Source organism: Hippopotamus amphibius, chromosome 7 (assembly GCF_030028045.1).
Source record: "Hippopotamus amphibius kiboko isolate mHipAmp2 chromosome 7, mHipAmp2.hap2, whole genome shotgun sequence".
NCBI lineage: Eukaryota > Metazoa > Chordata > Mammalia > Artiodactyla > Hippopotamidae > Hippopotamus > Hippopotamus amphibius.
The window spans coordinates 11,154,070-11,206,589 of NC_080192.1; the positions used below are offsets into that span (position 1 = coordinate 11,154,070).

Below are 52,520 nucleotides of genomic sequence, written 5' to 3' on the forward strand. Positions count from 1 at the left end.
TCTTCCAGTGAGAGACCTTGCTTTCGAGGGCAGTCTCTGAAACACAGGGCCAGGGTTCAAATCCTGCCTCTGCCACCCACAAGCTGGTTGACCTGGGGCAAGTTCCACAACCTCTCTGTGCTTTAGTTTCCCCATTTACAAAAAGAGTATGATAAAGGTACTGTTTGTCTCAGAGGGTTGTGATGCCTTAAATCAATGGAGCAGGGCCTGCCAGGCATAAGCTGTTAATAATGTTCATTTTTTTCATGGGGAATTCAGTGTCTTTCTTATTTCTCCACTCTCATTGGAGACCAAACACAGAAGGCCCAGTTAGACTGGAATTTCAGATTACAACGAATGCTTTCTTTGAGCGTGAATGTGTCCTTTATACTTCTCTCCTCCATCCCGTCTTTCTCCTTTTTCACTCCTTCCTGGCTTGTCCTGGGAGCACCTCCTGCTTCTCACTCCATCACCCCCAGCATTTCTGTTCTGATCGAAACTGCCCCTAACATGCTGTAGTAGACCAAAGGCCCTTTTGGTGAGCAGAATCCATCCTCCTTAGGGCAACTGTGCTTTCAAACAGCATCCCTGCCCATCTACCGCAACACATATACACACCTTAATGTTTTATAATAAAAATATTTTATTGCCATTTTTTTCAGTTAACAATGTCCAAACACTTTGGACTTCATATCGTGGACTTCTTTCTAATGCATGTAGGTCTGCCTCATTCATTTCATTTTTTTGTCTTTTGGTTTTTTTTTTAAGGACTTTTATTGAGATATAATTGACATACAATAAACTGCATATATTTAGAGTGTACAATTTGATATTTTTTTCTTATTAGTAAAGTATATATGGCAATCCCAATCTCCCAATTCATTCCCCGCCCCCTCCCCACTTTCCCCCCTTGGTGTCCATACGTTTGTTCTCCACATCTGTGTCTCTACGCCTCATTCATTTTGAACACAGGATTCCACTTTAAAATGGACTCAAATGTTGTGATTAATCTCACTATTGGTGAGGATTTAAATTGTTTATCATTTTCTTCGACCACAAATAATGCTGTAATGAACAGGGATTTGTGGACAAAAGGAGCAAGAACATTTGCTCTCCCACGTATTAAAACATATTATAAAGCTAGAACAGTCAAAACTGTGGGGCACCATGGAGAGGACAATGTACTAAAAAGGAAAGCTTAGCAACTGACTAAGTATATACATGAATTTTCTAGATCATATAAGTGGCATTTCAGATACATGGATGAAGAATGGGCAATTCAATCAATGATGCCAGAACACACAGGTGACTCATTGAGAGGAAAGAAAACCAGTTCTCCATTTCACATGTATACATTGCCAAATCACTATAATTTCACATCAGAAGCTTGAAACACAAAAAGAACCTGAAAAAATATAACTTTGGACAAATACAATTTTGAAGTGGGGAAGGCCTTTGTCAACTTGACACCCAAAGTGGAGCCATGGAGTTCACTTGTAGATCTATTTGACCACCCAGACAAGTCTACATTGAATACAACCCAAAAGCATCACATGCACAATTAAAAGACAAAGCATAAATGAGGAAAACAAATTTGCACCATCTGTGAAAGGCTGGAGCTAAATAGGTTTTAAAGCTTAATTAGAAAAAAGTAGACACCCAACACAACAAAGACCTTAATGGGCTTAACTCAGTAAAAAAATATATAAATGCCCAAGAAATATGAAAATATGTGCAAACATGATAGTTCTTAAATAATGCAAATTAAAACAATTTAATGCCATTTTTTTTTTTTTTTTGTATATCAGAAAGGCAAAGATTTGAGAGAACCATGGTCCCCAGTGTAGTCCAAGCCATAGACCAAAAGCCCCTTATATGTTGCTGGTGGGGTGGGGGTTGTAAAGTATTTCTGGAGGGAGGATGTCTGGGAGATTTGGACTACAAGCTCAAGTGTATGTGCCCTTGGATTATTTCCCTTTTTCCCTTGTTGAGCAGTTCTTTCCAACTTATCTATGGTTGACATGGGTTCAGGACTCCCCTCCCCTCCCGAATTTCCCCAGGCCCTACCAGCCTGGGTGTAGGAAGGAGATCACTTCAGCCAGGAGCCTGCACTGTCCACTGCTCAGGTCAATGGCCTCTACAAGATGCAGGGCCTGGGGTCCCTGAGGCTCCCCGAGGCTCCCCAGTCACCTTGGTGAGAATAGCAGGGCTTCCTATGAGCTCAACACAGGGCTTCCCATGCCACTGCCATTTCTTGGACTGACAATGGAGGCTGGTGCTTTGCTACCAGGTCTGGGCCTGCAGCACCTGACCAAAGGATGCTGAGTCCAGGGCTGCTCTTCCAAGCCTGAAACCCCCAAGCGCCCACCCCGTGCCTCCTGCCTCCGGGCTGGAATCTTACCATGTGCATTCATGCCTGTTGGGGACAGACAGAAGTCCTCCACACAACCAGATGTGTCAACATCAGAATAGGCTCTGAGACGTGGCATCTCAGAATAGGCTTAGCCTGGACCTCAACTCACTGTAATGATAAATCAGTGGAAAGAGAAAGAAGGCAATAGCAAAAGCAGGGAAACTGGGTAAAAAAGAAGATGGGGACAAATGAAATGAGTATGTATATAAAGCTCTAATAATTCAGAACCTAAAATAAGTTAATTTGAAAGAACAGTGTGTGTGTGTGTGTGTCTGTGTATGTAGGGGGCGGGCAGAGAAGGAGGGAGAGACAGAGGAGCTTGACCTTGATGAAGGTCAAGGGAGGAGGTAGATGGTTGACATCTTTTTCTGGTCTCTATTTGTTACAATATCGAAGCTTCTCCTTGGCTTTGCGGAAAGGACCATGGAAGGGACCAGGGTCTGGCAGGAGGGAAAGGCAGGGTGGGAGGAAAGACAGACCCTCTCCTTCTATTCCCCTTCCTCAAGGGCTACAGGGTCTCAGTGCACCTCCCCAGGCCTGCTGATGTCCCAAGGGGGCAGTGACAAGTAATCCTGCTGCTTCAGGGCTTTGAAGAGCTGAATGGCCGGCACCTGGGGAAAGGCCCGCACCTGGGGAATGGCCTGAGATGGGGGCTCCTTGGCCTGGAACACCTGGTTGAGTTCCCTGATCTCAGGACAGGGTCCTGGAGAAGTGGGCTTACTCTGGGGTGAGAGAGAGCCAGACCCTGGGCCAGGGAGAAAGCAGTAGTCACCCACCTGCTGCAGGACAAGGAGCCCCTCGGGGGTTGGGGAAGCTGGGGTCACATCTGTCCGGGGTGGCCCTGGGCTCAGAAGAGGACTGTTGGCTGCAGGAGGCACAGGACTGGCCAGAGGGGACTGGGGAAACTGGCCTGCAGTTGGAGGGAGCTCCACATAGCCCTCGAACTCTGGCTTCTGCGGGACTAGGGGTCTAGAGGGCCCATCAGCCAGTCCAGGGCAGAAGCTGGGGTTCTGGTCTGAGGGGAGAATCAGAGGGGGGGCCTGGAAGGGAGATAGGACCCCTGTGAGTGGAGTGAATGTCAGATCTGCAGTGGTGATATAACCAGTGACCACAGTGCCATCCTCAGGACCCCGAGAACCAGTGGGCAGGACCACGGGGGGCCTGTCCTTCGGGCCCTGACCACCCACCATCAGCCCAGGCTCCGGAGGTGCAGGGCCTGTCTCTGACTCCAAGGAAGGGCTCCCTTCAGTCCCTTGGCTGGACTTTGTGTCCGCATCCCTGACCTTGCCCTGCCCCATCACCTGGGCCAGCGGGACCAGCTGCACCTGCCCCCCTGCAGGCAGACACAGGTACTCCAGGGACCCTGGGGGCTGTAACTTCCTGCTCACACCTGTCTGGGGGGGCACCTGCTGGCCCACGATGTCAGGCAGGGAGCGGCTGTGGGGCGGCCCCAGGTAGGGGCCGTTGAAGTCAAAGCCAGAAGCCTGGCTGTCGGGTCTGCTTGAGGGGGCGGCCAGGCCTGGAGGGACACTGGGGGGCTGCTCCTTGGGGAGGTCCGAGGCTTCCAGAGTCGTGTCAGGCTCAGAGGATGAGTCACAGGCATCTTTAGGGTCCTCTGTGGTGAGAGGTGACACCTCATTGTGCCCGTAGTCTACAGGGGACACCCTGTGGGGAGAAAAGGGGCAAGGATGTTGGGACCACCCTGGGCAGATGCTTCAGCTCACACACAGGGCCTTGGGGGTAGGATGGGGGCCTGGCCTCACCCAGAGCTCACAGAAAACGGAGAGCATGGTGAGCTGGGGGAACAGGCCCAGAACAGGAAACCAGGCGCTCCTTCAGTGCCCTGAGGGTCTCCAGCCCCCATGCTCTTATTCAAGGTCACGCTCTGCCTGCTGTGTCCCCTCGCACAGTCTGCTTCCTGCCATCACCCAGCTCCAGGGCCCAGGTCAGTGCCCAGCCTGGGCTCAGCCATCCTCTCGTCCTTCACCTCCCCCACCTGAGGGAGAGTGGTGAGCTGGCGGCTCAGGTGCTGAGGCCAGGAGGGTTCACAGACCCTCTGCCCCGCCGTGGGGCCAAGGCAGCGTGGGGTCTCCCTGGGCAGCAGGGCAAGCGGAGGTCCTCTGCTCCAGTCTCTTGCTTCTGGCCACGCCCCTCGTTAACCTGGGAATTGGGAAGTTCTTCCCTGTGTCCACCTGGGACACCTCTTGCTTTAGTGCAGCCAGCCTCTGCTCATCTTTTCATACTGAGCCCCGGGCCAAGGCCACCTGCTCTGAGCCCCTGATGTGCAGGATGGAGCCGCCGTCCCACCTCCTGGGGATCCCGCACCCGACACTCACCCCTGCAGCTCAGGGCAGCTGCTGCCCCACAGCCCCTTGTGCGGGCGGCTCGCGCGGCTGAGGATGGACATGCTGTCTGGGAGATGGAGCCCGGTGCTCCCATTCTGGGAAGAGAAAGGGTATTCGTGCCTGTGGGGGTGGGGCTGCTCCAGAAGGTGAAGGTTGGGGGAGGGCCTTGAGGGTGGCGGGGATTCAGGAGCCCCCAGACATGGCAGAATCTCAGCATGGGCAGGACGGGCCACAACTTCCTGACACCAGGAAGATGAGGCCAGAGAGGGGCTGGGACTTCCCCGGGGTCCTGGGGCATGCAAGGGCGGGGACCCTGACCCCCAGAGGATGCTCATCTGGGCTGTCCCTGCCTCCACGCTCACCCCCACTCTCCTCCGCCCTGGCCGTGAGACCCTCCCAAGGCAGTTCTGGCCCTGCCTGCCTCACCAAAGGGCTCCCGCTCCCCAGGGGCTGGCACCCACCCCAGGGTCCTCTCAGCCTCACTGCCCACCCCCCTCAGTTCCCTTCTCGAAGGAGTCTTGTCTCCACCCTCCACATGCCTTCTGCCGGCAGTGGCCTCTCCCACCTGCCACCACCCTGCATCCTTCAGAGCTCAGCTCTGCTGTCCTGTCCTCAGGAAGCCATTCTGCCTCTCCCCACCCCACCTGCCCTGATGCGACTAAGCCTCTCCTTGAGTCCCCCTGGGTCCTGGCATCCCCACACCAGCCCTCTCCGCTGCCCCGCGGGAGTCCCTGCAGGCAGGGCACCCTGTGCATCTGGAGGTCCCAGAGGATCGCAGCACTGGGCCTGCAGGGGCCAGCCTGGCTCTTACAGCTTCCCAGGCCCTGCCCTGGCCACCTACACGTCCCACTCAAAGCCCACAGGAAGGGGAGGAGGACATGGGTGCGGGGACGCGGGCACAGGAGCACAGGAGCCGCAGCACCTCCAGCCCCCTGGCCGCCCTCACAGGCAGCTCCTACCTGGAACAGGTGGCTCTTGCTGGGGTTGGGGATGTTCTCCTCCCACTTCCGGTTCAGCCTGGAAAGACAGCAGAGAGGTGAGCGCTGCCCAAGCCCTCAGGGCAGCTGCCTCGTGCCCATGTATTGAGGTGAAACTGAAGCCCAGGGAGAGTGCAGATTTGACCAAGGCCCCACAGAGTGTTAGTTGCAGAGCAGAGACTGGAGAAAGTCAGCTGTGGGGTCCCTGATGCCTCTTGTTGCCCTGAGTGGTCGCTCCCCCACACATCATGGAGTCCCCTTACCTGTACCCATAGACGCCACAGAAGCGCAGGACTGGAAGCAGGGTTAGGGTGGTGACGACCAGGATGAGCACCAGGACCCACATGGGCAGCACTTCAGGGAAGCCAGGAAGGAAAATAGATCATTAGCATCTGAGGAGGGAGAGGACTGGGGGCTCAGGAGCTTGGGTGAAGTTGCTGCCTTGGTGTGCAGAGTGAGAGAGGAGGTCAAAAACAGTCTAAGAAGAAGAGGCCGTTTGTCTTAACCACCCACAATGCTGGATTGCTGGCAGGACACAGAGGGTTCGATCCTGTCCAGTAGCAGAGGTTGCTGTGGAACGGCAGTGACTGCAGCCAGAGGCAATCAGAGGGGACTTCCTGAAGGAGGCAGCATATAAGGTGGTCATCAAGAACAGGGATGCCTGGAGGGGCAGGCATGGGGAAAGGGGTGATGGTGGAGGCATCAGAACATGCAAAGTCCCATTAGGGGCCACCACAACTTTCTACTTCAAGCCTCTCACAGGTCTGGCCCCTCCAGGACTCCCCTGGTCTCTTTCCCTCAGGTCCCGTGGCCCAGCCCTTCTTTCTACTTGGTTGGGGTCCACTTCCTGCTACAGCTGGCTGGGACTGGGGACCTTGCTGCCAACACTTTATCCTCTCTCTGCAGCCACCTCTGGGACCTTGTCCTGTACTTGTCTCCTGGTGGCCCCTATGGTGATGGTGAGAGATAAATAAAATTAGCAAGAGCAGATTGAGGGAAGATTGAGAAATCAGACCAAAGTTTTCCATTCCCAGGCCCCCGTCTGTAGTTCCTCGTAGTAAGAGAAAACTTGGACTCATGGTCCCTGGGTAGTAGCTGCCACAAAGGCTAATGAAGGCATGGGCCATATTAATAGAGAGCCAAGATCCAGGCTGAGGGAGATCTGTTGCTGAGACGTGCTCTTCTCTGCCCTCTCGAGACCTCACCTGCAGTCTGTGCAGCATACCAGGTGTCACTTTCCAATCTCTAATGACACCTGGGAGAGAAGGATGCTAGCCTGGGGTGGGATTACATCTCATGTCCACATCATCCCTGTCCTCTGAGCAGTGGGGCTCTGCCAGGAGGGGTGACATACCCCACTCAGTGTCCCAGAAGCTCTCCTCACTCCACTCGCTCCAGATCCCGTTGTAGCCCCTGGGGTCCGGTTTGACTCTCACTCTGGCCTGGTACCTGGTGGCGGGCTCCAGAGGTGGCAGGGACATGGTGTGGGCGTTCGGGAATTTCTCTGCCTTGGTCTCCTGTGGGTGCAGGTGTGTGAGCAGGTGTGCTGAGGTCTGGTGCATGTGAGCACAGCTATGAAGCCCTCCCGTCTCAGCACCCCAGATTTTCTGCTACCCATCAGCCCACAGCTCGTAGTCACATCCCCAGATCTCAGGCAGCATCACTCCCACCATGGAGGACCACACTCGGTGCCCACAGAGGGACAGCACCCGCACAGGGCCAGGGACAGCACCTCTTGCAACGCACCCCATGACATGTGACAACACTGAGGCCCAGAAACCCTGAGGAGTCAGTCACCACGTCCCCCTCTCAACCTCCCAGCTCCTCTTGGGCCAGCCTGGACCCTCATTACGGCCTTCCTGGGAGTGCAGTGCAGGAGGACTGGACTCTGGACCCTTAGACAGACGTCCAGGAGCCCAGGGAGCACTCCCAGCTGTACCACTGACCCAGCCCCTCCTGGTCTCAGTTTCCCTATTTCCAGCCTGAAGAGCTGGGGCTGGCTCTGAGGTTTCTCATCTGGCCTCTGTGGAGCCCCAGCTTCTGCCCACAGGCCCTGAGGGCTGCCTGCAGGTGGGGGCCAGATACTGAGCCCTGGCTGGGGCCCTGCCCGCCTCACTGGGAGCAGCTCTACCCTGAGCAGCTGCACATTCGCATTCTGGATGAGATTCTTGTGAAGAAATGTCCCCTTTATGACTTTTGAAAACCCTTCCTTCAGCTGTGTCTCAGCTCCCCCGTCCTGAGGTCCACACCCCCTTTGCAATTCGGGGTCATGTGTTCATTATGGCCAAGTTCACATCACCTCTGTGAGCCTCAGTTCCTTCACCAAGGGAAGGCACAGTGACCTGCTGACCACACAGGGGCATAGCCACCAAGTCCCAGTGGCTCCCTGTGATGGGTCACCTGCTGGGAGCCAGGCACATGGTGGGTGAGGCTCTCCCTGGTGTTTCTCACTGTCCCCGCCTCCCATCCCATCCAGGCCCCTCCCTGGGCACAGGCCCTCACCTCCCATGAGGCTGCATCTTTCTTGTACTGGACCTCGAAGATACAAGTTATGTGTTCATAGCTCATTTTTTCTTCTTTCCATTGCAGGATGTAGCCATCTCTGCCCTTGGTCACGTTGAGGGTCGGGGGAGCCATCTGAACTGCAGGGAGGGAAACTTTTAGAGAACGTTGTTTCCAGCATTCCTCCAGTGGAACATTCCTTGTGTTCCATGCTGGTCACAGGTGCTCTCTCCACTGACCCAGGACCCCAGGTCCCACCCATCTCAGGATCTTTGCACCCCAACTTCACCATGTCATCTATTTTGACCTGAGACACCCTTCTCTTGGGAGATGCTGAGCTGTACTTGTTTTGTAGTGAGTAACCCAAAAGCATGGGTTACCTCTAGTATTTAAGTAGAAATAAAATTACTGTTAATTTTTTCTAATTTAGAGTATTGACAGTGTTCTAAGCATTAGTATACATGTTAAATCTACATGAGTTATTTCACTCAATTCAAACAATAGCCTTATGTAGTAAGTACTCAATTTGTCCACTTTTCAGATGGAGAACTGAGACCCAGAATGATTAGGTAACTTGCCAAGGACAAGCAGCTAACAAGTGGTAGAGAAAAAGATTGCAACCTGGAAGTTCCCAAAGAGTAAGTAGTGGATTCAAACCCAGATAACTAAGACAAATTGGCTGCTGTCTTTGATGCACACTAAAGACCAGGTAGAAGAACTTGGGCATCATGAAGCAATGCAGGAGACTCTTTTGCATGAGGTCCTTGCTATGTAATCAGGGAAATTAACCTGAAAGGAACCATAGTCCATTTGCATGCACTCTAGTCCCCAACTGAAGAGGTAAACCATAGATGAATTATCTTGAAAACTGAAAATATTAGTCAGCAGAAGATTTTGGAAACTTACAAGAGAAAAATCCAATCAGGGAAAGGAAGGGAAAATTTGGTGGGAGGATCAGGAGGCTGTGGGCAGTGGTAGGAACTTCAGAGAAGCTGCAAAGTTGGAGGGGAAAATAGAGCTAAAAGAATGAGGTCAAAAGCTTTAATACTGATATTCTTGAGGAAAATCAGTTGCATCTTCCTTCATGTTATTTGCCATTGTCATTGTTGCATTATTGCTTCTTGAGAACTTCCAGGACAGGATTGGAATAATTTTTGTTCAATTTGCTCCCTGGACTATGTCATTGAAATTGACAAACATGAAGACTGGACCATGAGGAACCCTGAGTTTATACGGGTTATGAATGAAATAGTGCTGCCCCAAGACTCTTCATGCAGAAGGCTGGGGTCAAACTTACTATTCTCTGAGCTCTTTATAAGCTTCTCTTCCTCCTTTGGTCGAACAGAGACGATGTACTGGCTGTAGTTCCTGGGGTCGGGCACAGGAATCTGGCATCGGTGTCGGATGTAGGGGCTGCTGGTCTCCTCTGTCTGCACTGGGGAACATTCTTCCTCCCTGAGGATCACGGCAGAGATTAGGGCAGGGAGAGGCAGGGTCACGTGAAGGATGAGATCTCTGGATGAGCTGAGGCTTCTGGTGGGCCCCCAGGGGCAGGAGGAGGCCTGGAGAGGACGAGGCTTAGAGGAGGGGAGGGGACAGAGGCAGGGCACACTCACCGTGCACTGGGGCTGGCCTGGTAGAAGAGGGTGAAGGAGACTGAGCTGGTCACCTCGGACCTCACTTCCCAGGAGCAGCTGAGCAGGGCAGCCCCATCAAAGAAGCACTGGAGGTTCTGGGGCTGGGCCTCATCCCCTGGGAGGGAGACAGGCCCTTCTTCAGTCCTCATTCATTGATTCCCTGGCCCTCAGTGGGTTCACCAGGGGACTCATCACAGGGAGGTCATGGGCATTGGGGCCACAAAGACCAGGGGTTAAACTCAGCCTGGCCTGCCAGCTATGTGACTGCAGGGCAGAGAGTAAACTCTGGGAGCCTTTCCACCTCCCCCGTGCAAAATGGGGAGGGCATCTCAGCTTCGGGGTTTGGGGAGTTAACACAATCACGTTGGTATGTCTACACAGGGTGCAGCCCTCACGAAAACACAGCTGCCCACATGCCATTGTGATTAAACTGTAGTTGTTCCTCCACAGCAAGTGGGCAGCAAACTGGGGCCAGGAAGTGAGTAGATGCAGCTGCGGCCTCTGCAGAGGCACAGTAGGGACGGAGTGGGCCAGGGAATCCACTCCGAACATGTGGCACATAGCATCCCTGGATCCCGCAGTGTGGACACCCGGACCCCTTCTGCCCAGGCGCTGTAATGAGCCTCCCTCCCCAAAAGGGGCACTGTGCCAACCAACTCCAACTCTGTTACCTGGCTGGGAGGCCCATTGAACCACTGGGCTCCACTGGCTGGGCCGACCCGAGAGCCCCGAGCCCGGGGCCAGCCTGGTGCGCACTCGGGCCTCGTAGGTGCTGCTAGGGATGAGGTGCTCTGGCCCCAGGATGGCCCAGGAGGAGTTGGAGTAGATGGTGGACGCATCCTGGGGGAGAGAGGGGCTGCTGGAGTAGGGCCGGCTGGGCCAGAGCCCTGTGGGCTTGGGGCACAGCTGGTGGGGTCCGTACCTCCCAGGGGTCCTGAAGCCGCCTGTAGACCACCTCAAACTCCAGGCTGGACAGCCAGTGGCTCGGAGAAACCCCGTGGGCCACACTCCAGGACAGCAGGAAGCGGTCCCCGGCGGCACTGATGTTGAGGTCCTTGGGTGCGGGGGGCTGCACTGCAGGGAGAGGAAGGAAAGGGGCCTAAGGGGCTGGTCGACTGTGCAGGAGGTTAAGGGCCTACGTGGCCCATGTGTGGACAGACCTGGGTTCCAGGCCAGGCGCTGCCCCCACGGGCTGAGTGACCTGGGATAAGACCCCTCTCCCCTGTGGACCTCGGACATTCATCTGCTAAACTTGGGGGATTCAGTGTGAACGTGAATAAAGCTGTGCAGATTGCTGGGCTCACAGAACACAAGCTCCATACACAGTGCTGGCAAGTACTCTGCAAATGGAGTTTCCTCCTGTCCCCAGGGCCCACCAGGAGGGCTGTGTGGCCTCCTTCCCAGCAGAGGGCGCTGTGACTCAGCTTACTGCCTCTCCTGTCCACACTTGCTCATCTCCAGTGTCCAGTGTCATCCTGCACCTGTCAGTGCCCAGCAGACATGCCTCCTCCTCTAGAACCTTCTCGGACCCCCCTCCCCCAGGCAGAATCTCTTGCTCCTTTTCCAGGTCCACCGTACCCCTTCATATGGTCCTTCCCACCCTGCAGGATTTAGATGTTACCACATCTGCCTCCCCAAGTAGTCCAGGAGCTTGTGGGTGTCAGGGGTGGGGTCCTGGCCGCCTTCCCTCTCCCCAGCGCCTGAGATGAGTGGTTCCAAATGTGGGGGACAAAGTGGCTGAGTCCATGAAGGAATAAGTGAGTACACGTCGGCCACCTTCAGAGACTTTTCATGAACTCATTCCCTCACAGCAGCAGGCAGACACCTGCAGGGACCTGCGGGGCTGGGGGAGCAGATTGGTCCATGAATGGCATGGCTGCTGACTTCCTGAAGCTTCTGTGTGGGACGCTGAGAGATGACTTTCCAACACAAAACATTCCGTAAGAGCCCAACGAGGTGTGGATATTCTACGCTGGACCGGGAACATGGGGTGCTAGCGCATGTCAGAGCTGAAGCCTCAGAGAATCTTCAGCCCAGAGTGGCAGATCCAGGCCCCCTGTGCCAGCCCCAGCCCCAGCGGGCATCACTAATCCATCGTGCACTCCTAGTCCCTGAGCCTGTTGTGTAGTGGGACTCCTCAGCCTGGAGCTCTAGGAACCTGCTCCCAGCTGAACAGACTGGGAAACCAAGGGAAAACCTACTCATCCAACCTGAGGGATGTAGTCCACCAGCTCATTTCCCAGATGGAGAACCTGACAGAGGAAGTGAAATATCCAGATGTCCACATGTGTAGCCTCAGAGCAGATCAGACCTGCATCGTTCCCCTCCCCGACGCCTTGCCAAGCTTCAGAGGCCTAGAAGTGACATCCTGACTTAGGGCATGCTCAAGGAGGCTAAGCACCATGGTGCCCCATCCCTAAGCTGTCTGGTCTCCTCCACCATGAAGCCTTCTCTGGTTACCAGGTTGTAAGCTCAGTGGGGGCAGGAATACTGCCTGAGCCCTTCAAGGCTCTCCTGGCATATGTAGGTGCTCAGTGAAGGACCAAATTAAGGTTTGAATCCCTTCTACTCCCTAACTGTGATTTGCACTTCCTTCTTCTTTCTATGGTCTGCTCACTCCAGCCTTGCTCTCACCTCCCACCTGGAACCTCACCCCTACAGCGCACTTACCCTCGCCTCTCCTGGCTTCCTCACTCATCTGACCTGTGATGCTCTCCCCCCACTATTATCTGGAGCAGGGGTTGATAAATTTTGGCCCAAGGGACAAGTTTGGCCCACAGCTTGTTGGGAGAAGGTTTTTTTTTTAATGAGAAAAATATTGTGCCATACATCAAAATTCAATGAAATTCAAATCTGTGTCTGTGAAGAAAGTTGTATCAGAACACAGCCAACATATTCATTTATGTGTTTTCATGTCACAATGGCAGAGTTGAAGATTTGCCGCTGAGGCCATTTGGCTGCAAAGGCTAAGATACTTCCTGTCTGGCACTCTGCAGGTGTTTGCCGACCTTGGATAGAGGGTGACCGCTAAACTGCTTTGCAGGACACAGAAGCATCTCCAGGTCAGGCCCCTGCCTTCCATGCCCCCCTCCTTCCTGCTGCTATCCAGGCCTCTTGAAGTTGATGGTACTGAAATTACAAGTGGTTTTCCCAACGTGCCTCGCCCACCTGAGTTGCCCAGCTTTTGCACACACTCCTACCTCTGCCAAAGATGCTCTTCCCGCTCTCTCCTCCCACCCATCCTTCAGATCTCCCTGCAAAGCTCTCTCCTCCAGGAAGCCTGTCCTGGCCCCCTATGGGCTCCTATTCCACTGTCCCTAGGCACGTGGCACACACCTGCCTTCAGTACATGATCACACCTGACAACACCTGCCCTGTGTGCTCTGAGCTCCACCGGGACTGGACCCCTTGCTATCCATTAAACACAAGTTTTGATGCACTGTTTGGAATGAATTCACCATAGCTAAACTCATCCCCTCCTCCAGGCAACAGCTTTGTGCTGCTGTGATGAACAGAGCCAGGAAGCAAAGGCTGGAGCCCCCCTCACCATCTGACACTTGCAAGGAGCAGCAGGTGGTCCAGTATTTGGGATCCAGGACCATAAATTCAGACACTAGCATGTGAGTCACTAACTTTGGACAAATTCCTGCTCTCTCAGCTTGATTCATCACCTGTGAAATGGGGTAAAAATTAGTGCATGATGCCATACATAAGATTATATAAGATCAGGTAGTATTTCCTTCAAGGCAGTCACCTGCAGATTTCTTGCCATGTGAATATTCTAAAAATGACCCCACGTTTGTTTTAGGGTCATTCTAAGAACAAATATAATTGAATCCATGTGATTAAAATGCTGGTTATATTTCTGTCTAAGATACAGTCAAATGAAGCCCAAATATTTATCTAAAGTGATCACCGACTCCCATCCAAGACCATTGACTTTCTTAGGCTCTGTGGATACGCAGCACACTCACTGGGAGCCCCGCAGCAAGGGCAGTAAGGGGATGACCTCCATCTCCAGGGTGCAGGGAGCACTCAGCAAGTCCGGCCCATCACTGTCATGACGGCTCATGGTGGCACTTTGGAAAAGTTACGTAATCGCCCTGGGTCTCAAGTGCCTCATCTATAAAATGGGTTCTCGCAGACATTGCATGAGACCACATTGAGGAAAGAATTTTCAAACTATAAAGTTTGTATGTGAATAGGAAGGACTGTTCTCCTAGAAGGGAAGCCTCAAGTCTAGAAGGCAATGGCTTGGCAGGTGGTGGAGAATCAGGGGCGGGGGAGGTACCTTTGGCTGGGGCTCCTCACCTTGAACCTTTCCCAACGCCTCCATCTAAGGAGACCATATCCTCTTCCCTCAAGAACCAAACCCAACTCGAGCCAGTGTCTCCACCCCTTGAAGGCTCTCACTCCCTGGTCCAGCTCTCACAGCCTGGACACCCCTGTCCACACAAGGGACCACCCTTGGCCAGGACCCAGGCCTCACCATGCTGGCTCAGAGTAACGGTGAGCTGGGCACTCAGAGGCCGGTCTGGTCGGAATGAGAAGTAGTCATAGTCAGCAATGACAAAATTTTGGTAGGGAATGACACATCTTCTGGACACACAGCGGGGACAAGGGCCGTCTAACCAGGGCGTGCCATCACTGAGATTGCAGGACACAGGCTGTGGAAGCTCCCTGACAAGAGAGGACACAGGTTAGCCCAGAGAAAAGAAGAATCACTCATTCACAAACATTATTGAGTGATTCCCATGTGTAAGGCTTTGTTTAGGACTAGGGGGCCTGGCAGGGAACAAAACACACACAAGTCCCTGTCGACAGAGCTGACATCCTAATAGAGAGAGACACACATGAAACAACGGAAGAAACTATGTAGTACATCAAATGGAGAAAATTGCACATAGACAAGTCAAGAAGAACAGATTTATGAGGAAGCCAGAAGGCTGGGTTAGGGGTACAATTTGAAATAAGGGAGGCAGGAAAGACTTTTTAAAGAAGGTGACACCTGAGCAGAAACTTCAAGGAGGTGAGAGAGGAATCCATGCGGATTCTGTGGAAAGGGGATTTCAGGTAAAGGGAACAGCAAGTGCAAAGGCCCTGGGGTAGGCACAGGTTTGGAGTGTTGTATAACTAGGGCACAGAGTCAACCAGTGGGCACAGAGTAGAGATGTACGGGTGGGAGGTCTAGAAGCCTAGTTGAGGGAGGTGATGGGAGGCCAGTGCTCAAAATGAAATTAAGGAATTTTGATTATTTTGATTTCACTAGAACTGGGTAAAATTCAGAGTTATAAGAAAAGGAGTGACATTTTGACACACTTTGAAAGGATTCCTGTGGCTCCTGGGCTGTGGATAGATTGGGTGGCGGGTGGGTTGGGGGGCAACACTGGAAGTAGAGGGACCAGTTAGGAGGCTTCTGGACTATCTCAGTGATAGGAAGTGGTTTGAACTAGGGTGTAAGCCAGAGTCACAGTCTATTTGAAGATAAAGTTGACAGCATTTGCTGATGGACTGGATGCTTGGGTGGAGAAAGGAAAGGAAGGAAAGGAGACTGAAAAACAAAAAACAAAAAAATTAAAAACCTCCCATTTGTCTGGCTTGAGCCCCTATGGGCTCCCATTTAGTGACCTGAGATGGGGATCTGAGATGGGGTCAGAGCAGGAATTTGTTTAGGACATTGAGTTGAAGACGTCTATAAGGGAGGATGTGGAGAGGCAAGTGAACCTATGGGTCTGGACCTTGGGGGAATGTCTGGGCTAGAGAGAGCATGTAAGGGACATAGCCATAGTCTGAGTCTGCATCTCTGCCATTGGATCTGGATACAAAAGTGGAGGTCCAAGAGCCCCGGGGCATCTCACCCTTCAGAGTAGAGACACAAGAAGAGAACAGACTAAGAGACAGAAAAGGGTGGGCCAGGGAGACACGGGGAAGGGCCAGAATGCTGTCCAGGGTCGGGAGGGAGGTGCCTGAGCGGGACCCCGAGCTCAGGCTCCATTGTCCTAGTCAGGCGCTGCCCACAGGTCCTTAGGGAGAAGGTGGGGAGTGACCATTGAGTCAGCACCGAGGAGGGCATTGCTGACTTCAGCAGGAACACTTTAAGTGGCCTGATGGGGGCAGCAGAGTCCTGGGGGAGTGGGTTCAGGAGGGAGTAGCTGAGAGGCACTGGCTACGGGGTCTAAACAACTTTTTAGAGGACGTTGCTCAGAGGAAAGCAGAGGACGGCCAGGCTGCAGGAAACAGGGCTCAGGAGGCTCCAGAGCTGCAGCCTGGTTGGCATCTGTAAGTGGATCCCGGGAGAGGGCCCGTCGACAGCACGGGGACAGTGGGGACTGTGGTGGCAGCGATGTCCTCAAATAGGAAGATCAGGTGGGACCCCGGCTGCGACTTCAGACAGGCCCGGGACAGGTAATCACTGCAGGGTGGATCCAGGGAGGTGGCAGACGTGGGCAGTGTGACCATAGCAGGGACGGCCTGGGGAGCTTCTCTTCTGGGGGAGAGGGAGGGTCTGTGGTCCCAGTGCAGGAGGAAGTGGGCCACAGCTGAGGGTGGGAGGTGGGGCGGGGGCTGAGGACAGTGGACAAGGAAGGTGGAGGCTCCCGGAAGAGCAGGAGAGAGAGCAGAGGGCGGTGATGCTGTGGGGTGAGTGCAGCTCCTTTCTAGGGGCGCCTCCAGGGGTCTCCATGAACCCTGTGATGCCCGCTGTTTAATTATCTCTATTATGGTGAGTTAGACTCTCACCAAATCCCTGAATGGTGTGAGCACCTTCCCAAATGGGGTAGGCCCCAGAGACCAGGTGAGGAGAGAGGAGAGACCCCCACTCTGGAGGTGGCAGGGCCTGAGGGAGACGTGGAGCTCAGCCATGCAAGCTGGACACAGGACACAGGTCCCACTCAGGCCACTCCCCCGCATGTGGCTGAGGGGAGGGACCTCACCTCCACAGCCTCGGTCTCCTCATCTGTGAATTGGGCATCACATCCCTGCCCTGCCTGCCTCACAGGCAGGATGCACCAAGATTGACTTCTGCCAGGTGATTTTGTTCAGTTGTGACAAAAGCAGAGAAGATTATCACCATCGGCATCATAACGATGCTCACACAGGAAGCTCTTCCCCCAAAGCCGACACCAGCCACCAGCCCCCGGGCCCGGCAGGCCACCTGGTGGGGCAGGAGCTCCTGGGCAGGCCCCTGCCCTCCATCCAGCCCTGATCCTAGCACAGCCCCCGCGGCAGAGGCCCTCCCTGCCCTCGGCCCTGGGTCTGGCCCCACTCACCCTTTCAGCCTGCGGTGGAGGATCACATTGACCAGCCGCTGGGCATCCTGGGTGTCTGCCCACCTGCAGACGATGCGGCTGGTGTAGTCGTTATAGCAGCGCAGGGTCTGCAGCGGGAAGGTCCCTGAAGGGGGGGAGGCAGGAAGGGGGTCACACCTCTCCCTTCCGATGTCCCTTGTCACCGCCCCTCCCATCCCCTCCTGGGTACCCTGCACTTGGGAGGGGTCTGCCAGAGTCCTGCAGAGGCTCCTGAAGGCCAGGCAGAGGTCCCCAGGGGCCCTTGAAGGGGGCTGGGGACTCTGCAGGAGTGAGGGTGCCAGTGCGGCCCCTCCTGTCTGGAGAGAACACATATTCCAGTTGATTCGCAGCACGTGTCCTGAGCCCCTGCCTCGCCCTGCGCCCGGGACAGGGTCCCTCCCACCCCAGGGTGGGCACGTGCATCAGGCACAGGCCCTGCCCCTGGACCCCTGGGGGGGTGCAGCCTGGGAGCAGAGGCACAAACCCACCCCTAAGGGGCAGCGTGGCAGAGCCCTACTCTGGGACCCCCCCGCCCTGCTCTCTCCGTCAACTGCTGGGAAAGGGAGCGAGGGTCCCAGGGTTATCAGGGGAGCAAGTTCTCAGGGAGCCCTTGGGGAGGGGGCTTCACTGGCCCGAGGATCAGAGGAACATCTCAGCAGGGCCTCCGGGCAGAAAGAGAGACCCCCAGGCTGAGGGTCCCCAGGAGCAAAGGCACAGAGGTGGGAACTGGTTGAGGCTGCCCAGGTGCTGAGTGTCTGGTGAGGGGGGTGAAGGAGGCTTGGGGAAAGGACTGGAATGGCCGGCTGGGAGGTTAGAAGCCCCGAATGCCACAGTGAGAAATGTGGGCAGAGAAGCCACCCAACCAGAGAAGGACTTTATAGGAGGCCAGAGGAGAATGAGTGGGCGTGTGGGAGGCGGGAAGAGGGGACTCAGGGAAGATCAGGAGAGAGAAGAAATGGCGGGGGAGGGGGAGCTGGAGCATAGGGTCTGGAGCTTCCTCAGGGATGGGGTCCAGCAGTGAGGAGGGGGGAGGGGAGGGGGAGGGAGCGACTGAGCTCACCTTGGGCCCCGGCCATGCCGGGCCCCCAGCAGAGCACCAGCAGGGTGAAGGCGAGCGGTCCCCGGGCCAGCGCCATCTCTAGAGTCGGCTCTGGAGCAGCAGGTGGTCGGCTCCGGTGGGTCCAGGTCTGGGCAGGGTCTGGGGCTCCTCACTGTCCTGGAATCTTGTGTTCCTCCCCAGCTGGGGGCCCGACCAGGCCCATGTCATCAGCTCTTGGAAATCCTCTCTCCAGGTCTCTGCCTTCTCTAGGCCTGCGGAAGGAAGCGTGAGCCCTTGGGACTCGGCCCACGTGGTGGGGCGGACCCAGGAGTGGCCCTCATACCTGGGCTCCAGCCCCCACTGCTGCCTCAGCCTGGCACCTGGGACAGTTCCTTGTCCTCAGCCTCAGTGCCTGGGATGTGACCATGAGGGAGATGCACTTAATGGCCTCTGAATATGTGGATTCCCGCTGGGTTGCACATCAGGTACCCCTCTGCACTGTCCTGGTGATCACAAAATCCAAGAGGGAAGCCTGGGATTTGACTTGTCCCCAGCTGTCCCTGGGTACTGACCCACATCTGTTTGTGGGAGTCACTGGGTATTGGGAGTGTGCTCCTCCTCTGGATGTAAGCACACACACACGCACACTCACACTCACAGGGGCCTGGTGCTCTCCCCGCCCTGTTCCATTTGCCTTGTCCCTCCCACACCACCCCCTGAAATGCCAGTTCCTTTTTCTCTGCAGAAGGTTGGGGATTTCCTCTTTTCATTTCATCCAGCCCTGGGAAGTACCAGGAGAGTAGAACAGAGAGGACCATGACTCCTTTTCTGCCCATAAGATCTTCTAAAACTTCACTCAAGCTCTACACACATGCACACCAGAAACTGTCTTGCTGGGAAAAGCATGGCTCTGGGCTCAGGCAAACTGACTTTCAACACAGGCTCTGCCCCTCCCATGCTGGTGGCCTGGGCTGACTCATCAACGCTCCCTGAACCTTGCTCTCTACATCTGCAAAATAAGTGCAACCTGATATATCTCACATGGTGGTCATGGGGAGAACCAAACTCGATGATGTTCATAGGGCAGTTAGTCCAAGAAATGCTCAGGAAGGAAGAGTGGTTTGTCTGGAGCTGGAGGACAATATTTTCCACTTTAGATCCTGCATGGGGGCAATGCCATGGCAGGCATGGGAGAGTCTGCTTGAGCTGGCGCAGCTTGCTCTGCCTACCTGGAACGCGCCTAGAAACTCAGAGCTTCTCTTTGGGTCTTACCATAAATGCAAATACTGCACATATAAAGAGGCCAATTCATGTGAAAGTCAGTTATAGGTTTAACACAATTCTAACCAAAAACTAACAAGATTTTTTTTTTTTGCAGGAACTCAGAAGAAAAAAATTATATGTGAGGACAGTGAATGAGATTTTTTAAAATAAGCAGTCTCATAGAAAACAAACTTATGGTTACCAAAGGGGAAGGGGGGAGGGATAAATTGGGGGTATGGGATTAACAGATGCACACTATCATATATAAAATAGATAAACAGCAAGGATTTACTGTACAGCACAGGGAACTATATTCAATGTTTTGTAATAAGCTATAATGGAAAAGAATGAAAAGTAAAAAACCATAGAAATATACATATATATGTAAAACCAAATCACTTTGCTGTATACTGGAAACCTACAAAATATTGTAAATCAACTTTACTTCAATAAAAATGAATCTCTACCTAACGGCAAAATTTACTACAAAGATTTAATAAGTAGTGCACCAGAAATCAATGGACATATTGACAAGACAAACTCTTTGTCACCAGAGAATGTACTCTGCAATGAAGGAGGAACGACAAATCAGTGTGAAGCGAGGGAATAATAAAGCATTGAGAAAATTGAATAACAAACATAAAACATATCAGCCTAAATCCCTACCTCACACCATTCCCCATGTATCAGATCAATGAAAAATTTAAATGTAGGCTGGTAAGTCATATGAAACTTGCAAACCATTGAAGTGAATATTTTTGAACTATTTAAACTTCTAAGCACTAGAAGAAATTGGAGAGACAAAAACTGATGGAGAGAAGTGCATAAAAGTGAACTCTTCTGTATTTTATAAAAATAACTGAATCATAAACAAAGGACAAAGTGCCAAATAAATGTTTATGCTAGAAGAATGGAGAACAGGTGACTACTTTTACACTGTAAATAGTTCAAACAAATTAATGGCATCAAAGGACACAAGCATAAAGCACACATGCATGCAGAGAATTCATATTAGTGGCTAACAATTATAGAATGCTTACCATCAGCCAGGCTCTGTTCAAAGACCTTTACAGATATTAATACATCAGTGTGTAGGTTAAAATCTACACTATGTGGATGAAGAAATTGGTATAGGGTCCATGATCATATAGCTAGTAAGGAGCAGGCTGACATTGAAGCCCACAGCAGTTTGGCTTTAGAGTTTGTGTTCTTAACCACTGTGCCAGTAGTGGTTGTATTTCCCAATTATTACTATCATGCGTGTCTATTCTGACATATACTGATCCAATAGACACTTCTACAGACATGCACAGATACAGCAAAAAGAACATAGAACTTTAAAACATCTTAATTAGCATCCTCAGGGAAAATTGAGAAATCATAGCCATTTAAGAACAGACTGCTATGCAAATAACAAATAGAATTCTTGGAATTTGAAGTTATGAGGGCCATAAAAAACAAACACCCCAACTCAATAATTGGCCAAATCACAGAATTAACACTATAAGCTATCATGTTACAAAGATAGATATTGAAGACAGCAAATAGACAAGGAGATGGAAAGTCTTAGAGAAAAGTTGAGAGCTAGAAATCCAGGAGTTCCAACATCTAGAAGCAGAAGACAGAGAGAATTGAGGGCAGGAATAGCAGACAGTGTCAGCTACCTAGCTGTCCCTTTCCTCCTTAGTAACAGAAGCTCAGGTTTTAGCCAGGTTTATTGCTGCACAGAATGAAAGATTATATTTCCTACACTCTCATATTGCTAGGTGTGGTCATGTGACAAAATATTGTCCAAGAAGATGTGAGATGAATCATTGGGTGTGCCTTCCGAAAAAGCCTCCTTAAAGGAAGTTGGCTCAGATGGGAAAAATCCATTTTCGCCCTCCTGCTTTTTCCCTTGTTCCAGTCTGCAATTTGGAAGTGATGGCTGGAGCTCCAGCAGCCATTTTGAATTATAAGGTTATCTTGAGAGTGGACGTCATATGCAACAGAGAAAGAGGAACCTCAATCCCTCTTCTCATTGTGGAACAACCATACCAGTCTGAGACTGCCTACCTCGGAACATCTTTTATGTGAGGGAAAAAATATACTTCTGTATTATTATGCCACTGTTATTTGGGGATTTTCATGTACAACCAAAGAGATACAATTAGAAATAGAAGAAAAATTCACAGGGCTTTAAAGGAGACAATAATCCACTAAGTGAAAAGCAAGATTCATTTTTAATAGCGCCATACTCAGTCATATGCTAATGAGCTTTCTGTCATCAAAGAGTAAAATCCTAGAAGCTTCCAGAAGGAAACAAACAAACAAGTTATTTTCAATGGAAAAAGATCAGGTGGGCAAGATTCTCTCACAAGTGATCTGGAACTCTAAATAGAGGAAAATATGTTTGAACATAGAATCATAAAAAGTCAAGCTTATTTTGAAGTTCAAGGGCAAAAACCCACAACATTTTTGAAATGCAAGGATAAAGAAAACTTTTCAGATGTTTTCTAAGAAAATTACTCTGGAGTGTATTTCAGAAAAAAGAAAAGATCCAGGAAAGAAAGATAGCATGTGATACTGGAATCAGCATTGAGTGAAGAAACCAATAAGACTTACAGTTAAGTAAAGAAGAATTGTTACTGTATAAAGTGAGAAAAAATAAATACATGGTAACAATGTTGAAGTAAAACTGAGATGATCTGAACATGGGAGTTGGCTGTGAGGTTAGGGTTGAAAAGCAGAGAACTAAAAGTTGCTAAGGATCTTGTCTTGTTTTAGAGGAGCATATATATCCTAAGTAAGCCCAAATGCTAATGGAAAATGTAAGTTACATATGTGTGTTTAAAATATAAGGGTTAAAAATCACTAAGAGTGAGGGGTAAACATGGAAGCAAGAGGATTACAGGGAGGGGCAAAGGAGAAGGAGGGAGAGGGGAAAAGAGGATAGAAAAGCCAAAAGCCTTCTCACTCAAAATAAAATAAACATGTACACCAAAATTTCCAAACTCATGAAGAAATTTAATGATAAAAGTAAAAACTGGCAAAGGAAAAAAAAATCAAAGCAAAAATTCACTCTAGACAGAAACAATTTCATAGGACAATCTGACAAAGACTTTTGAAAGAAGAATGCATCTACTCTATTCATGATTAAAAGAAATACATCAACAGATTAAAAGGGAAAAAAGGATAAGTTTATCTTGACAGATGCTCTTAAATTTTTGACAATACAAAAGCCATTCCTGATTAAACAAAGAAATAAACCTTGGCAAATGAGGACTTGAAGGGAACGTTGGTATTTTTGGGTATGCACTAGAGACCTGCGGCAACATCAGAGTCAAAGGGAAAAAGTATTACTCTCCCCGTTAAAGGGACAAAAAAGGAGAAGGCTGCCTGCTGTTGTCATGATCCCTATTTGGGGGTCAATCCTTCCCAAAATAATACTTCCCTTAATTTAGGTTAAGATTAAGACTCCAAAAGGATTTTCAACTTGTTAACAAACTGATTCTAGATTATAACAAATCAAACATGAGGGACTTGCTCTATTAGCCAGAAAAATAATGAGTATAATAGTAGACAGATGGAACAGGACACAGTAAGGAAGATAACCAATACTTGGGAATTTGGGAATAAATAATGGGATTTCAAATCACAGAGGAAAGCATGGGTTGCATACACATAATTAATGATATTGAGACAATCAGCTGATCATTTTTTTTAAAGTTAGATTATTACTTTACATATTACCCACACCTCCAAATTCTAGAAGGATTAAAGATTTAAAAGTCAAAACTAAAATGATACGAGCTTTAACAATATGTCTTTAATCTTAGGGGTTGAATCAGACACTGAATCCAGAAAGCATGAAATAAAAAATGACAGAGTTGACTTAAAAGCAAGGAACATATTATTATACAATGCAAGATATTTTAAACAGGTCAAAGAAAAAGACATGATAATCTGGAAGAATGTATTTTCAACATATACAAAGAAATGGTTCATGCACATAATGAATAGAGCACTCCTAAAATTAATACATAAAAGACAATGAACCTCTCAAGAAATGGACAGAGGACATTTCCATGCACGTCATCAAAGGAATCCAAATGGCCATTAAACATACAGAAGATGCACAACTTCACCCATCATCAGGGAAAGGACAAATCTACACAAAAACCAGATAATTTTCATCCACTACATTGGATGCAATTAGAAGATGGATTCTTTCCCTAAAGAGAAATCAGCCTTTTTTTTTCTTTAAGAACTTTTATTGAGATACAATTGACATATAATAAACTGCATATGAAATCAGCCTTTTTTTTTTGCATGACTGTGGGGAATAAGTTAGTTCAGCTACTGTGAGGATGGTTTGACAATATCTGTTACTATTTTAAACATGTACTCTCTTGCCCAGCAATTCTGCTTCTAGGAATCTGAGCTGAAGAAATATTTTCACAGGGGTGGAAAACTTGTATCAAGCAACATGGGATTGGGTAAATTGTGGGGTGCCTATACTAATAAATGCTATGTATCTCTTGGGGCTAATTTATGAGTTAAATCTCCATATATTATTACGGAACCTTATCCAAAATGTAATATTAAGTGGAAAAGTAAGTCATGGTCATAACATATATATGTTATCATCTCATTTATGTACCCCCGATTTTAAAATTTTTAACAAAGCAGATATCCATGTATTTACTTGTTTAATATTAAATACATTCATTAAAGAACTCATGAAATACCTTGTAGTATTAGTGCATATAGCATAAGTAAAATTAATGAATGTAAAAAAGGGTGACCAAAAATTAATAGGAAAGGCTTTATTCGTTATAAAACCATTAGAAAGCAGGGAAGATAATAAGTAGAAGAAATTAGAATCTGGTTATACAAAAATATAACAGCGGGGCCTGTGAAGGCTAAACATGGCACTTTTGCAACTTGTCACTGGAGCCTGTCTGGCAAGTCCCCACAGGCTCATACCCCAGTGGGGACCCACAGAAACACCTGCCTTCCTACCCACAGGGCAAGTGCACACACCTGCACACACCCAGATGCAGACACCCCCAGACACCCCCTGCCCAGCCAACACACTTCAGTATAGGGCGTCCACATCTGGGCCCAAACCCAACTAAACAGCAGCGCATCAGGGTGGAGTGCGACACTAAAGAAAACGTTCTTGGAGCTGGGAAGACGTGTCTCTAAGTGAGTAAGGGACTGGGCCTCTTCTTAACTTCCAAAGTAAGCTTCTCAACCTGCACCAAGCTCTAGGTCTAAGCATAGCAAGGCTCCCGGCTTCATCCTCCCAGTATCTCTACATCCCTGTGGACATCCAAGTATGTGTAAGTGTGTGCGCGCGTGCACACACACACACACACACACACACTCATTAAGCCATGATGTCAGGGACTATTGGTGCTCCCACCAATCCAAACATGAGACAGAAGCCCAGGGCAGGAGATTCTCACTGCCACCAACACCTTAGTGACAAAGCAAAGACGACAGTACACAGGGGCCTGATTCCCAGGCCTGAGCTCTCCGCCACCCCAGGTATCTTCCCCGCTGCCAGGACAGTCGGATCCTCCAGTGAGGCCTGGACCCTGCAAAGCGCTTCATACAACACCTAGGCTGGTTGCCCTCACTGTCTCCTGGCCCACTGGCTGCCTAGGAGTCTAGGTTCAGGTCTTCCCAAGGGACCAAGTCCTCCCAAGTCCCCAGATCACACTTGCCCACTCAGCACCCCCAGGATCTCCCTGTCCTTCCTATCCCAGACTCCCACACTCCCCCTGCTCCCCACCCCACCCTTCTGCCTTCCCGAAAGCCGGGCCTTACCTCTCTGTGCCGGGACAGAAGGACTTTCTGTTGGAGTCTCCAGGCGGCAGCCAGTGAGCCTCTCAGGCTTCCTATTTATGCTGACGTCGTTAGGAAACAGAGAAGCAGAAAGAGGAAGCAGTGCCGGCCCTGGCCTCTTTCAGCACAAGTGACTCTTCATGAGATTGGCCAGCTTTTTAGAATTGCAGACATCAAGATATCAATTTTTTTTTCTGAGCCTTACTGACTTTGGAAACATTGTTCCTTCTGTCAAAAGTACTTCTACCTTCTATCTTGGTCTCCCTGTAAACTTCCACACATCCTCTGACAGCTCAACGCAAAGTTCCTTCATGCAGCCTTCCCTGATACTCCCAAGGGGATGCAGGGTGAGGTGGCTGCAACACCCAGAGCAGGTGAGAGCCCAAAGCCACAGGGGCCTGGATTCCCACCACCGCCTGCTCAGAGCGTGACCTTCTGCAAATTACCTGCCGGTAACTTCACTAGGGCTAGGGACCCACCTCTGTGACTTACGAGCATCTGCAAACGATTGAAGGGTCGTTGAAATGTCACAGGGCAATGAAATGACCTAGAGACTGTCATACATAATGAAGTGAGTCAGAAAGAGAAAAAGAAATATCATATATTAACGCATATATGCGGCATATAGAAACACGGTACAGGCGAACTGGTTTGCAAGGCAGAGATAGAGACAGATGTAGAGAACAAACGTATGGACACCAAGGGGGGAAAGGCGGGGGTGGGATGAACTGGGAGATTGGGATTGCCGTATATACATCACTCATAAGAAAAAAAATATCAAATTGTACACTTTAAATATACGCAGTTTATTGTGTGTCAATTATATCTCACTAAAAGTCCTTTTTAAAAAAGGGCATATATACATTAATATGTATAAAATGGATTACTGATGAGAACCTGCTGTGTAGCACAGGAAACTCCACTTCGCTGTGTAGTAGAAACTAACAGAACATTGTAAAACAACTACACCCCAATAAAAATTTAAAAAAAAAGAAATGTCACAGGGCAAAACCTTAGCTCAGAGCCTGGTGCGTGAGAACCCTAAGTGTTAACTGGTAGGAGTTTGATTCCCCTGGGGCCCCTTTGCCTTGCCCCCTCCCCCACTGTCCCACAATCCTTGGGGTTCACCGCTGTCTTTCCCCAACACTGTGGTGTGGGGCTCCCTTTCTCTCCCCAATACCTAGCACGTGCCCTGGCACAGAGGGGCCTTGGCGACTGTGTGTGGAACGGATGAACGGATGAATGACTTCCTGAGCACAGCAGGGCCAGGGAAAAGGCCAAGTGAGTGCGGATCCCCTTGGATGCAAAATTTCAGGAGACATCCAAACACTCAGTAATCAAGGTAATATTTTAAAGCAACTTTGTAAAAACAATTCAAAAATCCATCATGCACGACATACAAAATTTTAAATAAAGACGGCCTTGGTGACAGTCCAGGCTGAGCCGTACTGGAGTCGCCAGGAGGAAGAAGCAGTTCCTTTTCTCCTGAGCAGAGACAGAGTGACAGGAGAGCAGAGAAATGAGGGAAGAGGGTACAGGGCTGGGGCAGGGACGAGGGGCAGAGAGGGCCGAGAACACATAGCCACTGGGTTCCTGGCCTCACTGTTCTTTGCTTTTCTCTGGCCAGGAAAGGCCTGGCCAGGAAGTGCCTGGAATGTCCCATGGGGCAGGGACGTGTGGGCTGTGCTCCTCTATTGTGGGCTGTGGGGAGGAGGCCCCACTAGCAGAGGCCACCCCAGGCCTGGTCACTCGTGGGAGGAAACAGGCCCTTCGGAAGTTGAGGTGGGGCGTTCTCACTGGACCGAGCTCTGCACCCTGAGATCCACGCGTGCTGGACTCTCCAGGTCTCCAGGGAGCATGAGAGGCTCCGTCTTGTCACCTCAGGGAAGGTCTAACCCGCCACCCCCACCCCCACTTCCCATAGAGAGGGCAAGAGACCCACACTGCTGAGAAGTCTGGCTCCTGGTTAAAAAGCTGTGTGTGCTTTTCAGCCCTGACCACAGGCAAGCATCAAGCTTTCCCTGTCTGACCCGCATCCCAGACTGTGCAAACACAGTGCAGGGCCAGCTCTGGGGAAGCTGAGGTCAAGGCCTCAGGCCCCCTGGCTGGGCATGCTTTTTCACATCTTTGCATTCCTAGACCTCTTAGGTGAGGCCTTGGGTGGAGGCCTCCTTGTGGGGGGAGGGGAGGACATGTCGCCCTTCTGACACAGAACCCTGTGCTTTTCCACTCCAAGCCCTCCCCCTGGTCCTCCCCCAACCCAAGGTCCATAAAAAGGCTGGAGCCTTGCGTTCTGGCTTCCTCAACAATGAGAGCATCTATCTGACCCTATGGGGTGAGGGGGGAGGTCGGCGCCTTCTCTGGTTTTACAATCTTGCTATTCCACCTTATAGCATCTTACACCATCACAGTAAGTGATGAAGGTTAACTCTCTCCATTGTCCGCTTGTTGTAATCAGCTCTGCGATACTTGGCAGCCCAGTTCCCTCTTCCCGCTCAGCTGAGCTCCCGACAAGGTTCACACCCCTTCCTCAGTGGGCAAAGGTGCCCCTCAGCCTCGGGACTCCCTGTGTGATGAAGACTCACTGATGGGAATGTGTGACCAGGACTCAGCAGGGCAGTGGCCTGAACGTGGAATATCAGAGGTTAACCATGGTCCTCTTCTAAAAATGAGGTTGCCCATAATATAGAACCCAACAAGCAACAATAACAAGAAGTTACACAAAAATAAACCAAGAGAAGCTTAATTAGTTTCCTGAGGTGTGGCTATGACGTGGGTGTGAGCTCCCACGGGGCGGCGAAGGGGGGCGGGGGAATAGGGCACTTGGTTACTCAACATGGTTCTGATGGGAGCAAGGAAATCTCCAAGGATGCCTGTAGCCCACCCAGTTTGTGGCAGGCTGGCTTTTCTCAACTCTGCGATCCTTTTCTCAACTGCCGTGAATGCCCAGGAGTCCAGCTCCTCTCTGCCTGGGACCTAAGAAGTTTTGCTTGTAGAATTAAAAAAAAAAAAATTCTACTCTATCTGCATTTAAACTATTTTAAAGTTCCGTACTCTAAAACGCAGAAATCCGAAGTGTACAGTTTAGGGACTATTAATAAATCTATACACTCTTCGAACCATCACTAGATCAAAGACAGAACTTTCCCAGACCCCAGAAGGCCGCTTTGTGCCTCCACCCCGTCACTCTCTCGTGAAGATAGCCGTTCCTCTGGTTTCTCTCACTGTAAATTAGTTGTTTTTCTCTTAATTGGAGTGACATATACAGAGCATAAAATTTGCCATTTTTACTGCTTTGCACAGTTCAGTGGTATTAAGTACATTCACATCAGCATCTTCCCAAGTTGAAAGTCTGTCCCCACTAACCAATAACTCCCCATTTCCACCTCCCCCTAGTCCCTGGCAGCCATCATTCTACTTTCTGTCTCTATGAAATTGACCGTTCTTGGTACCCCATAAAAGTGGAAGCATACAGTATTTATCTTTTTATGACTGGCTTCTTTCACTTACTGTAACGTCTTCATGGTTCATCCCTACTGGAGTGCGTGTCAGAATTCCTTCTTTTTAAGGTCGAATAACATTCAGTTGTATGGATAGACTATGTGTTGTTTATCCAGTCATCTGCTAATGGACATCTGGGTTGTTTCTGCCTTTTGGATATTGTGAATAATGTTGCAATGAACACTGATGCATGCATATCTGTTCGAGCCCCTGCTTTCACTACTTTTGAGAATATTGCCAGAAGTGGAATTGATGAACATATAGTATTTCTGTTTAAATGATTGAGGAGCGGCCATTGTGAATTGTGCCTGTGTTTGAACTTCGCTTGTATGGGATCACTTTATGCTTAGTTGCATCTTATGTGCTTCAGTTAAACAACGTGATAGGCAAAGGCTTTCTGACTCCAGAATCGTCCACGGCCTGCTCTGTTCTGCTTATTCATTCTAACTCGCTCACGCCATGACTCAAATCCTGTTCTAAAGACCACCTGCAACTTCTGAGGTGCTGTGAAAAACGACGATTTCAGACTTCCAGATTAAATGAGGGTGAAGCAAAATCTCAGATTACATCTCCCAGATACTAATCACAATGAACAAGAAAATTGGACAGAAATGTACCAGTGGCAACCGAAGCAACCAATGGAGGACGTGGAGGTGACCTGCTCTCGATTTTACGACACAGAAGCAAGGAAATCTCCAAGAGGCTGGCAACCCAGCACAGGGAGCTCCTCTGGACTTTCAGTCAGAAGCAACGCTGAGAAAGAGGTGAGTCAGCAAATCCGGACAGAAATACCCTTCAAAGTGGAGAGGAGCCGGTCAAGGGGCAAAGTAGACACCCTGCAAACATCTGGGGAACGGCCCTCAAGGCTCCTGCATACCACCTGCATGGGATAAAACAAAACAAAAAACAAACAAACAGAAAACCCAAAATTCAGCCCAAACTCCGCTGCTCCACTGTGACATTCCACAGTGAGTCAAGCACCTAGAGACAACAGAAGATCTACAACTTCTGTTTGTGTGAGGCTCTAGATACACCACTCAGCCTTTAAGTGCTTTGCTGGACTCTCGAGAGGAGAAGAAATTCTCTAAGTCACCCCAAAAACCAAAACAACAAAAAAAATCAACAAAAATAGTGAGCTGAAACCAAAGTATTAAGCAAACAGGAAATGTGGTGTTGAATTTGCGATCAGTGCAAATGCTGATTAACTGCTCTGACCACTTGGAATGGGTGCCTTGGGCTCCCAACAACAGGTGCAGCTGAACTCAAGAGTCTCACGGTTAACTCAGAGCCCTGGAGGAGACTGCAATCATACTAGGGGAGGATAGCCCCTGCCTCCCGGGGAAACAAATGCAAATCTCTCTGGAGGAAAGCATTCTCGGTTTCCCATCTATAAACTCACAATCACCAATCACCAAACTCACAATCACCAAACTCACCAAAAGAAGCTGCAGAAAGTAAGCAGAAACAATGAACAATAGATATAGACCCCTAAGAAATAAAGATATGGGAATAATCAGATATTGGACATAAAATATATGTGTAGGTACTTCCCTCATGGCTCAGTGGTTAAGAATCCGCCTGCCAATGCAGGGGACATGAGTTCAATCCCTGGTCCAGGAAGATCCTACATACCGTGGAGCAACTAAGCCCATGCACCACAACTACTGAGCCTGTGCTCTAGAGCCTGCAAGCCACAACTACTGAAGCCCACGTACCTAGAGCCCGTGCTCTGCAACAAGAGAAACTGCCACAATGAGAAGTCCGTGCACTGCAACGAAGAGTAGCCCCTGCTCACCACAACTAGAGAAAGCCCATGTGCAGCAATGAAGACCCAATACAGCCAAAAATAAAATAAAATAAAATAAAATAAAATAAAATAAAATAAAATAAATACACAATAAAAAAATATATGTGTAAGAAAGAGATAAAGTCTGTAGTCACACACTCTCCTAACTTTCCTCCCGCTTTCTTTTATTCCTTTCTTTCTTCATTTTCCTCATATAACAAGTCTAAATATACACAGAATGGTGGGTAGTAGTAGCCAGGAAGAACATTCCAGAGATAATAGTGGAACATTCACGGTAAGCAGTGCTACATCACTGATGCCCTTGATAGCACAAAGGGTGCTGTTGGATGGAAAACAAAGACAAAAAGACTCTGAATTAAATGATCCAGGAGCACCAGCCTGCAAATATGTAGAAGTCTTAGGCATACCTCAACCAATGCATTTTGCTTATGATTTCCCTTTTATGCAATGAAGAGAATGACATAGAATTTAAGAATCTACATTAAAATAAATCTAAAAGAGCTCTCTCATGAGGTATTAAAAATTCTAAGTGAGAAGAGTCACTTTGTTAAGCTTAATTGGGTCTGTTTTTATTTTCCCCATGCCATGTAGAATAATAATGTCTTACAATTGATAACATCTCAGATTCTATGAAATGCCGCAAAATATGGACAAGAATGTAATACTGATAACGGCCTCAGAGTGAGCATTCACATCATGGCCAGACACTGGACCCCGTGTTTCACTCACATCATGTCCTCTATTCCTCACAATATCCTTTAGGGAGTTACTGTTTTCACCTTACAGATGAAACTGAGGTATAAAAAGTGAAACATCTCAGAAGTAACACAGCTACTCTCGGGTAACATTGCATTTTTTCCTTCTCTTTTTATTCTGAAACAATTTCAAAATACAGGAAATGTTAAGGGCAGTACAAAGAACTCCAATATACTCTTTATGTGAAAACTCTGTTCAACTTTCACGAATGGTCTCAGGAATGCCTTCTATAACAGAGGCTCAAGTTCAGGACCACGTGTTGCTTTGCATTGTCACGCCTCTCTAGTCGCCTTCCCTCTGGAACAGGTGCCTCAGTTTTCCTTGACATCTTTGACGTCTGCAGGTGGGCATCTTGCAGAACGTCTCTCAACTTGGGTTTGTCTGATGTTCCCCTCGATTAGACCCAGAGGATGCATTTTTGGCCAGAATAACATAGAGGTGATGCTGCATTCCTCTCAGTGCATCCTTCTCAGTCTATCCTGAAATTGACCCTCTCAGGTGTCGATTTCAGCTTATCCCATTTGTGATGAAGTTCACTCTGATCACTTGGTTAAGATAGACTCAACCAAGTTTCTCCATTGCAAAGCTGCTTTCCTCCTGTTTGTAATTAATAAGTGTTTTGTGAAGAGATACTTTGTGACTGTGTAACAACTGCTTTATCATCCCATTTCCACCCACTGATAGTATGCAATGATATTTCTTAATGAAATTAAATATTATCATGATGGTTGACAAATGGGAACTTTACCTTCTGCATTTATTAGTTGGTATTCTACTGTAAGAAAGAACTTTTTCAATCCTTCTCGTGTTTTCATTCACTTATTTAATCAATGTGGACCCACAACTCCTATTTTTTTAAATGGATCATGATGAATTACTATCATTTGTTTGGATGTTTTAATCATCCCAGGTTTGGCTGGTGAGAGCTCCTTCAAACTGGCTCTTGTGTCCTTTTTTTTAAAGGTTGATTTATTTATTTGTTTGTTTGTTTATTTATTTGGCTGCTTTGGGTCTTCGTTGCTACGCACAGGCTTTCTCTAGTTGTGGTGAGCGGGGGCTATTCTTTGTTGTGGTGCGCGGGCTTCTCATTGCCGTGGCTTCTCTTGTTGCAGAGCATGGTCTCTAGGCGTGTGGGCTTCAGTAGTTGTGGCATGTGGGCTCAATAGTTGTGGTTCATGGGCTTAGTTGTTCCTCGGCATGTGGGATCTTCCTGGACCAGGGATTGAACCTGTGTCCCCTGCTTTGGAAGGCAGATTCTTAACCACTGCACCACCGGGGAAGTCCCTCCTGTGTCCTTTTGACATATCCCCATCATTCCTCAAGACCTTCCTGATTTTCAGGTACCATAAGATACTCCCATCTTATCTTGGGCTTCTCCTGCCCCAGCCGTGGACTCCCGCATTTCCTCAAGTAGCTCCGCTCCTATTAGTGGAGGATGGTATTTAGAGCTCACTGATGCTGGGTTGTCACTGCCCTTGGACCTCTCAGTGGACTGAGCCAGGAAATGAATGAATGCACACGTAATTTGAGAGCTATATTTCTTTCTATATCTATTTTGCAAACCGCGAGTTCACACTGATACTCTCAATCCGATCCAACACCCCAGGGTTCATCCTCACTTTCTCCCCAGTGTATCTGTATCTCTCTTATTGGCGGTGAGAAACCAGACTGTTGCCATCTTTGGTAGGTTTACTTAGTTGCTCACGGGCCTGCGTGTAGCCCCCCTCTGTGCTGGGCTCTTACCCTGCTTTGACATCCACTTTGAATTGGGCCCTTCAAAAAAGGCATGTTGCTGTCTTGACTCGTAGTACTTCAGAATGTGACCTTCCTTGGAAATAGGGTCTTTACAGAAGTAATCAGGTGAAAACGAGGAACATCAAGGGTTGTCAGCCAACACTGGAGGCTTGGACAAGGCAAGGAAGGATTCTCCCCTAGAGCCATCAGAGAGAGTGCTGCCCCTCTGACAACTTGATTTTGGACTTCAAGTCCCCAGAACTGTGAGACAATAAATGTCTGTTGTTTTGAGCCATCCAGTTTCGGTACTCCATTATTGCAGCCCTAGGAAAGGGAAAGAAATCCACCCTCTTTGCATGAGTCCTGGCTGCCTTCCCACTGTCATCAGGCGACCTAGTAACTGACTGAAAAGGAAGGAAGGAAGGGAGGGAGTCTGGAATCAGAGTTTGAATACAGATCCATCTATCTCCAGAGGCCATGTTCTTAATTATTTCACTCTTTTTGTGCTCCGATGAGAAAGCCGAGTAGTTGAAACAGAGACCATGTGGACTGCAAAGACATATTTACTATCTGGTCCTTTATTTAAAAAACAAACAAACAAACTTAGCCAGCCCCTGTTCTATAGCAGATAGTCAAAGAGCATCTGATGAGAGTATGAGGAAAAGAGTGATGACTTCTGCCCAGCCTGGCAAGGGAAGGCTTCCAGGCGCAGTGATGATGGAGTGAAGGAGGATGTACAATTTTGACATTCATTCATGTATTCCTCCATTCAAGCAGCATTGAGCACTTGCCACGTGCTAGATATTGAAGGTGAGTAAAAGCTGGTGCCTTGCTACGTGGAATTCACGATCCGGGGAGGGTCATGTGCAAACCTCTCCCTCCTATGCACTGTGAGGGCCTCCTACTCACAGTGGAAGCATGTGGAAGCCGGACACACATCTCCTAGGACATCAGAGGAGGCTCCGCAGAGGAGGTGCCCTAGGAGCTAGATCTTAGAGTTTATGGAGGCTCTTGCCAGGCAGGCTTCTTGGAGGTGAGGGCTTTTACTCATTGTCCCTAGGGTCTACTCACTGACCTGGTTCACTAAGGAGGGCACCAGGCAGTCCAAAGGGCCTCCACATAGGACTGGGTTCACACACTCCCCTTCCAGGCACTCCAGCAGTGAGTGGCACCCCAAGGTCACAGCCAGTGAGAGGTGGAGTGGAGGCCAACACTACCTCTGATGACTTTGAGGGGAGTCAGGGATCCCCGGAGCAAACATGAAATCCTGAGCTTTCTGTACCCTTTCCTCCTGCTACACACTCCAGCTCCTGGGACTTCAGGAAGAGAGATGACTAAGGAAAACTCAACATTGCCCCGTCTCTTCATTAGGAAACTGAGCAAGAGGCAGAACCGTAACACTCCTGACCTCCTCCTGCCTATGCCCTCCCTCAATCCCGCAGAATCTTCATTTTAGCATCATCCATGGTCTATTGTAGTTGCTTGCATTTCTGTCTTTTTTGGAAGCCTGACAGCCAGTCAGGAGCAGGGACCCTACCATCATTTCTTACCATTTATTTCTTATTTCTGTTGCCAAGGACTTGTAGAAACCCAATTAATGTCTATTGAATGGACTAAAATGTAGTTAAATTGAACAGAGGGGACAGGATGGGATTGAATCAAATAAGAATGACAAAGTCACCAAAAGATGACCTCAGTAGGACATAGGTGGCCTCCCTACATCAGTCTCAAAGGTCACAGGCTCTTCCAGTTGTGCTGTTTTGGGTAAGTGCTAAATTCCCTTCATGGGTCTTGTCTGGGAATTTATCTGTAATCATGCTTTTAACAAAACATTTTATGGTATCTAAGTGACTTCCTTCTTCTTTCTTGAGCAACTGCAACTACCAAAACCTCAGTTCATTATCTTCTCAGGCCAGCCAGCCCCTGTCCTGAAGGTCTATGAAAAATTTGCATTCAGTGTTTCTGACCCTCTTGCCTTCCCACCTGCTGGTAGATCTGAATTCGTGTTGATTCTGCTGTAGCAAAAACTCAGCCTTCTGGAACTTTCTACACGTCCCTCTGTCGTGCCCTAGTCAGGTCTCACCATGTCTACAAGAGTTTCCCATCAGACAGTCCTGCCTTGCACCCCTCTCAGTGCCAGCCCTTCCTCACAGGGCTGCCATGCTATACAACTCCAGAAAGCACGGTTCACCTTGTGCTGTATGGGATTTTGAACGGTATGTCCAGAAATATTGCAACACCGTGACCGTGAGTGGTCACCAGAGTGACCTGCCACCTCCTTGCTCAAAAAAAGCATCAACCCTGGGATTTCCATTACCCAAAGCACTAACTCTGAGCCTGTTGGAGTAATTTAAGACACTTGCTTGGACCTACCCTCCCAGCCTTACATATCACCACTCATAACTTCCCCGAACCAGCCTGTCCTCTCTAAGCATGCTCTGCAATTCACCATTTCTAAGGCCTTGAGTCATTATTACCCACTTCTCTCTTCTGTGTTTTCAAACTGGAGAGGCCCCACTAAGCCATGAACATAATCAGGCTGCTGCCATCTTTGGAAACAAAACCTTCCTTGGTCACAGTATCCCTCTCAATCCCCATCTTTCTCCTCTTCATTCATTCAATCAATATTTTTTTTAGAACTTTTATTGAGATATAATTGACATACAATAAACTGCACATATTTAAAGTGTACAATTTAATATTTTTTTCTTCTAAGTAATGTATATATGGCAATCCCAATCTTCCAATTCATCCCCCCCACCCCCACATCCCCCCCTTGGTGTCCATATGCTTGTTCTCTATGTCTGTGTCTCTATTTCTGCATTGCAAACAGGTTGATCTGTATCATTTTTCTATATTCCGCATATATGCGTTAATATACAATATTTGTTTTTCTCTTTCTGACTTACTTCACTCTGTATGGCTGTCCCTAGGTCCATCCATGTCTCTACAAATGTCCCAATTTTGTTCCTTTTTATGGCTGAGTAATATTCTATTGCATATATGTATCACATCTTCTTTATCCATGGACATTTAGGTTGCTTCCATGACCTGGCTATTGTAAATAGTGCTGCAGTGAACATTGGGGTGCATGTGTCTTTTTGAATTATGGTGTTTTCTGGGTATATGCCCAGTAGTGGGATTTCTGGGTCCTATGGTAATTCCATTTTTAGTTTTTTAAGGAACCTCCATACTGTTCTCCATAGTGGCTGTATCAGTTTACATTCCCACCAACAGTGCAAGAGGGATCCCATATCTCTACACCCACTCCAGCATTTATTGCTTGTAGATTTTCTGAGGATGCCCATTCTGACCGGTGTGATCGACCAGTATTTTTGAACACCCACTGGGTGCTAATTCTTTGTTCTAGGCGCTTAGGATATATCAGTGAACACAGCTGGCAAGGGTCTCTGTCTTCGGGACTGTTTTGGTCTCACAGGGGAGAGCCACAATCAACAAAGAACATCATAAGTTAGTGAAGGATAGAGGCATATAATATTTTGGAAGAGAATAGATGCCACCATGGGGAAAATAGGTGGAGCAGGGTAAGGGGATTGGGTGGGTGAAGAGAGAGCAGTTTGCAGCTATTAACTGGGATGGTCAGGTCCATCTCCTTGGGTAGAAAAGACACTTGTCATTTCTAAAGAGTCTTGTCTACAGTCACTGCTATCACTTCTCGCCTCCCACCTACTCCTCAGCCCAGGGAAATCTGCTCCATAAACACTGCTTCTGACAAGGCCAGCAAGGCCCCACATTGCCAGATCCAGGGTCACCTTACAGCACTGCAGGTACAGAGCTTGGACGCTGCTGAATACTCAGGGCCTGATGCATGTTTGTGCCTTGGCCTCGGAACACTACCCTTTTCTATTTTCTTCTATTTCTCCTTCACCATCTCTTCTTTGTCCGCCCACCCCTTAAGTGATGGTGTTTCCAAGGCTCATCCATGCCCTTAGCTCAGCTCAAGCTGCTCTCCCAAGAGAGTTTCATGCACATAACATGCTGTGAAACCCAAATCTGTCATATCCCTGGACTCTGGAGAAATCTACAGGCTCCTTTATATTTAGGAAAGGTGAAGCCCCTACGCACCCCCCCATCCCCCGCCCCCCGCCAGAAACTTGCTCAGCTCAGCATAACTAAGTTGCAGGAATCTGAAGTGTCCCTGGCAGAGCAGGAAGAAGGTAGTGGAGGATTTAGGTTAGAGCCCAAGTTCTAGGGTAAGAGGAGGAATAGGGGAAGGCTTGTGGTGGGCTGCCGAGACCCTGCAAATATGGTTACAAAGTGAAGGCTATGGAGAGAGACCACCAGTGAGAGCTCCTAGGATGTGAATGGCCATTGTCAGTGGTCATGGCCTGTTCTGTTCCAACCCTGGAATCATGGCAAAGGCAGGTTGCCTAGGTTGCCGTGAACCCCAGCATAGGGTGTTAGAAGAGAGGACATCTTCTCTTCCTGCCCTGCGTTTATGCTTTCCGTGGATTCCCTCCAGGCAGCCATGCTGAAAGAGGGAGCAGGTGTGGCAGTGTGGACATGGAACCATGTGATTTATCACAACACCAACTTGACCAGGAGGAGCAGTGGGACAGCTGAACCCCAGATGCTTCTCAGGCACCAAGCTCTAGTTGACTGTTTGTAGAAGACACCATTTTTTTTTTTGACAAACCATGGCACACAAGCCTATAGTTAACAATCACCAAATTCACAAGGAAACGAACCACCATGGGTGAGAGTAAGCAGAAACCACAAACAATAGATACTGACCTTCAAGGACCAAAGATATTGGGGCTTCCCAGCTCCGTGTCATGAAATGTGGAAGAGAGGACCTTCTCTTGGAAATTTTGAAGATGAAGCCCTAACAAATATTTACTTTAATTTGCATGTTCCACATTATTCAAGACAGCACTTAGTGGTGACTTGTAGTCTCTGTTCAGTGGGATATGAGTCTAATGAAAAAGGGACACAGGTTTGAGCCTTGGTCTGGGAAGATCCCACATGCCTCAGAGCAACTAAGCCCGTGTGCCACAACTACTGAGCCTGCATGCTGCAACTACTGAAGCCTGCGTGCCTAGAGCCCGTGCTCCAAAACAAGAGAAGCCATCTCAATGAGAAGCCTGAGCACCGCAAACGAAGAGTAGCCCGCGCTTGCTGCAACTAGAGAAAGCCCACATGAAGCAACGAAGACCCAACACAGCCAAAAATAAATTAAAAAAAAAAAAGAGACATGGAGGGAACCTACATGTCCTTAGCCAGATGGATGGATACAGAAGATGTGATATATGTGCATGGTGGAGTGCTGCTCGGCCATGGAGGGGAACGGGGTTTTGCCATTTGCAGCAACATGGATGGACTTGGAAGGCATTATTCTGGGTGAAGTGGGACAGAGAAAGACAAATACTGTATGATGTCGCTGGTATGTGGAATCTAAAAAATACAGCAAACTGGTGAATATAACATAAAGGAAGCAGACTCACAGATACAGAGAACAAACTGGTGGTTAGCAGAGGGGAGGGCGGGCAACATAGGGGTGTAAGATAGGCTCAAGGATATATTGTACAACATGGGGGATACAGCTAATATTTTGTAATAACTGAAAATGGAAAGGAACCTTTAAAATTGTATAAAAATGAAACATTAAAAAAAACAAAGATATTGGAATAATCAGCTCTTGGATATAAGATATATTCCTGTCCCCAGTCCCAAGAAGGCAGAACTTGATTAGTCTAAGCTGTGTATGGTAATTCTCCTCTTACCAGAGATTGGCTTAGGGAAGAGGCGTGTGCATTCAATCTGGTCAACGAGTCACGAAGGGTAACCTTTGCCTTCTGAGGGGAGACATCGTTCCTACCTCTAGACATTGTCCTCTGGCTGTGACATCTGGGGTCAGCCCGGTCATCATCACCCACATTCCAAGCTGTTAGAGCAGAAGGAGGGGAAAGCACATGGGTTCATGATGAGGTTGAGACCCTGTGCTGACTCACACGGTACTGTCCCACCTCCAGGCACCATGTCTTACTGCTCAGCTACTTTCAGTGGTTTTTTGGTTGCTTGCAGCTGAGGGGGCCCCTCACTGCTGCACCCTTTTATATACTATATATTCTTCGCCCATTCATGGCATCCTTCTTTGCTCCACAATCCCTCCCAGATCTTCCCCCAAAGTGATACCAACCAGGTCCTTGTGACTCAAAGTGTGGTCCCTGGACCACCACCAGTAGCATCACCTGGCATCTTATCAGAAAAGCAGAATCTCAGGTCTCACTGCAGATCCAGTGAACTAAAATCCACATTTTAACGAGATTCCCAGGTGATATGTGAGCACATCAAAGTTTGAGGAGTAAAGAATGACTCCAGATGGTGCCTCACCCTGACTACTTGTCTCTTTCGTGTATATTTAACTTTTTTCGTTGTAATGCTGTTGTTACCCCTGTCAGGGCAGCCAGAGTGGAGCACATGCAGGGTGGCCCTGAGTGAGTTCCTTGACTCTACCAGACCAGGCTGGAGCTCTGCTCCAGGGCCCCTCGCTCCTGAGGGTAAAGGAAAGTAAGCTGATCCTCAGCGACTGCTTCTTTTCTGGCCTCATTTTGTCTTTTTTTTTCCACACAAGAACTGACTGCAGAGCAAGGGCGTGACTTAAACTCCTTAACTTAAACCTGCTTAACTCACACCCCTGAATTTACCTACTTAACTTGGTGCTTCTCCTTCCTTTTTATCATATACGTCTCCCTTTGATCAATACCCCATACCTCCCCCTAGTATTTTGGTATTTCGTGTCTGGGGCTCAGGTGCAACCCCCTCTGTGAGCCTCAGACCTCCAGCAACTCAGCCTCCCACACAGCCTGTGCAAAGGGTGCTGTGGGGTGTGACTGCGGGCCGGTGTCCCCCCAAGGGCCACCATTTTTTAAACTCTCTTGTTTCGAAAATATTTCCCTGAAATTCTATGTATTACTTTTCTAATCCCGAAGCGATTCTGGTATCTGAAGCTTTTCATACATTCAGCTCTTTTGCATGAGTCTGAGCTGATCAGTAATAAACATTGCAATGAAATAGCAACTAGGATTATAATTTCCTTACAATCTAAAAACAACAGGAGGCAATTCCCCGGAGGGCCAGTGGTTAGGATTCCGAGCTTCCCGTGTAGGGGGCATGGGTTCAATTCCTGGTCAGGGAACTAAGATCCTGCATGCTGCAAGGTGTGGCCAAAAAATAAAATAATAAAATAAGATAAAATAAAAAATAAAATAAAACAACAGGAATTTTTGGTTCTGTACAGGCAGCCAAGAAGTTATGAGGAAGTAACTGTGCATCTAAAAGGAATTAGGGGCATTTTTCCTCGACCACTTAATATGTCCAGCTGAGAAACTTTGATAGGACTGCATGAGATGGGCAGCATCACTGCCATTCACTTTGATGTGATCCCAGATATCCACTTTTTTCCATGCTTTCTTCCCCAGAAGGACAAAGCACTGTGTTGCAAATTGGCTTTCCGAACCTTAGGAGCCAGCATGGCCTTGTGACCATGGCAGTGCCATGTGGTGGCATGGACAATGGTCCTGGGTTCCCACATCTTCAGAGCAGATATGAAACAAACTCTCTCTCCCCTCCAAGGAGAAATTGAATGGGTAGGTGGGTAGAGAGGTAAGGAGACGGTAGAAAGATATAAACTAGATGGGCTTTTCCAAATTTTTACTGTGAGGATGTACTACTTTTATAATCATTTAAAAATTACAATAAAACTCAATTTTTAAATATCACCTCAGGTGGGAAGGAGACTGTTTTGGTATCAAGTGAGAATCTTCATTGAATTTAATTTTACAATTTTAATTTTTGATTGTATTACCTATTCAAAATATTTACAAAAAATATAAATTCTATTCATCCTTCCCTTTTCCTATTCACCCTTAAAGCTCATTTCAAATCTGCTTCAAAGTCATTCCATTTCTCCATGAAAGTTTACTTAATTCCTCACCCAGACATCTTTCCCCATCTTTAACCCTCACAGAAACATTTAAGACATGGATTCTTTGTTTGTTTGTTTCATTGAAGTATAGTTGATTTACAATGTTGTGTTATTTCCTGCTGTACAGCAAAGTGACTCAGTTATACATACACACACATTCTTTTAAAAATTCTTTTCCATTATGGTTTATCACAGGATATTGAATATAGTTCCCTGTGCTATACAGTAGGACCTTGTTGTTTATCCATTCTATACATAATGGCTTGCATCTGCTAACCCCAAAACTCCCAATCCATCCCTCCCCTAGCTCCCCCTCCCTCTTGGCAACAAGTCTGTTCTCTAAAGACACGGAGAAACTAAGATTTGAATAAGATTTTGTCGGGCCCTTGACACCTGCCCTACATCGTGCTCTACCTCAGAGGTCTCGGACTTCGCAAAGTTACACACCAGTAACGTTTCCCACCCCAGTTTTCCCCAAATTATCATAGTGACCACTGTAGGGTTGCCAGTGTTTGGGTGGAGGGCTGGTGTTAGGTAAGGACATTTTCAGAAGCAACCACGGGTCAGTCAGTTCCCTTCTTGTTAAAGGCTGCTCCTGTAACTTGTCATCAGTTCCTAACCCTTGCATTGGGGATGTTCATCTTTCTTCTAGTTCCCTTCCTGAAATGTTAGGTAAATAAAAGGGACTATGGGATGAAAAGGTCAAAACCCATCATTGCACCATCTACCATTGTTGATTTCACTAGAGAAAAAATGTTTTTTGTTTTGGGTTTTTCTTTTGTCAAGGAAAAGATATAATCTCAGAATAAATAGTCATAAAAGTTAAATATGGGACTTCCCTGGTGGCTCAGTGGTTAAGAATCTGCTTGCCAATGCAGGGGACACGGGTTTGATCCCTGGGCAGGGAAGATTCCACATGCGCTGGAGCAACTAAGCCCGTGCCCTACAACTACTGAGCCTGTGCTCTAGAGCCCTCAAGCCATAACTTCTGAAGCCTGTGCACCTAGAGCCCATGCTCCACAGCAAGAGAAGCCACCGCAATGAGAAACCCATGCACCACAATGAAGAGTAGCCCCTGCTCGCCACAACTAGAGAAAGCCCGTGCGCAGCAATGAAGACCCAATGCAGCCAAAAATAAATAAATAAATAAATAATAATAAAATCTTTAAAAAAATTAAATACAATTGGTTTAATTTTCCCCATTACACTTCAGACTGGTGAAAGCTTGACCTCGGCCACAAATTTGGGAAGAGTTGGTTTATTGCTCTTCCTGGGAGGGTGTCTCTGCAGGTAAGTTTTGTTCCATTCCTGGATTCTAAGTTTCTCGAAGCTGCCTCATCGGGTAGAAGCAGAGCTTGTGAGAGGTACACATTGCTGCTGCTTGTTCCCATGGATGGTGCTTTGTCTCATGGCCACCCTCAGCTGCAAGGGAAACTGGGAAACTCAGTCTTTACTCATGGCAACTGTGTATGTCAGTTTCCTAGAGTTGTGGTTATAAATTAGCACAAACTTGGTGGCTTACGACAACAGAAATCTTTTCTCTCGCAATTTCAGAGGCCAAAGGTCCAAAATTGTTGTGTCATAGGGCTGTGCTCCCTCTGGAAGCTCTAGGGAGGATCCATTCCTTACTTGTTCCAGCTCCTAATAGTTCCAGACGTTCCATGACTTATGGCTGCAAAACTCCAATCTCTGCCTCTGTCTTCATATGGTCTTCCCTCCTCTCTGTCTATCCTCTGCCTTCTTTTCTTTTTTTTATAAATTTATTTATTTATTTATTTTATTGGCTGTGTTGGGTCTTTTTTGCTGTGAGTGGGCTTTCTTTTATTTGCGGTGAGTGGGAGCTACTCTTTGTTGTGGTGTGCGGGCTCCTCATTGCCGTGGCTTCTCTTGTTGTGGAGCACGGGCTCTAGGCACGTGGCCTTCAGTAGTTGCGGCACATGGCCTCAATAGTTGTGGCTCACAGGCTCTAAAGCACAGGCTCAGTAGTTGTGGCACACAGGCTTAGTTGCTCCGCGGCATGTGGGATCTTCCTGGAGCAGGGATCGAACTTGTGTCCCCTGCATTGGCAGGCGGATTCTTAACCACTGCGCCACCTAGGAAGCCCCTCCTCTGCCTTCTTCTTATAAAGACACTTGTCATTGGCTTTAGGGGTCACTTGGATATTCCAGGATGGTCTCATCTCAACATCTTTAACTTAATTACATTTGCAAAGACTCCTTTTCCAAATAAGGTCACATTCACATGTTTTGGGGGTTGGGATGCAGACATATCTCTTGGGGAACACACTACATTCTGTATCCAGCAAAAATTCTTCTATTAGGAAAAAGGAAGTACAGACACTGCAGGACAATGAGAAGTCTCTGCCCTATGTAACATGACGTGCATCCCGGGGAACCCACAGAGCCACGCTTTGCAGAACTGGGAAAGTAGCTGGCGACTTGCAGGTGGCTCAGGATTTGAGATCGCTCTAGGGACTGGTTACACTGTCAACTGTTCCTCAGTAGCACCTACCACCACTGTGACCACTCCCCTCTATTTCTGCCCCCTCCCTCCTGCCCCTGCCTGTTAGCTGCCCCAACCTGACTCCGTATTACTCATGGTTCCCACGGGCTCTTCTTCCATCACAGCATCCTTCTCACCTACTTTCTCTCTCTATGTCCCAGGCTCCCTGTTAGGCAGACCCTGAGATGGTGTGTACTGTGTTGTGGGGTGTTTATTAAGATGTGTCCCTGGGATCAAAACCTGTAAGAGGGAAGGAGAGGAAGCAGGACTAGCAGCAGAAGTTGAGTTTTGATGCTGGCCCAACCACAGCCTACACATGAGTCTATATTTATTCTAACCTTTGGCCACTTCTCTTTCCATACATAGTAGATAGCCAAATGCTCTGCTCAGAACTGCCCACTGGGAGGATTTTTCATTGGTCTCTCAAGACCCCTCCTCAGTGGGGCTGCAGTGTAACTGCCATACCCTTTCTGCTGGTACCCATCTACAGGCTGACCCATATACAAGCCAAGCTTAGCTTTTACTTCCTCTGTCAGCTTGTCCTAAGCAAACCTCTGACCCCACACAGCCTAAGCATAAGCTAAGAGAGAGGCATCGGGGCAGACAGACATCCTGTTCCTGTAGTCTGTTGATTTCATGCCCCCCAGGCCTGTTCATGCTTGAGCCCAGGTGGACCACTTCCATCTGATGATGTAATGCTCTGCACTTGCCACACGTTATGACTTGGTGTGTTTCACGGAACACAATTCAGGATGGCCAGTTGTGGCCACGTGGTCATGCGGTCTCCCATAATCAAGGATTGTGTCTCTACTAAGGCCCCATAAACGGGCGGCAAAGGATTATTTTCCGAAAGGTGTAAAGTTCTCCGCTGCAGAAGGCATGGCCTTGCCCCAGGGGTCTCCATGATGGTTCTCCCACTGGGGCTTGCCAATTGGCATCTTTTCCCACTGCTGATACCTCCAGTATCATAGATTCTGCTGAACCATATGGCCCAAGCGGCAGGGCTGCTTGCCGTGCAGCTCAACGCTGCTACAGAGTCCTTCCCTTCTCTGGGTCCCCCTCAAATCTGGCAGCCTTTAATGTGGTCCAGTATCTGGGTCAAAGAAGTATTCCCAGGTTGAGAATATGCTGTGTAGAAGCCTACGGAGCCCTGGGTTTTCTCCTTTGGGGTGAAACATGCAAAATGCAACCCTTTGTCCTTTACTTCGGATGGAATGTCCCAGTAGTCTCTTGACCTGGATCCTTAAAACTTTTACTCAAGTGGAAAGCCCTGAATTTTCATAAGTTTTATTTCCTACCCACTGGGGTCCATGTGAATGATCAGGGCCTCTAATATACTAGCCATTTCTTGCTCATCTGGTTTAATGAGTATGATGTGATTGACTCAGTGGGTCAACATGACGTTCTCCAGGCTGTTCAGATAGTCCAGATGTCTTTGGATCATATGATGACCTAGGGTGGGAGAGTTAAAAGAGCTCTGTGGAAAATCTGTAAATGTATGCTATGTCCACCCCGTGCCAGGGTGAACTGTCTCTGATCCTCTTTTCTGACTGGCTGGAAAATAACACATTCACCAAATCAATACCACGGACTTAAGACCATGTTGATCTACTCTTTCAAGGACACTGCATGTGTCATGGCAGCTGCAGTTGGAGCTGCTGCTACTTGGTACAGTTTGTAGTAGACCCCTGCCATTCTCTGGGATCTGTGTTTTTTTCAGTGGCCATTAACTGATGAATGAAATGGGGTCACGATGGAGACCGCCACCTTTGCATTCTTTATTTATTTATTTTTATTTTTTAAAAATTAATTAATTAATTAATTAATTAATGAATTGACTGTGCTGGGTCTTCATTGCTGTGCGCGGGCTTTCTTTAGTTGCGGCGAGCCGGGGCTGCTCTTTTTTGCGGTGTGTGAGCGTCTCGTTGCAGTGGATTCTCTTGCTGTGGAGCACGGGCTCTAGGTGCGCAGGCTTCAGTGGTTGTGGCACACGGGCTTAGTTGCTCCACAGCATGTGGGATCGTCCCGGACCAGGGCTCAAACCGGTGTCCCCTGTATTCTCAGGCGGATTCTTAACCACTGTGCCACCAGGGAAGCCCCTCTGCAGCCTTGAGATCTTTAGGAATGACACCAATAGCTGCCATCTTCATTTGTCACTGGTGCAAAGTCAACATTTGACCTGCCACTTTGTGCTGGGTGCTTTTTATGCTGCCCCTACCCCCAGTGATGGGGTCTCGCTGCCAGCTGGGCAGATCCAAAACCTCATCTTTGCGCCTGCTTTCTTGAACCATTCCGGCTACTGATTATCGCAGCTTGTTTTTCCCAGGTTGTAGACTCGGAGACAGTTCAGCGTGCAGGATGTTTACTCAGGAGTGCCCTTGGAATCAAAGACCAAGGAAGGGAAGGGATGGGAGCAGGACTAAGTAGAGGGAGAAGCTGAGCTGCGATTCAGGCCCACAAGTTCCATGGCCAACCCCATAGGAACTAGAATGTTCCTTCAGAGTTGTCTTGATTTGGGCCACGATGGCCAGGACTTTATGCTGCATCCGTTAATCACTATATATCCACTCATCCCTCCCCCTGGGAAAGGACATGACCTTGGGCAAGGTGGAGTTCCCTTAATGGGCTTTCAGCTGAGCTAACAGCACCCCAGTCCCTGGGGTAACAAGTCCTTCACTGATTGGAGGGTCTCAGTGGCGTAACCATGCCCACCACAGTGTGGTTTTCAGCTTCTGTTCCCACTACCAGATCCTCATTCTCTCACCAAGTCTTCTTCTTTCACAAAAGAGAATCAGACTCAAGTATCACAGATAGACAGCCGGCTGTGGGCTGGGATGGCTTTAGAAGGGGTCAGGTGCAGGGAAGCCAGGCTGAGCTTTGGCCTCCTACTGCCCTTATCCATACAATGGTGACATCAGCACCTCTTCGTCACAGCGCTGTGGTGGAAAGTCAGTGGAATGACCTATGCAGCATGGCTAGCATATAAAAGGCATGGAATTAGTGTAAGCTTTCTTATCCTATTCCTTCTCTTCATCCTGAAATCAGGAACACTTAATTTCAACTCATTTCCTTCATTTCAAGTGGTTCAACTCAACAAAGATGCGCCATGGCAGCCAAGGCCTGCTGTCTATTCTGCTGGTGTGTGTTAACTCTCTCCTAGATTACCCCAACCATTCCCATCTCCTGATTCACATTCACATAGTCCCACCCCACACTGTGCCAGGGTTGGTCTGTGTCACCAATAGAATAGAGCAGAAGATGGCATATCATTTTGGATATTAGGTTATAAAAGACACTGTGGCTTCCATCTTGGCACACACTCTCTCTCTCTTTCTCTTTCTCTTTCTCTCTCTCTCTCTCTCTCTCTCTCTCTCTCTCTCTCTCTCCCCCTTCCTCCCCTCCCAACCCTCTGGCCCAGATTACTCAATCTAGAGAAACCAGCTGCCATGTCATGAACAGCCCTATAGAGAAGCCCGCATGGTGAGGAACTGAAGCTTTTTGCCAACAAACACGAGAGTGATCTCGGAAGCAGCTCCTCCAGCTCTGGTCCAGCCTTCAGATGACTGCAGCCCAACCAACAGCTGGAGTAAAACCTCATGAGAGATTCTGAGCCAGAACCATCTTGCTAAACTCCTCCCAGATTTCTGAACCTGGAAAACTATGTGAGACAATGTTTATTGTTTCAAACTGTTGACCTTTGGGGTAATTCAATACCCAGGAATAATTTATGTATTCCTTCCACACTCCTCTCCTTTCTAACAGAACCATGATTTTTCAGGTGTCTGGGGAGATCCCTTGCACTCAGGGAAGGTGGTTCTTTATTGCAATCCTTAAAAAGAATCATGATTTTTTTTTTAAAAAAAAGAGTTATGATTTAACAAAGCAGTTTTGGAAGCCTCCTTCTGCTTGGGCAGTTGTTGTCCTAAGGATGAATATCTGACCTGTTTTGACCAAAACAACAAGGGTGGTCTTATTGGGAGAGAGCTCTTCCACAAATAAGAAGACATAGATTTGTGAGGAGATGGTCTTTTGTCCTCCCTTCTTCCCCTCCTCTGTCCTTGAACGTGGACCTGAAGCCTGGAGCATGCTGTCTTCCAGCCACAGAGCAACAGGGATGAGGGAAAAGCCAAGAGAACCAGCCGCACACTGACCCTGATGTTATCAAGACAGTGAACCAATATCAGGATCCCTCATTTCCAGATATATTCTTTGCAAAGAAATTAAACCATTGCAGATGAATGCAACCCTAGTGAATCATCTAAGTTCCTACTATGTTCAGGGGATGGTGAAAGGAACATGTTCTCACGTTCACTGAGAACAGAGCAGTGAACCAAACAATCATGGTCCTTCCTTTGTGAAGCTCAAAGCTTTGTTCAGGACAGCGATAACAAGCAAATGCCTGATGGACATTTTAACGCTTTGTAAAAGGAAAAGTAGAGCTGCTACAGTAGGCAAATTGCAGGGCTGCCTGGACATTTAGGGATGGCATCCCAGGGGAAGTAAGACACTTAAGCCAAGACCAGAGGGTGGGCAGGAGTTGGTTGGGGAGGGAAGGATGTCCAATAAGTGTCCCGCGGACAAGAGAATATGAGGTATTTGGGGAACCAGGAAGAATGGGGGAATGTGGTGACAGCTCAGGTTCTGAGGGGCTGTTGGGCTAGAGTAAGAATTTGGGACGTTAGCCTAAGAGTACTAAGAAGCTATAGAATTTCCAGCAGAGGAGGGATAGGATCAGATGTGCTTTTTGAACAGATGGCTTAGGCCAGCACTCTGAGAAGGCAGGACAAATGGGCACCACAGAGCAAGGAGTCTTCAGGACAAAGAAGATGCCAGAGGGGACTTCGGTGGTGACAGTGCGGAGAGAAAGGTGAGCAGATTTGAGACATGTTTTAAAGGATAGAATCACAGGGTCTGGGATGACATCATCACATGACCCCACAGAGCCGGGAAGGGTGGCCACCAGCTGTTTCTTTGTGTATCTGGGTGGGTGGGTGGAGAGCAGGAGCGGGTCTCGGGGGAGGAGACCTCTGAGGGCAGGTGCTATCATGACTCCCCTCCCTCCTCTGCTGCCCTCCCTGGACCATCGCAATGGCTTTGCCCTGGAACACTAGTTCTTCCAAGGCCAGAGAAGCGCCCCACGCACATCTCCTCACCAGCAGGGGCAGCTGAGCCGAAAATGGGGAACTGCAAGGGAGGCTCAGATCCCCACGCACGAAACCACCTGCTGTTTCTTGAGGGTGGGCCAAGGCAGTAGAGGAGATACCAAGAACCCAGCTGTGCGGTTTGGGGTCACAAGGAAGATAAGAGCTTGTTGGCAATTCATCAGTGCAGAAACAGATAAAACAACTGCCTTTGTGTGACGAAGTTCGGGAAAATCCCTGCATGACAAACCACACTCCCTTCTCAGAGGCTGGACTGTTTCATAAGGTGAAGTTTGGAGCTAGAGGCTTCACGCAGTTACTAGTGGCAGGCAGCTGTTACCCAAGGAGGCGGGTGTCCCTAACCCTGACTGATTACAGAGCCAGAGAAAGCTGGTTTGTTCTGAGGGGCAGGCTGTCAAGAGGGAGCTGAGATCCACGCCCAAGGGCTGGGACCCAGGACACCAGGTGCAAGATTAGGAAGCCAGCTGGATGGGGCAGCAAGAGTGGGGCGGGGCTGGGGGGGGCGGGGCAGGCAGAACGGCAGGCCTCCATCTTGAGCTTTAAAGATTTTTTAAGACTTTTTAAAGAGCAATTTTAAGTTCACAGCAAAATTGAGAGGAAGGTACAGAGATTTCCTATATACCCCCTGCCCTACCTATGCACAGCCTCCTATACTATCTACATCCTGTACCGGAGTAGGACTTTAGTCACTAGTGATGCACCTACACTGACAGAGCGTTATCACCCACAGTCCATGGTTTACGTTAGGGTTCACTCTTGGTGTTGTACGTTCTGGGTTTGGACAAATGTCTAATGATGGGTATCCATCATTACAGTATCACACAGAGCAGCTGCACTGACCGAAAAATCTTCTGTGCTCTGCCTCTTCACCCCTCTCCCAAACCCTGGCCATCACTTATCTTTTTACTGTTTCCATAGTTTTTCCTTCTCCAGTCAAATAGTTTGAATCACACAGCATGTAGCCTTTTCAGATTGGCATCTTTCATTTAGTAATATGCATTGAATTTTCTTCCATGTCTTTTCACTATCTTGATAGCTCATTTTTTCTTTTAGCACTGAATAATACTCCATTGTCTGGATGTATCCCAGTTTATTTATCCATTCATTTACTGAAGAGTATCTCGATTGCTTTCAAGTTTTGGCAACTCTAAATGAAGCTGCTGTAAACATCTATATGCAAGTGTTTGTGTGAACGTAAGTTTTCACCTCCTTTGGAAGAAACTGCCAAACTGTCTCCTTAAGTTGTTGTACCACTTTGCATTCCCATCAATGGTGAATAAACATTCCTACTGCTCCACATCTTTAGCAGCATTTGGTGTTATCTGTGTTCTGGATTTTCGCCATTCTAATAGGCGTGTAATGATGTCTCATTGTTTTAATTTGCATTTCCCTGGTGATGTATTGTTTGTCCTCTGTATATCGTCTTTGGTGGGGTGTCTGTTAAGGTCTTTGACCTATTTTTTAATCAGGTTGTTCATTTTCTTATTGCTGAGTTTGAAGAGTTTTTTGACTATTTGGTATAATAAATAGTCCTTTATCAGATGTCCCTTTTGCAAATATTTTCTCCCACTCTGTAGCTTGTCTTTTCATCAGATGTTTTTTAATTTTAATGACGTTTCCAGCTTATCAATTTTTTCATTTATGGATTGTGCCTTTGGTGCCAGGTATCTAAAAAGGCATCATGGAATCCAAGGTCGTCTAGACTTTCTCCTGTGTTACCTTCCAGGAATTTTATAGTTTTCCATTTTATATTTAGGTCTACTTTGAGCCAATTTTTGTGAAGGATGTAAGGTCTGTGTCTAGATTCAATATGTGCAGCGCCATTTGTGGAAAGACTATCTTTGTTCCATTGTATTGCCTTTGCTCCTTTGTCAGAGATCAATTGACTATATTTCTGTGGGTCTATTTCTAAGCTCTGTTTTCTGTTCCATTGATCTATTTGTCTGTTCTTTCACCAGTACTGTGCTGTTTTGATTACTGTAGTTTTTACAGGGAGTCGAAGTTGGGTAGTGTCAGTCCTCCAATTTGTACTTCTCCTTCAATATTGTGTTGACTATTTTGGGTCTTTTGCTTCTCCATATTAGCTTTAGAATCAGTTTGTTAATATCCACAAAACAACTTCCTGGGATTTTGGTTGGAATTGCATTGACTCTATAGATCAAGTTGGGAAGAACTGACCTCCTGACAATATTGAGTCTTTCTATCCATGAACATCTCTCCATTTATTTAGTTCTTTGATTGTATTCATCAGAGTTTTCCTCATATAGATCTCATACATATTTTGTTAGATTTGTATCTAAGTATTTCATTTTGGGGGTGCTAATGTAAATGATATTGTGTTTTTAATTTCAAAGTCCACTTTGAAATTCATTGCTGATATACAGGAAAGTGATTGAGTTTTGTATATTAACCTAGTATCATGCAACCTTGTTGTAACTGCTTATTATTTTCAGGAGATTATTTTGGTCAGTTCTTTTGATTTTCTACATAGACAATCGTGTCATTTGTGAACACAGTTTTATTTATTCCTTCCCAGTCTGTACACATTTTTATTTCCTTTTCTGGTCTTACTGCATAAGTTAGAACTCCAAGGCAATGTTGGAAAGGGGTAGTGAGAGGGTATACCCTTTCCTTGTACCTGATCTTAGTGGGAAAGCTTTGAGTTTCTCACCATTAGTATGATGTTAGTGGTAGGATTTTGTAGATAGATATTCTTTATCAAGTTGAGGATCATCTTGAGCTTTTTAGGATAGAGACTCTGTCATGGAGAGGAACGTAGGAATTCAGCTGTTAGGCATAAGTGAGCCCTGGCTTTCAGAAACAAGCCTGGGCCCAGAGGTGAGAACAGTCTCAAGGAGGGCTGGAGAATAGCTGTGACCCTGTTCATTCTTCCTGTTGTGGGTTAAGAATGGTTCTAGGGCTGAGGTTGTATCTGAGCCTCCAGCTGGGGAGTAAAGAGGTTCAGCCATGGGGAAAGGAGGACCTGGGATCATCTCTGAGACCACTGTCCTGTGAGGTTAAAGGCCGTGTTCCGGGTGAGAATGCAGGGACTCCTGGGAGGCACCTTGGGGAGAGGCTTAGACAAACAGATCCTGTGAATGTGACACAAGGTATGGAACTACTTCTGATTGAGGGCATTCTGAAGGCAGTCAGGAGAGGTGGCTGTGGAGTGCTGGGCTCAGAGGTGGCAGCCTAGGCTGCGATTCTGCACAGCCTTGGGGGAACATGGGGCACTGGCACTGGTTGAGGGAGCTAACAGAGAGATGACAGAGAGAGAGTTCAAGGCTCACATGGCCCCCTTTTGCCATCCTGGGGACCACCATTCCACTCCACCATTGGCAGGGACCTGCCTAAGACTCAGGGAGTGCTTGAACTCTATTCCTAGGTTCAGACACATCTTCCCTGGGGTCCTGCCTGAGATGCTGCTTCTCTCTAGACTGTGGGTTTTGTCTTATCTCTAGACTGCTCTCTCTGTTGCATAATTTGATTCTTTTGAATTGACAGTTTCTTGCATATGACAGAGGAAGTGGTAAGCATGTGTTTTGGGGTGATTAGCATGGGTGTGGGGGAGCTGACTGGACACATGGGATCTCTCACACCAGATGGTCTCAGGTGATGGGTCAAGGAGGGGGGGCTTGGAGTGTGGTCTGAAGGCAGATGAGGAGAGCTGAGTAGATTCAGACTGAGTGGGGTCATCGGCCCTGGGATACAAGGCCATCAGGGCCTCTGCCATCTGGGCACTACCCCGAAACCTGATCTCCAGTACTGCTCCTTCCTCCAAGCCTGGCTGATGGGTGGCTTTCCATGAAGTTGGTTCTCCTGTAGGCTTCAGAA

The 52,520-nt window shown here is 48.2% G+C and overlaps 1 protein-coding gene across 2 annotated transcripts; it reads right to left on the reverse strand.

Moving 5' to 3' along the window:
• Nucleotides 1–632: 632 nt before the first annotated feature.
• Nucleotides 633–25,390, reverse strand: LOC130857800 (cytokine receptor common subunit beta-like). Of its 2 annotated transcripts, XM_057743581.1 has the most exons (14): nt 25,259–25,390; nt 18,200–18,450; nt 17,122–17,245; nt 14,343–14,533; nt 10,776–10,927; nt 10,525–10,693; nt 9,833–9,968; nt 9,514–9,671; nt 8,217–8,356; nt 7,069–7,231; nt 5,978–6,068; nt 5,697–5,754; nt 4,729–4,832; nt 633–4,057 (listed from the first exon to the last, which is right to left on the reverse strand). In XM_057743581.1, the coding sequence occupies exons 2-14, from the start codon at nt 18,273–18,275 to the stop codon at nt 2,911–2,913; spliced, it is 2,709 nt and encodes a 902-aa protein (XP_057599564.1). In that variant the 5' UTR covers nt 18,276–18,450; nt 25,259–25,390; the 3' UTR covers nt 633–2,910. The 2 variants fall into 2 exon arrangements, with proteins under 2 accessions (XP_057599564.1, XP_057599565.1); XM_057743582.1 differs by lacking the exons at nt 18,200–18,450; nt 25,259–25,390 and adding an exon at nt 16,786–16,873 and having other exon boundaries at nt 17,122–17,172.
• Nucleotides 25,391–52,520: the final 27,130 nt, after the last annotated feature.

Excerpts from the sequence above, each read along its gene's own strand:
- LOC130857800 (XM_057743581.1), bottom strand. The coding sequence starts at position 18,275 with ATGGCGCTGGCCCGGGGACCGCTCGCCTTCACCCTGCTGGTGCTCTGC. Across the intron at positions 5,755-5,977 it reads TGTGGCGTCTATGGGTACAG|GCTGAACCGGAAGTGGGAGG; the intron begins GTAAGGGGACTC and ends CTGTCTTTCCAG. Across the intron at positions 4,833-5,696 it reads GCAAGAGCCACCTGTTCCAG|AATGGGAGCACCGGGCTCCA; the intron begins GTAGGAGCTGCC and ends TTCTCTTCCCAG.